This window comes from Chenopodium album, chromosome 12, assembly GCF_948465745.1.
Source record: "Chenopodium album chromosome 12, dcCheAlbu1.1, whole genome shotgun sequence".
NCBI lineage: Eukaryota > Viridiplantae > Streptophyta > Magnoliopsida > Caryophyllales > Amaranthaceae > Chenopodium > Chenopodium album.
The window spans coordinates 16,770,090-16,842,178 of NC_137845.1; the positions used below are offsets into that span (position 1 = coordinate 16,770,090).

General features: G+C 37.2%; 1 protein-coding gene, 1 long non-coding RNA gene and 2 pseudogenes across 2 annotated transcripts; 2 read left to right on the forward strand and 2 right to left on the reverse strand.

Annotated features, from left to right (window-relative positions):
* Window positions 1-15,047: 15,047 nt before the first annotated feature.
* LOC145570991 (uncharacterized) lies at window positions 15,048-15,739 on the reverse strand (annotated as a pseudogene).
* An 11,723-nt stretch (window positions 15,740-27,462) lies between these two features.
* Window positions 27,463-29,718, forward strand: LOC145570425 (protein LYK5 pseudogene; annotated as a pseudogene).
* Window positions 29,719-29,817: 99 nt separating this feature from the next.
* Window positions 29,818-30,496, reverse strand: LOC145570426 (uncharacterized). The gene is made up of 2 exons (XR_014096460.1): window positions 30,166-30,496; window positions 29,818-30,075 (listed from the first exon to the last, which is right to left on the reverse strand). It is a non-coding gene; the product is annotated as an uncharacterized LOC145570426 (long non-coding RNA).
* Window positions 30,497-44,710: 14,214 nt separating this feature from the next.
* LOC145570992 (uncharacterized) lies at window positions 44,711-47,835 on the forward strand. Its single transcript, XM_081630101.1, has 5 exons — window positions 44,711-44,960; window positions 45,088-45,413; window positions 45,940-46,530; window positions 46,797-46,908; window positions 47,234-47,835. Exons 1-5 carry the CDS (start codon window positions 44,711-44,713, stop codon window positions 47,833-47,835), a joined length of 1,881 nt encoding a protein of 626 aa, XP_081486227.1.
* The last annotated feature ends 24,254 nt before the right edge of the window (window positions 47,836-72,089 follow it).

The window sequence follows — 72,089 nt, forward strand, 5'->3', positions numbered from 1 at the left end:
GGCTCGGGCTTTCTTTTGCGATGAGTCGGACTCATCGAAACCCAACAGCGGTATCGGAGTCTTGCTCATTTATTTTTATAATCATAATTTTCAAGGGGTTTTTATGGCTTTATTTTTCTGGTTTTATGTTGCTAATTAGATTAGTAGCTCGGTTTTATTAATTTTAAGCCCGTATTAGAGCTGTTTATGGCCCCGAACCCAGATTTTCACAAAAAAATAGTGAATTTTGGGTGGAAAAGGTAATCAGGAAATGATATTATCCTTTTAAGGCTGTGTTATAGGCCAAAATCCGACCTCGAGGGATTTTTCGTTTTGACGAAAAATTTTAAGTTTTTTTAACCTTGAATCTTAATGGCATATTTATGGTGATTATGTATTTGGTTCTTTCCTTAATGTTTTTGCATTTTAAAACTCTTTAAGCATGGTTACTTGGTAGTAATTGGTGCTTGAAGGATTGGTTTATTTTTCACATAATTGCAAATCCATTACATTAAGTGTGAAAAATTTGTTCTTTGAAGCTTCTAAGTACTAAAGATTCAATCTTTAATTATTTTAAGTGATTAAAACTTTGAGTTACTAAATTCCATGAATTTTTGGATGAACTTTTGATTCAATCATGTATTAAGTTGATTGGAATCATAAAGTTTGAATCTTGTGATAGAAATTTCATTTATCTTCATATTGGAAGATATAATTTTTCAAGGATTCACAAGTTAAAGTTGGAACCTTTATTTGAATATTTGTGTTCATAATTCCAACCCCTTTTAATTTTGTCAAACCTCATGATTAATTTAAGTTAATTAAATTAATAGTGAGTATAGCCTTATTGCATCAACTTGAACCAATTTTATTAAAGAATAGTTCTTGTAAATAATTTTGGTTTAGTGCACTTGGATGAATTTATTTAAGTTAAAGACTTGTTATAATTTTCATTATGCTCATTAAATTAATTCTAAAATTAATTTGGAATTAATTTTTTCAAGTCACGCAAAATTCGGTTAAATCCCGAGAGTATGGCACGCAAACCAAGGCAATACCGCCCTCAGCCAGCCGGGCTGCTGTGGAGCCCACGTGTGGCTGCCAAGGGCTGGGTGCTCTTGGTGCGCGCTACACAAATGTGCGTGGCTGGTGCGCCTCAAGGCAGTAGCAACACAGCAGCACAACAGCTAGGCAGCAGCAGCTGCGGCAGTGTGGCTGTGCGCGCATGCTGCTGCTAGGTGCGAGCTTACGTGCGTGCACTACTTGGTGCAGCTAAGGTGTGCGTGTGGGTGTGCTACGAGCATGCAGCACGATGCGCATAGCAGTAAGCTTGTGTGACAAGCACGCCCTGTAAGGAGTGCTACGCGTATGCGGTATTCTAGGCTATGGGTATGATGCTTGGCATGAGCCACAGCTGTGTGCACAACCCCTCACTTAGCACTTGTGCCCCGGTTTTTAAGGCTATGTTAATTTGAAATTTTACCGTTTTAATTATTTTAATTAATTATTTTGGTTTTAATTATATTAATTAAATTTTGAGGCTAGGCCTCGGTTTTGAGCGACATTGGATAAATTTTAATTTGGCAAAATTTTAGGTTTACCGACTTAATTAATTGGATTAATTAAGATGGATGCGAAATTTAGTGGGAGTTTTAATTTTTAATTGCGCTAAATTACATAATCGATTAAACAACTTTGACTAGTTTTAATTAGGCGTGTTAATTGGATTAACGACCTAAATTAGTTACTAGTTTTCCCGTGTTTGTGCATTGTTACTTATTTATCGTTGTAAAATGCATGGGCCATTCACAAATAGTGAATGGATGAATGGAATGTATATTATCCCGCAGGTTTTATAAAAAATGGCAACTAGTGGGGCCCGATTAGGATAGAAAATACGGACTGCGATCCGTGATGTATTTTTATAAATCTAAATACAGTTTGCGAACCGTTGAGTATTTTTGTACCTTAATATTTAGATTAGTCCTAATCGTAGATACTAGTTTTGCATTATTATGGTCATGTCTTGGAGACGGAGGTTCTTGGAAGACGAAGCCATGAAGTTGCAAAAGTCGTCCCTTGAAGACTTGAAGACTCAAGGGGTCATGCTAGTTGCCAAATGCATCTTTGTTTATGTTTTCGATATATATTTATGATTATATATATATGAATTATATGTTAGATGCATGTTTAGGATTTCGAATGTTGTGATGATTAATTAAGTTCACTTAAATCAACCAATATAGAAACCCTAGGTCCCTAAAATATTGAGTAAAATTGCCATTCCAAGACAACACTTATCGACCTATTGAGAGTAGTGATGGGCTACGCCAAAGTGAGGCATCACTATTATTCCCTAGGATACGTAAGGCATACCGGGTATGCAAGTTGGTTTTGGTTATACTTAACGATATGAGTGATGGAGTCCTAACATGTCGTGGCAAAGTGGATAAGTTGTTGAGAGAGCATTAGATGCGACGATTTATCCAATCAAGAGTGGTTTGGAGCCATTAGCAAAGAGTTGCTTACCTAAGAAGATTGAGTGTTAAGACAAGCCAAAGCATGCTTAACCACTCTTTGTTTCTTTGGATCTTGGAATCGACTTATTCTCACTAAATGGGGACAATTTTAATGTGTGAATAAGATGTTTAAATAAGTTTGATTAAAATACATGATTTCAATCTTATTTAAGTATTATGAATGGTTTTTCATTTCAAATTCTTTCAATTGTAGAATCATGTCTTCAAATAACTCAAACAACCAATTCTCGTTGCGCTTAATTCTCGACAAGGAGAAGTTGAGTGGGCAAAATTTTCTTGATTGGCAAAGGAACTTGCGTATAGTTCTCATGCAAGAGCAAAAGGAATATGTCCTTGATGAGGAAATACCCGAGACTCCCAATGAGGAGGTGACTCAGGCTGCCCTAAACCGATGGCAAAGTGCCAATCGGGATGTCAAATGCATCATGTTGGCCACAATGTCTCCCGAGCTTCAAAAGACTTTATTTGAAAAGGAGACAACTTTTGAGATCATTTTTGAGCTGCAAAATATGTTCTAAGAGCAGGCTCGAACTGAAAGGTTTGAAACCCACAGGCAGATCCTTGAGAGCAAGCTCAAGAAAGGAGAGCCAGTCAGCCCACATGTACTTAAAATGATAGGATTGTTTGAGAACATGGGAAGACTTGATGCGGGGTATTCAACCGAGATGGAAATTGACATCATTCTCCACTCGCTACACAATGGCTATGATCAGTTCAAGATGAACTATAATATGCACAACATGGAGAAAACCCTCACCGAGCTTCATGGTATGTTGAAGCAAGTCAAGAAAACGCTCAAGGATGAGGGGAAGCATGATATGATCATGATCAAAAAGGGCAAGTCGTTCAAATTCTCAGGCAAGAAGAAGAAAGGCTTTAAGGGGAAGGGCAAGAAGAAGACCTTTCCGCCTAAGTCGAAAGTTACCAAGGATAACAAGGAGAAGAAAGTAGCATTTTCTAAATCTAATTCCAAATGCTTCTATTGCAAGAAGAAGGGACATTGGAAGAGAGATTACCTCAAATTCAAGGAAGATAAGAAGAACGAAACTGTTGCTTCTGGATCAGGTATATTCGTTATAGACTTAAACTTCACTAGCTCAACATCATGGGTATTAGATACCAGATGTTGCTCACACCTTTGTTCTAATTTTCAAGGACTAAGGAACATTAGGAAGCTAGCGAAGTGAGAGGTTGAACTCCGGGTCGGCAATGGAGCCAGAATTGTAGCCGTATCTGTAGGAACTCTCAGTTTGTCTTTGCCTTCTAGGCTTGTTTTGGAACTTGAAAACTGTTTTTATGTTCCCAACATTACCAAAAACATTATTTCAATTTCGGCGTTGGACGCCAAAGGTTTTGAATTTTGAGTAAAGGACAATGAATGTTCGTTTTATCTCGATAATGTTTTATATGGTATTGCACATTCTGAAAATGGTCTTTATGTGCTTTCTTTAGACAAACAAGTTTATAATGTGAATAATACCGCCAAAAGGGCTAAGACCATGGATTCAAATCAAACGTACTTGTGGCATTGTCATCTTGGCCACATTAACATCAAACGCATCAAGAAACTTGTATATGAAGGTGTTCTTGACTCATTCGATTTGCAATCGTTTGAGAATTGCGAAGGTGTAGACATCTAATTGTGTCTCCCCAAAACCAAACCCAGTGATAGGTACCTTTCACGTCATTTGATTATTCGAACGAGGTGAAAGTGTGAAAAGTCTTGTGATGCAGTTGTTTTAGTAAAATAACTCTTCTTTCTGTTTTTAAAAATGTACTCTATTTATGAAAATATCCGGCCCCATTTAGTTTGGTTTATGATACAGGTCCATTAATGGTTTAGTTGGATTGGGCTCGAAAAGAGCTTTCCAACGATATATTATAAGCCCAATTCCGATGAATAATGAGGAAGTTATTGCCAAAATACTAAATTGGGCCTGAAATAGTTTTATGGCCCAATGATCTAATGGAGGACCCATTAATTAATATTCCCAAAATTATTAGGATAGATTTTGGTCTTCTAGAATAATCTAGGAGGTTGTTTTGAGTTCTAATGGGGTTAGGAATAATAATTATATCTTTTATGAAAATAAGAATTCTATTTGGATTAAAACAAATGTGGTTTAAAAAAATTAAATCTGGTTTTTAAAAATAAGTATGGACGTTGGTAGTCGAATTTAATTAGATTAAGGATTCAGTACAGATTTTTAGAAAACGCATGAATCAGCACGGAACGACAAGCCTGTCGCTGCGCGACAGGTTTGTCGCATCGCGCTAGACTCTGTCGTTCTGCGACAGAGGCAGTTTTATTCCTAATAGAATTCGGTCTTTTTCTGATCGTTTTCGGGCAATTGTCTCTATAAATAGGGTCGTATTTCCCCTTTTTTAATCACCAATAATCATCAACAATCATCATCTTTCTTTTCTCTCTTAAGCAATAGCTTTTCTTTCTCCCTCTTTCTAAGACTTCCCTTTTCAAATAAAATACCGCATTCACGAGTTCTAGACGCACATAGCCAAGTTCGAAGTTGTCTTTGCCCTAGAAGTGAAAGGTTGATAATTTCTAAGGGTTTGGTCCCAAATCCTTATTTCAATTATTTAATTTAATTGTTTGATTTAATATTTTCCTTGAAGTTACTAATGTGTGTCTTTTGTTATTAGAAAGAGATACGAGACAATAAAGTAAGTTTGTTTTATTGCTATATTCTTTTGAAAGCCTGTTTAAATTATTTTACTTCCTAGTATCATTTTAGGATGTTATTTATTGATTTCTAGTATCATGTCTAGGTTGCTTCCTATTTTCTTCTATCATGTTAGTATCATGTTAGGGATAAAGCTTTGATCTTTATTGTTTAGTGACATGGTAGGATTTGTTATTAATATTGTTAGTATCATGCTTACGATCTTGCTAATATTGTTATTCTTAATATTATTATGATGATTGTTGTTATTATTATGTTGCTTGATATATTGTTGTTATTGCTTGATCACGCCCTCTCTAGTAGGTTTAAAGGGAATCTGTACTTGTAATCACGCTTAATAAAATAATTAATAATCTTGTTTAGGCTGATATGATTATAATTCAAGTGATCGCCAATAATAGATTTGTTTGTGCATTAATATTCAACCAACATAGATTAAACAGGTTTAGGATTAATATATTGATTGTATGTTAGTCAAAAAGCGCACATGAATATCAGAAGAATAAAGTAGATGCCTATTTTTAGGGCAGGTTCAATCACTTTTAGGTTGGATTTGTAACTTCATCCTCGAATATCCAATCATGGTTCAGGACCACTATGGAGTTAGCGATCTCTAGGATCGTGAAGGGGTGTAACCTTCACCCTGTGAACGGTTTACAAGTTCCTAAAACTTGTTGGCGACTCTTTTGCTCTAGCTTCCTTCCCTTTGGACGCCACCATACTTAAGTGTATGATCATAGTGGGGCTCAAGTGTGGGATGCTTGAAATATTCCCTATAGAAGGATGTTTATTAGGCAAGATGATTAAGCAGCCATTCTCCAAGTTGGGAGAAAAGGCAGAAGACTTGTTGGGTCTAATACACACCGATGTATGTGGACCAATGAGCTCCGCCACAAGGAACGTACATCGATATTTTATCACCTTCACAGACGACTATAGTACATATGGCTATGTCTACCTTATGTCGCATAAATCTGAATCGTTTGAAAAGTTCAAAGAATTTCAAAGTGAAGTTGAAAATCATCTTGGCAAGAAAATCAAAGCCCTTCGATTGGATCGAGGTGGTGAATACTTGAGCCAAGAATTCGATGACCATCGGAAAGAAAAGGGTATACTTTCAGAATTGACACCTGCAGGAACTCCACAATGGAACGGAGTATCCGAAAGGAAAACCGAACCTTATTAGACATGGTACGATCTACAATGGGTCTTAGTGATCTTCCGATCTCTTTCTGGGAACACGCACTTCTAACTACGGCACTAACACTAAACTGTACTCCATCTAAAGCTGTGGAAAAGACTCCATACGAGATATGGATGAAGAAACCTCCTAGGTTGTCTTTTCTAAAGATATGGGGATGCGAAACATATGTCAAGAAATTGATTTCTGACAAACTTCATCCCAAATCTGACAAGGTTTACTTTGTGGGCTACCCAAAAGAAACCAAAGGGTATTACTTCTACAATAAATCCAAAAACAAAGTGTTTGTTGCTTGAAATGGTGTCTTTTTGGAGAAGGAGCACCTTTCCAAAATGACAAGTGGGAGGAAAATCGAACTCGACGAAGTTCGAGAGGACGAGCAACAAAATCAGATTGACAGTCAAAGTGCTCAAACAGCATCTGTTGACGCTGGTTAAAATGGTCAAAATGTGCAAAGTCAAACTGACAATGCAAATGCTCAGTCCGTTACCCTGCGTAGGTCTTAGAGGCCGAGATCTCAACCTGATAGATATCTTGGCATTGTATTAACCGAGAATCAGGACATCCTGGTAATGGATGGAGATGAACCGGCAACCTACAAGCAAGCGATGACAAGCACCGACTCTGCTAATTGGCAAGAGGCCATGAGATCTGAAATGGATTCCATGTTTGAAAATCAAGTCTGGGACTTGGTTGACTTACCCGAGGGTTATACACCTATCGGATGTAAGTAAATTTTCAAATTGAAAACCGACAAAGATGGAAATGTATTCCGTTACAAAGCTAGATTGGTAGCAAAAGGTTATAGGTAAGTTCATGGTATTGATTACGATGAAAGCTTTTCTCCAGTCACAATGCTTAAATCCGTTCGGATCCTCCTAGCGATTGATGCATATTACAATTATGAAATATGGCAGATGGACGTCAAAACCGCTTTCCTCAATGGGATTTTGGAAGAAACTGTGTATATGACACAGCCTGAAGGTTTTGTCGACCAAAACAATGCTGGGAAAGTTTGTAAGCTTAAAAATTCCATCTACGGGCTAAAGCAAGCTAGCAGAAGTTGGAATCCGCAATTCGATGAAGCCATTAGTAAGTTCAGTTTAATCAAGAATCCAGATGAATCTTGTGTTTACTAGAAGGTCGGTGGGAGTGATATCGTCTTCCTAGTCTTATATGTCGATGACATATTGCTCATTGGAAACAACATTCCGATGTTAGAGTCTGTAAAGGCTTGGCTCGGAAAGTGTTTTTCAATGAAAGACTTGGGAGAGGCTCGGTACATATTAGGTATCAAGATCTATAGGGATAGATCGAAAAGGATGATTGGATTGAGCCAAAGTACTTATATTGATAAGGTACTGGCACAGTTCAGCATGTGGGAGGCCAAGAGAGGTCACCTACCCATGTCGATCACATGGCATAACCCTAAGCAAGAAGCAGTGTCCACAAACACCTGATGAGCGCGAAAGGATGAATCAGATTCCATATTGTAGGGAATATTTCAAGCATCCCACACTTGAGCCCCACTGTGATCATACACTTAAGTATGGTGGCGTCCAAAGGGAAGGAAGCTAGAGCAAAAGAGTCGCCAACAAGTTTTAGGAACATGTAAACCGTTCACAGGGTGAAGGTTATACCCCTTCACGATCCATGAGATCGCTAGCTCCATAGTGGTCTGGAACCATGACTGGATATTCAGGGATGAAGGTACAAATCCAACCTAAAAGAGACTGAACCTGCCTTAAAAGTAGGTCTCTACTTTATTCTTCTCATATTCATGTACGCTTTTTGACTAACATACAATCAATATATTAATCCTAACCTGTTTATCTATGTTGGTTGAATATTAATGCACAAACAAAACTATTATTGGCGATCACTTGAATTAAAATCACATTAGCCTATACAAGATTATTAATTATCTTATTAAGCGTGATTACAAGTACAAATTCCCTTTAAACCTGCAAGAGAAGGCGTGATCAAGCAATAACAATAATATACCAAGCAACATATTAATATATTGATATAACAAATCATCATCATCATCATCATCATAATATCTCATCCAAGCAAAAATATAATAGCAAGACCCTAGGCATGATACTAACAAGATTAATAACAAATCCTAGCATGTCACTAAACAATAAAAATCAAAGCTTTAGTCCTAACATGATACTAACATGATAAAAGAAATAGGAAGCAACCTAAGCATGATATTAGAAAGCAATAAAAACATCCTAACATGATACTAGGAAATAAAATAATTTAAACATGCTTTCAAAAGAATATAGCAATAAAACAAACTTACTTTGTTGCCTCATATCTCTTTCTAATAACAAAATACACACGTTAGTAACTTCAAGGAAAATATTAAACCAATCAATTAAATCAAATAATTGAAATAGGGATTTGCGACCAAACCCTCAGAAATTATCAACCTTTCACGTCTAGGGCGAAGGCAATTTCGAGCTTGGCTAGGTGTGTCTAGAACTCGTGAATGCGGTATTTTATTTGTAAAAGGCTAGGCTTAGAAAGAGGGAGAAAGAAAAGTTATTAGCTTGAGAGTGAATAGAATAGAATTAGATGATTGTGAATTGTCGATAAAAACGGGGAAATACGACCCTATTTGTAGAGAAAATAGCCTGGAAACGATCAGAAAAAGACCAAATCCTATTAGGAGTAAAACTGCCTCTGTCGCAAAACGACAGGGTCCAGCGCGACACGACAGCCTTATCGCTGTGCGACAGGCTTGTCGTTGCGCACCAGCCTTGTCGTTGCGCGCTACTTCACTCGTTTTCTAAAAACTTGTATGGAATCCTTAATCTAATTAAATTTGATTAACAACGTCCGTACTTATCTTTGAAAATCAGATTTAATCTCTTTAAAACACTTGTTTTAATCCAAATAGAATTCTCTATTTTCATAAAAGATATAATTATCATTCCTAATCTCATTAGAACCCAAAATAACATTCTAGATTATTCTAGAAGATTAAAATCAATCCTAATAATTTTAGGATATTAATTAATGGGCCCTCCACTAGATCATTAGGCCATAAAACCATTTCAGGCCCAATTTAGTATTTTGGCCATAACTTCCTCATTATTTATCGGAATTGGGCTTATAATATAACGTTGGAAAACTCTTTTCGATCCCAATCCAACTACACCATTATATGACCCTTATCATGGACCAAACTAAATTGGAATGGACATTTTCATAAATAAAGTTCATTTTCAATAACAGAAAGAAGAATTATTTAAAAATAACCGCATCACAAGACTTTTCACACTTTCACTTCATTCGATAATCAAATGACGTGAAAGGTACTCATCACTGGGTTTGGTTTTTTGGGGAGACACAATTAGGTGTCTACACATATGCTTTACTAATTGGATCGATCATGTATGCCATGATATGTACTAGGCCAGATGTATCGTATGCCTTGAGTGCTATGAGCCGATACCAATCAGAACCATGAGAGGCCCATTGGACTGCGGCCAAGAATATCCTAAAGTACCTAAAAAGGAACAAGGATAAATTCCTGGTGTCTGGTGGCTCAAAAGAATTAGTTGTTGAAGGTTATACCGACGCAAGCTTCCAGATAGACAGAGACGATTTCAAATCGCAATCTGGATATGTGTTCTATCTAAATGGAGGAGCGTTTGGTTGGAAGAGTGCCAAGCAGAGCACAACTGCAGATTTTACAACTGAAGCCGAATACTTGGCAGCTGTTGAAGCGGCTAAGGAGGCTGTTTGGATTTGTAAGTTCGTTGGTGAACTTGATGTTGTACCCTCTATCAAGGGTCCAATATCCCTCTATTGTGACAATAATAGAGCTATTGCTTAGGCCAGAGAGCCAAGGGAACATCAGAAGATCAAACATGTCAAGCGGCGATTTCACATGATTCGAGAATGGAAATTAGAAGGTGAAATCAGAATTTTTAAAGTTGGAACGGATGACAATGTAGCCGATCCACATACTAAACCTTTGCCTCAAGTGAAGCACAACAAGAACGTTGAGGCAATGGGAATCAGGCAAGTTAGAGACTGGCTTTGATTTTCCCTATTTAGTGTTTAGTTAATTTTGAACATTTTAATGTAAGACACTAAGAAAAACCATTCAAGTTTTGGAGTAATTCAAATTTCATGCAATTTTATCACTCCGTTTGCTATTTAATTGTGGTTTAGGATTAAATAATGAGTCCATTCGATTATGAGAATATTCAAAATAGGGTATCAAGACTAGTCTTGATAAGGAAACACATATTAAGTGAACATTGAATATTATAATCGAAAATTATCCCTAATCGAGGTCATTTCAACGATGGACGATTAATGACCACTTGAGATTAGTGTATAGTTTGATTTATAGCACCGTTTCTTGTGCTACAAGGACATGATTGTGATAAATCATTTGCACGGGTATTGGTTTGGAACCATACTGGATCGACCTATGAGAATACTTTAAGAGATTTAAAAATCGTCATAAGTATACTTCTCATTATGGCTATCGGAACCTATTTCCTCGACCATGAGTATCGTGAGTTCTCTTGTTTGAGTACTAGTCCGTTTTAATGTTAGTCAAACGTTTGCCGTAAAAGGGGATTATAACGGTAACACTCGGGCGACTAGGTCCTTTCAGTAAGAGAAGCTACATTACAAGATTGGGAATGTCCCCCTACTAAAATCAGGGAAGATGTCTTTGTTGTTTACAAGGTCTCTCGAAGAGCGAGACTGTGAAAATGCATGGTCGTGCTCGGATGAATTTTAGAAATCATCTGTTTATTGACAATCGGACTCGGGATCGAGAAACACTTTTGGACGTAATAAGGATGACGAATAAATCTTACCTTATAGTTCATGAAGAGACATTAAGAGACATAGGAAAAAGGCTATACACTAAAAGCGTACTTGTCCGGAAGGACAAGTGGGAGATTGATAAGAATGGTGTCCTTCGAACAAGGGTATTATTCCGATAGAGGGTTCGGAATTATTAAAAAGCTAATTATTCAGTGAGGTCAAGTGATCGGAATGCCTAGGTGGAGGCCGCTTCCGATTAGTAATATTAATGAATAATTAATATTACAACTTAATCTTGATTGAACCCTTCAGGTCACACCCAAGCAACTAACGAACCGACATGACGAATTAATTCGGAAGGAATTAATGAGTCACTCGAGTAATTAATATTTAAACGTCGGAATTTCGAGCTTGGAGCGTTGAAGCCGAGCGTCGGAAGTCGAGTCGAAATAATAAAAGACCAGACGGTAAAATCACTAATTAGTCAACAATTTACCAGAATACCCCTAGGATCGGAATGCCCCGAGCAAACCGATGCCTAGGGGCATTTGGTATGGCCGAGGTGGCTAGAAAACGCACCAAGCCGAGCCTAGGCTGGCTAGTGTGTGCTAGCGCACCATGGCTAGCATGGTGCTAGCCACGGCAGCCAGGCCAAGGCAACAGCCGTAAGCAAAGGCCAGCAGCTAGCTGGGTCGAGGCTGCAGCCGCAAGCCATGGCCAGCAGCTAGCTGGGTCGAGGCTGCAGCCGCAAGCCGCGCTAAGGCAGCAGCTAGCTGGGCCCTGGCAGCAGCCCAACCGGCTGCCTTGGTGCCCAATTTGGGGTGCCATGTGGCAGCCACCAATTGGTGGTTGAAGGGTGTAGGTGGCCGGCTCTTAGGGAGCTCCTTGGGGATCAAGTTTGGTCCCCTCCCCTCATTGTGGTCCTCACCTAACTCTTCTCCTAAATGTGCCGCTTGTTGATTAATTAGTTGTTTGACATTTAATTTTATTTTTAATTTAAAAATAAAAGGAATAATCAATTCTCCCACATTGATGGAAGAGGGCGTGATCAAGCAATAACAATAATATATCAAGCGTGATTATAATCACTAATGAATTGACTATTACTTCCTTGATAGATTTGTGGAGATTGGTTGTAATTTTGGTGAGTTGGTGGAGTTGTTTCTTCTGCAAGTGGTTGTTGTGGAGGAATATTAGGAAAATTTGGAAAATTACCTTCACACATTTGAAAAAACTAAGAAAATTGTGGATGATTCATAAGTGATGAAGGATCAAAATGTGAACGATTGGGATTATTAGGATCCATTTTTACTTTCAAAAAAGGGAACAAAATAACAAAAAAACTTAGGGGATAAAATTTGATTAAACACTTAATGATACAGTTAAGGAATTTAAAGAGTATAAAACGATATTTTCATCTGTATCAAACTATGGAAAAATGGATGTCTATTTATATAGAGAATTCTTTTTTCCCGTTGGTAATTTTTGTTTTTTTTAAAAAATAAGTTATTGTATACGAAATAGTCGTTTTATACTAAAACGGTAACATTTTTACTGTTAGAATAAAGCTCTTCCAAAAAATGACACATGTAAGAAGATCAATGGCTAACAATTAAACTCACCACAACATTGCAATTCTACTGTTGATTAATTCTTGTATGTTAACTTTTTTGGTGGGCCCTATACAAAATTAATCAAAAAAAAAGACCAAAACTTCGCCCTACCCCACCAAATGTCAGACTATACCAGTTAAATGAAAATTGAGCTGAGAAAGTTTTCTCCAAGAGAAAAAATTCCCAAATTTCAAGACTTTTTTTGAGAAAGTTTGTTGGTGGGGTACATTTTTGAGGGGAAAAAAAATTCTAGAAGAGAATTTTTCCTCTGGTGTAAGTGCTCTAAGTAGTGAGCCACCACATTAACACTACGTCTAACAAGGGAGGAAGAAATAAAACTAGACCCATTAGCTATATGTAAGATATCAGCTATAATCTGGCCAAACTTGGTGTGCTCCTTCTTTCAAGCCGGCCAGGTTAATAACTGTGCTAAACTTGACATTTTTCGTCTTTTCGCCTTAAAAAGTAAGGGTGAAAATGTCCATCCCCAATTTGAGAGATAACCGTTGTTAAGTTGCCGTTTTCTTCTATTCCTTAACGCTGGTTAGTTGTTGTCACTCCGTTGTCTGGTGCTTCTTCTTCTTCAACTTGACTGGTTGTTCTTCACTCCCCATTCTTTATTTGTTCTTCCATCGAGCCAGAACTTGAATGCTTGGGTGATGTCGTTTCGTCGATCTTGAACTCAGATCGATTTTCTTCTGGGTTCAATTCTCCGGTGTTCATAAGGTAGGCGTTCAATTGGAACATATTTGCAATTTAATTTGACTATCCCACATACCTTCATCATCTTCTTTGAGCTCCATTAATGGCGGACACCAAACCTCAACATCATTTTCGGCGGCAGAAATTAAGGGAATGGTTAATCCTAAAGGGAAGGTGTTTTCGTTTGCTTGTTTGATTTCCCTCCTCCTATTGGTATTCACCATTGATGGAGCTTGTGAGCTTAAATCCGTGCTAATCCTCAGAAGAACCAACTACCGGAAGCTGCGCAACACAATTTGTGACAGAACAAACAACCTCCGACTGAGATATCTAGCAACCAACGATTGACAGATGTACCAAGCTTGAAACCTCTTCTGTGTTTGGCTCATGGCCTTTTCTGTTTCTCTCTCTATGTACTGCTGATAAGAAATGGCCTTTTCTTTTTCTCTCTCCATGACATTCAATTCAAGGAGTGGTAAAAGCTTAACTCAAGTGTAATTACCGTGGTTAGCAGTGAGCTTTTACCGTGGTCACTCCTAACGTTTCAAACAAACTTGCCGTTAGCTTGTTTGTATTAGGACAGGCCATTTGTCAGGTGCTGCAGTAAGTGTACACGGATTCCAAGCCTATTTAATTACAAAATTGCCATGTGCTAATAAACTTGGTTTGTTTAGCACAGTTATAAACTTGGATTTTCTGCCTTCTTTCCTTGCTTCAAATACGAGATGACCTTTGCATTTGGTCTGATTCCAAGATCACGTCCCTTAGAGCAGCTTTCACAGCAACTTGCAGTGCTGAACGAGCTCCCATAGCTTCTATCACATCACTTGAAAAAGCACCTTGGACAGTATCACACACCGAGGCCATAATATCCCCTACATTGTCTCGCATTACAGCTCCAAGGCCTATCAAGTTGCTTTCAAGCTTAGCAGCATCTTTTTTTATTCTATATAAGCCTGCTGCCTGCATTGGGAGGACTCCATCTAGCAGGATCAGGGGCAGCATCTCTCTTCACAGCCAAGTCTCAATATAACTCCACAACTTGAATCATGTATGTAGATATTCTTTGTTTATCGATCATATATCTAATTTGATTTAATTTCACTTCTTTATCGTACTCTGTAGTAGTCCAAAGTAACATCTTTGTTTGTTTTTGTTAAAAACAAAAAAGTATCAAAGGAGAGAAATTGAATTGGGGTCAAATTTCACAATTAATAGCAAGATATTAAGCATGAAAGACAAATATTACAACTCACAAGTAAACAGTGATACTGTGAAATAAACTTATGGTGTATATGATTCATTTTCTAGCAAAAAAAATCTATTATTATTGACATTGTAACCTCTGTGAAATCAGTAAAAATCCTTGAACATTGTCATAATACCATTTTCAATATGTGCTAATTCGTCTCCCCTTTCAAAGGGATTTGGAAAGGAAAGCAGGAGAGAAGTTCGGGTTCCAAAATAAAACAAAACTGCAGCCTATCTTTGCAAAATTTGATGCTCAACATCTCTCAGCCAGTCGTGCAGTGACTACTCTGAGTTTCGAATAAACCTTTCCAGCAGGTGATCCTAATATTAGGTTGCAGAGCGAACTACGTGCTACTTTTATGTTTGTGCAAGACCCCAAAATGTGAATCTTTGAGTCTACGATTACAATGCGTGTCCTTGTAGAATTTTCAATGGCAAACTTTGTTTTACCTCCTTTACCAGAAAGCCTCCCGATAGCACGAGACTTGTGACCACCTTTAAGTGTTTTAACATCCTTGATCTCAATTGAATCAACATAAAGTTCATCTATCCTCAAAAGGGCAATTGCATCTGTAACATCAAAGCCAAGCATGAAGGCGTGGACAAAATCAGCGCACTTCTGCAGGTTACTTACATCAGGAGTATCGGCCCTTGTCTTGAGCTCAACCTTGCGATCTTTGAAATCTTTAAGGTTCATCCTTATGTCAATTTTCATCTGCTCGTAAACTGGGTTGTAGATTTCAAGCCACGCTTTTTTCAAGGGTGTGTAACGATGAGGAGGAACACCCACCTTTCTGAATTGTACTTGACCATCAGACATCTCATGAGCCCTCAAAGGCCCAAATCTAGGCCTTGGTGGAAGAGAAGCAGATACTGAATTTGATGTCTCAACTTCCATGGCATTCATGTTTGTTTTTCCTCGTATTTTCAGAGAAAAACTAAACAACATATTACAAGAAGAGAGAATAATGTAAGAACCTTTCACAGTTGTTAGTTATCACTTACAAATCGATTCTCTTAATACTGAAATATATCATCAAAGCAAAAATGGTACTCCGTATACATATAACATTTCAAGTGTTATCCTAACTTCCTAAGCTCTCTTAAACATTTCAATATACCAATATACGAGTAGCATCAATCAACTAACGAAGAAAAGGCGCTCCAAGAGCATTATTATAGCCGTTTTCAAGCACAAGAATAACAGGACAAGCAAGAAATCACCTTAAAGCTACTCTCTTCAAGACTTCAATTACATAATTTCAGTCATTGGATGTTAAGTCCAACTTCCGAAACTCAATCTAATTCTCTTATAAACTATTGGTATTAAAAATAGCCTTCACCAAAAGTCCAAAACACACATTCATTATCACAAGTATTCATTATTGTTTCACAAATGTGCAAGACTATGCTATAAAGCATCTAGACCGGAAGTATAATTGATACTCTCTCATAAACTCAAACATCCCGTGATCGATTTCGATTGCATAATGCAGATAATACACATGGTAAATTCATCACTGTAAAATAGCCTTGGTTGTATTTCCTCATACAATAGCCTTGGTTGTACCTAGACCGGAACTCCGGAAGTATAATGGATACACTCTCATAAACTCAAATATCCTGAGCTCGATTTCAGTTACATAATGCAGATAATAGTACACATGGTAAATTCAACCCTGTAAAATCCTTTGCAATTTGCAAATTAGTAAACATTCACTAAACTATTGCCACTCAAACTATCATCATAAGACATAAATTCTTCAAGAACCCAATACATATTACATGAACATCCCATACATTGTTTTACGATTTTTCATATTTTCAATTTTTCATCCAAAATAATACTTCGTAGGATTTTTAACAAAGACTCTGAAATAAGAAAAAATCATTTTTTTATAGTTCTATACTAACAGTTACAGTAAAGGGTTGTACAAACAAAAGTAAAATTAGCAACCAAATAAATAACACTTAATTATCAAAATCACGTTAAATTTATAGCCAATAGTTCGATGATCCGAACGCTAAATTGGCCGACTATACTGAACAATTGATTAGATTAACAATAAACCCAAGATTGTGAAATTGAAATTCAATAATTGTAGAAAAATATACTCCCTCCGTTACGATTTACTCGCAACAATTACCATATATGGGTGTTACACATTACTTGCAACAAAATTTTTTTTTCCTTTTATAGTAAGTTTTTGTGAGTAAAAAGACAGATTTACCCTTACTTTTTTTTTTAAAAGATTGTTTAAGTGTTTGTTAAACACATTGCTTAATTTCTAATCTAACTTACTCTATACTAATCTACACTAACAATTCCCACCAAAAATTACCCCCTCCTCTTCTTAAATCATCAACCACCTTTCATCTTCCCAACCACTCAATTGAATGTCTCCTCGAAGATGCAGCCCAGTCTTCTCTTCTTCTGGAGAATTCTCAAGAACGAGTTCATAAACCCTAGATTTGTTCATCAATCTAATTTTCTCTCTCCTCTTCCTTCTCTGTTCTCTCTCTTCCCTTTTCTCTGTGAAACCCTAACACCATTTCCTCTGCAATTCTGGAAAAATGAGTCCCAAAAAAATGAAATCGAGTCCTTGAAGTCATCTGAGAAGGACAATGAGCGCACTCTTTACATTGCTAGACGTGGTGATGGAGTGATGAAACCTGTACGAAGGTGCTCTGCGACGTTTTCGAGGTACAAGACTGGAAAAATTAGGGCTAAGCTGGTTTACCACTCTAGCGAAGATGAGGAGGATGCTATTGTTGTAGATCCACCCAAGAAGGTGGTTGTTGAGGTGGCGGCTGTGCCAGATCTGTCTGAATCTGCTCTTGTTGCTGTTCAAGAGCCAGTCAGGGAGAAGGAGTCCCCAAAACAAGCAGACCTGAAGACGGAGGAGACTCCGGGAAAGGAAGAAGGCACCTCAACCTCTCCTAGGGGCTAGAAACGGTCCAGATCTGTCTTCAAGGAAGACTACAGCGACTGGAATCCATGCTACCTGGCGTATCTCAGGGATAAGTACCCTAATGACTTCCCCCCAGATCTTTGAACAGTAGCGTAACTATGACTAAACCCTAATTGCTTTAATTTCTGTTTAATTAATTTGGTGCTGCTATTGCTTGTTTGCTCTAAAATCTGAGTCCCTGATGTTGTCTGAGTATGTTGGTGTGTGTTTCTATTTCAATGTTGTTGTTCATTTATCTGTTATTGATTATGATGATTAATTGAATGGGGATGTTGTACTGTATGGATGATGAGCATGGTTTTGGTTGTCTTGCTTTTGGAATACTCATGTAGTTGGTGTTTTTGTGTTGGTGTAATTGAGTCCCAAATGTTGTGTGTGTGGCTTCTGCTTTGACACAGTTGAAATTGAGTCCCATTGTACTCATGCTTATGTGATTGTCCCTCTGGAGAATTGGATCCCATTGTTGTGTGTGTGGCTTCTGCATTGACACATTTGAGATTGAGTCCCATTAGCTTGCTGTTTGAATGAGGCACCGAGTCCCTGATGTTGCTTGTATACTTGAGTAATTGAGTCCCCCTCTTGTGATGTGCGTCATTGTTGAATGTTGATCCAAGTAATGAAGGGACTCTGCTGATTGTATCCCCTTAATAAAGGATGCTCCAACAATTTCATAAAGAAGTTGTTATTGAGGTGCCTTGTTAGGATGGGGTATATGTAGATGTAAACACCCGTCTGATGGATTTTTGTCATTGTTTAGATGTCTTGAGTACACTACCCCTTGAGGAGTTAATGGTTTCATTTCTCAAAAAGTGTTGAACTTTAAAAATGTACTAGCCCATATACACTTGTATGTCATGACTGCCTAATTAAACTACCTAAGTTAATTCACAAAAGACACCTAACCATTACAAAAACAAACAAAAAACAAGTTTTACTTTTAATGGTTATGTGTGGCAGTCCATGAACTTCAAAAGCATCATTTGTCAATCTTCAATGCCAAAAAATTGTGTCTTGCATCATCATCTTCAAAAAGTTGTCTGCTTGCATCTTTTTTAGTCAGCATCTACTTCCATCTCTTGTGTCTCTAGTTGAGGCCCTGTAGTAGGAACAAAAATTGTGTTGAGGTAGTTCACAGTGTCAGCAATGAGTTCCCTGCTTACCTTAAGTATGTCTTCCAAAGTCTCTTCCCTTGCTTGTCTTGCCTTTGACATGTGTGGTGGGTTGAAGTTATTCCCACCTTGCTTCTCAAGCACTTTTATCATGCATGATTGGAGAGTTATCCATGTGTACCTGTTGAGGGTTGTGTAATACCCCGTATTTTTATACGTATTTTCCTAATTAATTAATTATTATTTTCTAAAAAGGGTATTTTAGTAATTTAACTTACTATTTAAATCTTGGAGCCAAAACGATATTTGAATTTTGGCGCCAAAAGTATTTTAAAAACAAATTATTATTTTGGATAAGATTTATTATCCATTTATCCTATTTTAAAAACCAGATTATTTATATATTTTGGATATTTTAATTAAGGCAAAAGCTATATTTTATTATTATTTTAATAAGTCCGAAAATCCCATTTATTTGGCTAATAAATTTCGGATTTTCCTAAGAGAAAATCTGATTTTATTAGTTAAATTATTTAGTGAATATTTGGTATTTTATTATTTAATTATTTATTACAATAAATATTATTTACACAATTATTTTAATTCCTTAAAACTAGCAAAATAATTTCCTAAAGTACTAAATAGGAGGGCCGAAAATATGAGCTTAGGAAAGCTCAAAAATTTCGGCCATCCCATGTAGATTTTGGGAAAAATATTTTTGGTAAATGGTATTTTTAATTATCTCCTTAAAATCTCCTATTTTCCTTAAATCTAATTCTCCATCTTTTTAGTATCCAATCATTATATTTTCTTTCCATCTATTTTTCTTAATTATTCCCCAAGTAATTCCAATTTCCTTAATATTTTTCATGACAATCATACCTTCCATATTCAATTACACACAATCTCTTCAATATCAAAACTTTCCTTAAATCTTTACTCACTTCTCCAAGTAATCCCTTAAACCCTACATACCATAATTCTTCCCAAATTCTCTTACCATAATTCTTGCATGAGCTAGCCTATAAATACCCCTCCATACCTCTCACATTCTTCACACCAATTCTCTTCTTTTCTTCTCCTCTTTTTACACAAATCATCCCATTTATCTTTGAAGCCAATTTTTGGGCACTTCTGGTCAGTTTTTGGGGTATTTTTGTTCACAGAAGATTGTTCCTCTCGAAAAATACTTGAGGTTAGGCTCAAGAATCACCCAATTCGGAGTTATATCGAAGGAGTTATAGCCTCTGCAAGTTCTGCCTATTCTTTCCAACGAAAATCCAATTCTTCTCTTTTCCTTGGTTTCTTATCTTTTCTCTTTCTCTTCTCTTATTCAATTATTATTATTATTATTATTATTATTATTATGGGGGATTTATAAAAATTATTATGAGTAGTTTTAATTATATAAATTAGATTTTTAATGATGTTTATGAAAATTAATTTAAAAGGTTCATGTACATATAGTTGGGGGTGTGATTATTTGTTAACCTTATATTAATTAAGGTTATATTTATTTATAGGGTGTTTTTGATCAAGCTACTTGAGAGTTCTTTTGAAGTGTTTTTGGCTAAGCAAGGATCAAGGTACGTTAGGTGGCTAGATACCTTGAAAGTGATCGATTTGAATGAGCATGTTTGAATGATTTTATGGTGATTGAATTAAATTGACTTGAATTATGGTTTATGAAATAAAAGTATGTTTAAAAGATTGGTTTTAATAATTAAATTGGAGTATTGATTTTTATAACATGTTTTGATTAATTAATTTATTATTCATGTTTAAAAAGGATTGGTTTTGAAAGCTTGTTGGATTTATATAAAAAAAAAGGGAGTTTGAATTATTATTATTATTATTAAAGGTTGGAATTATTGGATTTAAAGAGGATTTATTTAATCATTGAATTAAATTTACAAGTTTAGAGGCGCACGCAATGCGTGCACGACTATCCCCCTCTTTATACTTCGTACATAAAATTATATACTTTACTTATTTACATAAATGGCATATTGAAATAATTTATTATTCTGTATTATTTATAATTAGTAGATGTAAAAATTCATTTTAGGGATGAGTTATAAAAGAAAACCATGCAAAAAAAATCCTAGATTTACTTTTACAGGGGCTTAAATATTTTTAAGCATTGTACGATATAAATATGTGCACGATATAAATATTCATACTAATTTTTTTTTTTTAAGAATATATTCATACTACTAATTAAATTATACTCCGTAGTATGTTGCGTTATACTTATGAACGCTGAAATATAATATGCAAAATTACGAACACGGACTATTAAAACACTGAAATATAATATGAAAAATTAAATTACAAATTTATATCATCAAATAAATAAATAAATAAATAAAAAAAGAGATGTTACCTTTCTCAATTTATAGAGCAGTTAAGTTTATAGAGTAGTTAAAAAATGGAAGTTATTTAAGGTTAAACTTTAAATAAATTTTAGTTTTTTTAAATTAAAAAAGAAATAAATTTATAGAGCTGTTAAAAAAGGAAGTTATTTTGCAGGGATAGACTGTATGACCTTAAATAAACCAAGATCTAACACATTCAAATCATGGGATTGTGCAGGCTGGAAAACAAATTGAATGTTGAAACCATTAGCTTGTGTTGCTGCCACAAATTCTTCATCATTAGGCACTTGATGTGGCCTTGCATTGTCCCATTGTATTACAATGTTCTTGCTTAATTGTTGTGGCCATTCAGCATGAATAGTAGGAATTATTTTGTTTAAAATCATCTCTCTAACAGCTTCTGTGTTGACACTTTGAATTGCTTTGGTTTCCATAGTCCCTGCCTCTCTGTTCTTGCTTTTTTTTCTTTGCCATTTCTTGCTTCACAAAAGGGAAAAGCCCATACTTTCCTGAGTGAGTAGAGTCCCATCCTGTGCATACAGTGGCTTCCCTATCATCCCCATAAACATTGCCTTTAACTTGAACCTTTTTGATTGTTGTGCTCTGTATGGTACCTCTTCATTTGGTGTTAGATAAAAGGTTCTTGTCTCTGGGTTTAGGTAGAACCACTTCTCATCAATATGGATGTGATGTTGCAAATCCATAAATGATGGGTCTCCCTCACTTGGAACAGGATGAATGTGCTGCAGCACCCATTTTAGCCTTGCTATCTTGTGATTGTCACTTAATGCTGGGTGATTGGTTGCTGTGACAGCCCTAAGTCTTCCCTTTTTCTTTAACCTGTGTATGAGGACATGATTTACATTTAGAGCTGCACCATAACTTCTGTTTGTGGTTCTCTTATACAGAGGCACAGACATAAGCCACTCATCTGAGTATTCTTTAGGCTTTCTCCCTGTGGTGCCTAATTTTTTGCTCCTGACATCTACAACATCCCCCTGTTGAATGTGTTTTTTGATTTCTTGAAACCACCTTGTTGTTGTCGATCTGTGAACACCATGTTTTCTTGCCAATGATGACAGAACCCCTCTTGGAAGTGAGTCCCCTTTCATATTTAGCATGATATCATTAACTATTTGCCTCTTTTCTTGGATATTTAACTCTCTGCTCTGCCTACCATTGTTTGGAACCTGTTGTTGCTCATTTGCTTCTGCCTCTGACTTTGACTCCCCTAACTCTGCTGAATCTGTTTGTTGCTGATTTGATGACTCAGTTGAGTCTGACAGTGAATTAGAATTGTTTGAATCTTCTTGCATGTATGTGTCATACAGCTGATCTATGTTATGCTCCATAAGCAGTTGATTGATGTTGAAAAATTTATCAAACTCCTCTTCCATGAGTCCCTTTTTTTTCAGATGAAGAGGTAGGTGATGAAGTGGAGGTGTCTTGCGTTTTTTTGGGAGCTTTCAATGGAGCCTGATTCTATACAGAGAACTAATGCTGCAACTAACACATCAATTAGGAATTAGGACTAATTTTAGTTTAGGTTGGTGATGAAGTGGAGGTGTCTTGCTTTTTTTGGGAGCTTTCAATGGAGCCTGATTCTGTACAGAGAACTAATGTTGCAACTAACACGGCAATTAGGAATTAGGACTAATTTTAGTTTAGGTTGGTTTTTGTGTAATTTGCAAACAATGGCACTTTAAATTATGGTCTGTAATTTAACTATGGAAGTTGATTTCCCTACCCCCCCCCCCCCCTAGAATTTTGAACAATGATGATGTATGAAACAGGTTTGGTCTTTTTATAAGGCCCTTTTGCTATGTAAAATGGGGTTAGTGGGAAAAATTTGAATGTTGTTTGAAATTTTTTCAAATTTTGGTGAAATGTTTGGAGGGAAAAAAAAAAGAGGCAAAAAATCCCCCCTCCAAAGCTGGTAGCAACAAAAAACGGAGGGAAGAGAAAGAAAAAGGAAAAAAAAAGGTCACATGGGTCACACACCTTTTTGGGACCACAACTTTTCCCTCCCTTTTTAATTCCTCTAATTACATACCCCTCCACTTTAATCTACCCCCTTAAAAGTTTTGCCCAGGAGTCCGCAATTCACCCCTTTATTGCGAGTAAATCGTAACGGAGGGAGTATATCTCACCTCAGAAATTGATTTATTGGAGGAGAGAAAGCTCGGTAGGCGCTTGAGCACTTCAATGGAGGAAATAGAGGATGGAGGTAGACGAGGAGGGGTTTTAACTTTTTAGGAAAAAGTAAGAGGAAAAATCACACCAAAAAAAGAACAGAGGTAATTAACATTAAGGAGGGTATATATGTAAAAAAAAATTAATTTAATGGTAAAATTGTCATTAAATATTTTTTTTAAATTGTCATTGAGAGTCGGCCCAGGTTAATCTCTGAGAGAAATCTGGGCTGTTTATCTCGGGGCAAAGTCGTCATTTCGCGTGTAAAAGTAAAGGTGATTATGTCAAAAACAAATGAACGAATTTCTGCTTTTATATTGCCGCCAAGTTCTAATAACCAACTATTGTTGGATTTCAGGATAAGAGCCCGTAGATTTCAGCGACACCTTTCTTCTTCTTCAATTTGACTGGTTCTTCTTCAATTACGCCAACTGCAAACCATGCCACGTATCCAATAGGTCTCGGCATCTCGCAACCATCGCTTAAATTTGCTTGACATTACCTGGTAAATCGTTGTCCTCTATCTTCTTCAACCTCTTTCACCTTTCCGGCGGAAAATTGTCAGCGACGAAGATCAAACGAAAAACCCTAGGAAAATTAGAGAAATTAGCTGGGCATGGTTAACCCTTAAGGGAAAGGTTAGTCTTCCTTCTCCATTGAAGCTTGTTCGTGCTTTTCGATTTCTCCATTAAAGGTTTTTAATTTTTGCTAATGGAGATGAGAGAATGGAGGAAGAAGAATTGGCCATGTACTGTGCGTTAAGCACTCACGGATCCTCACATAACATTAGTTTTCTCCGTCAATGTACTTTTATTATGCCAACTTGCATAATGTCAGAACTTTTGTTTATAAAACAATTGTTTATTGCCTGGGCATGCATTTCAATGATAGTTCATTACAAAATTGCCACGAGATAAACAATCCAAGTTTATCACGGAGATTAACTTGGATTTTCTCCGCCATTAAGTTGTTTTTTTTACATATATGTCAATAATGTAATCATTAATCAACGAGTATATTTTTTTTCTGGTGTGATTTTCATATACTCTATCACACTCAAGGAGTCAAGGCAGAGGTGCTAGATGTTTGGATGTAGAGTATGTTCTGGAGCTAGCAAAAAGAATGGGCATAGTGAATGATGAAGCCCCAAGTGCATAGTGATTAATGAAGCTCCAAGTCCAGGTTGATAACCAAGCTATTGTCCATATTTTGAAAGGTTTAGGGCCTGTTCTCTTCAACTTAATTTCAATTTAGTTCAGCTCTAATCAGTTCAATTTTGTTCAGTTCAATTCCTAATATCCTTCTCTCATAAAATATTTATTTCAATTCAGTTCAGTTCAGTTCAGTTCAGTAAATTAGAACAGACCCTTAAAACAACAAATGTGAATTGACAAGTCCCACTTTAGGTTTAGGTTGCATTTTACATAATGATGGAGTAAGTGTAGCTATGCCACATTTCATTCCTCTGTAGTTAATTTTTAGCCTCTTGTTTGCACCCACACACAAAAAAAAAAAAAAAAAAAAAAAAAAAAAACGAGTTTGTTTAAACTTTTTAAAGAGTAGGAATTAGCTTTGTACTCTGTAGTATATTCTAGGTTAGGACAGTGTTTTTCAAGAAAACTCTAACTATATATATATATATATATATATATATATATATATATACACGAAGTACATTGTACGAAGTATAAAACATCAATTTGAGAGCACTTATTTAGTTTATGTACTTATTAAGTTATTATTGTTCACTTTTTTAATACATTGTATAAAACATCAATTTGAGGGTCTCCTAATGTCCTCTATTTTTCTTACCTTAATATCAAAAAAATAATAAAAATAATAATAATAAAAAAAAAAAAAAACCTATAATGGATACGTAAATACTAAAGTTGACAATAAATAGTCAAGTTGACAAGTGCCAAACACAAATTTGGTTATGTTCACTAGTCATTTTAGTCAGTCCTCTAAGGCTCTAATCCTCTTTCAATGCCGCAACAAAGAACAAGTTCCGCCGTGCACGTCGTGGTTTATATGAGTACTTCATACGAGTACTATACTATATAGTAGGGGTGACCAAAAATTCAGGGTACCCTAACTTGGAATCGGAACAGCAGGTTTCAGAAACGAAATTTGCTCGAAACCGCAGGTTTCAGAATTGGAACCTGGTTACAGGTTTCGGTTCCGGATAATAATAATGGAAACCTGTTGCAACACGCTCGGGTTCCGGGTAATAAAGTTTTGGATCCGGAATCTGTAGGTAACCCTGTTAGTATAGCTTCTCTATATGGTGCATGAAACAGAATCTATCATTTAAACCCGAGTATAAAAGCCCTATATCAAAATTGTATAAAAGCCGTCCTCCTCTTATTTATTTTTCATCTTACTCTTAAAGGTTTAATTAATGGTATTAATATAAGTATTTGTAATTTTGTATTAAATATTCTAGGCAATTAAGTAACTATTAAGCTTACTTTGAAAGATAGGATACCCTGTTCCGGAATTGAAACTTGCAGGTTTCGGTTCCGGTTCCTATTTTTGGGAACCTGTTGCAATAGGTTTCGGTTCCGGATATCGAAATTATTACAAGGTACCTTGTTACGCTCACCCTCACTATATAGTCTTATGATAAGGGCCCACATAGAATTGTCACCCTATCTAACCAATCAAATTAGGAGAGAAATTGTTTTGTAATTCTGTTTGGTTGGAGGAAAAAGTCAATGTCAATGCTAAAAACGCGTCACACAGCCCTTGTATTATTCTGCCAACCCATAATTTACGATTTTATTCTATGAAATATGCCCGTATTAATAGGATTCCCACATTATCATGGCATGTTTAATTATTATAAACTGGTTTAATGGATTATGATAACATCATAATCCAAAATTAATTCATTTCTATTTTTTTTTTATTCATGATTTGGTACCGAAAGAATTTAATTGCGATGATAATTAGACTGGAGTAGTATACATATAAATTAGCCTATGTTTAGTTTACCTTATCTTATAATTTTATAACTTAATTTAAATTAGATGGAAAAAAAAAAAAATCACATCAAATGATCAGAAAAAAATAAATTTTGAACATGTTTTATTGTTTTATGTATAATTTTTTATCACTAAATTTGTATAAATAAATATTATTAGATATATATATTTTCATAATACAAAGTACAAAATATGAGCTTTTTAATAATTTGTTAGTTTACAATTATAGATATCACGATATTTGAACATATCATCTTATGTACCACCTCTAAAACTTTAATCAATTAAGAAGAAATGCATAATACTTCCAATGCCTATTTGAAATAGAAGGAAGGAACAATTTTTATTCCAAATTTGGGTTTTACAGCTTGTAGGCATTGTAATTCCTCAATAATGGCTCTATTTATTTTATTATTTTTTTTTTTTAGAAGTATGATTATATGATTACACTTTTCTTTCCGGTTTGATATATAATTCTTTCGTTTCAAATTAGATAACACATGTCTTTTATTAGGTTTGTCAATGCTAAAATTCAATGGAAAATAACTTTAGTTATACAATTGTACTATAAAAACATGATTTTTAATTAAATACACATTGAAATGAATTTAACAAAACCAGTCACACATAATTATATTTTTTCATTTCAGTATAAATCACAAATATTAATCAAAATAAAGTTTATAAATATTGTTAAAAGTCAAAATGTCTATCTAATTTGTAACAAAAAAGTATTGACTTTTTTTGAAAGATTGGGATGAAGTATGACTATACAAGGGAGTGTGCTTAGTCATTGGAGTACCGAAATTGATTCCTTGTTTCTATTTTCTACCTGCATATCCAGTTATTTCACATTAATTCTCGCCAAGATTAAAAAAATTATTTACATCAATAATTAAAACTTATTTAATTACGACATGAATTTTTTAACAAAAAAATTATAATTAAGACTTTCGATGGAATTTAGAGTGTATATTTAAATCACAATAATACTCTCTTTTTCAACGATGTTCGTAATAGACAAAAATGTCCCCGCCCACCAATTAATACCACTATTACTTTATTAGCAACTACCCAATCTTTCTCCAAACTCAACCTCAATTTCAAAGAAAGCAATCCACCATTACACAACCATGAAAATTTCTTCATTAGTTTTGTTGTTAATCACAATCACAACTCTACAATTCCAAATACGGCAATCGAATTCGCAACAGACGTATGTAAACAACAATCAGCTAGACTGTAACAACAACTATAACAACACAAATGGTTTTGTGTGCAATGGAAACAGGTCCTGCACATCCTATATCACCTTCAGATCACAACAGCCGTATGCTAATCCCCCAAGTATCGCCTTCTTACTTAACTCGAGTGCCCCAGCTATCGCACAGGCCAATAATATATCCGAGGTTGACACTATCCCGGCAGGCCGCCTGGTCATTGTTCCTGTCACCTGTTCCTGTGGTAGGACAAGAGGGCGCAACAGCACTGCATATTACCAGCATAATGCACGGTACAAGCTGCAGGCTGCGTCTGAAACGTATTTCACGACAGCTAACAATACGTATCAGGGGTTAAGCACATGCCAAGCTATGATAACTCAGAACCGTTTCACTATCACTGATCTCCACATTGGGGGTGAGTTACTGGTGCCAATCATGTGTGCCTGTCCTACAGCTAACCAGACGAAGCAATACAGGTCTCAGTTTCTGCTGTCTTACCTTGTCACCTGGGGTGATAATGTCGGTCAGATTGCAGAATTGTTTGGGGTTGATCAGCAGAGTGTATTGGATGCTAATGATCTCAAAGAAGATGATGTTATCTACCCATTTACGCCGATTTTAGTGCCTTTAACATCTGCCCCTACTGGCATAAACCATCAGTCTTCTTCACCTGCTCCGCCTCCTCAATCTACTCCTGTTAGACCTAGTCCTGGTGGTAAATCTTCCAACAAAGGGGTGTTTATAGGGATTGGGATTGGAGCTGGGGTTTTGGTCCTCGGTCTTGGCGCTTTCCTAGTCTGGTGCTTCTTCATTCGCCCTTCAAAGAAGAAGCCGCTACCAATCTACAAGACTGCAGAGAAAGGTGAGAAGGTTTCTGAATCATCCTTTTACACACCCACACCTGTATCTTATACCACTACTAGTCATATCAGCACGAGATCATTGTCTGTTGATTTGGAAGGATTGAAGCTTGCAATCGGGTCATTGACTGCTTACAAGTTTAAGGAAATAGAAAAAGCAACAGGAGATTTCAGCGAGGGAAATAGGATCAAGGGTTCTATGTTTCGAGGCGAATTCAAAGGAGATGAAGCTGCAATCAAGGTCTTGAAAGGTAATGTTCCTAATGATGAGATTAATATATTGAAGAGTATCAACCACTCCAACATAACTCGATTATCTGGGTATTGCTCCCATGAGGGGAACACTTACTTGGTATTCGAGTATGCTGAGAAAGGTTCACTTGATGATTGGCTTTTTCGCCAAGAGAAGCACCGATCTTCAGACGACGATTCACTCTCCCCGCCTGTTCTTAGCTGGAAACAAAGAGTTCAAATAGCTTGTAACATAGCTGATGCCCTGAACTACTTGCATAGCTACATTCATCCTCCTTACATCCACAAGAATCTCAAGACTAGCAACGTACTCTTAGATAGCAACTTCCGTGCAAAGATCACAAACTTCGGGCTAGCAAGAACAATCCAAGATGAAAGTGAAAACGGGGTGTTACACTTAACCAAACACGTGGTAGGAACTCACGGTTACTTAGCCCCTGAGTACATAGAAAATGGAGCAGTAACCACCAAACTAGATGTCTTCTCTTTCGGAGTAGTACTTCTCGAGCTCCTATCAGGAAAACCAGCTGTAAAACCATCAGGAACTAACAAGGGAGGTGCAGACGATTTGTTATTCATGGTAATCAGGAAAGTGTTTGAGGGGGACAATGTGAGGGAGAAGCTTATGGAATTCATAGACTCGAATCTAGGAAGGGAATACCCCTTGGATTTGGCATATACATTGGCTCAATTAGGCAACAAATGTGTTGATCGTGACATGAGTTCTCGACCAACTATGTCCGAGGTCTCTATGACACTCTCAAAGATATACTCGTCGTCTTTGGATTGGGATCCATCAGACGAGCTCGGAAATTCATCTTCCTTCAGCCATACCAGATAATTCTTGTAACAATCCAATTTATGTAGTAGTAATTACAATCCAACTATCATTTATGTAATTACAGTTATTCATACCAGAGTTTTTACATTATATCATTCTCGAACATTCATCTACTAGTCCCAACTATTTTTGTAACAACCCAATTCATGTAATTACAGTCATATATATAAACTTTGCAAATGTATTGCCAATTTAAAGAGTCATTCAATAACAAAATCTCATGTACTATTACTTCCTCGAATCATTCGACAATTATACAATTTCAATCCCAAAACAAAAAACAAAAATACAGATTCAACATAATTTTTTTGATTAAGTAACTAATTCAAATCTCATTTTGTTCATTACCACTTTGATTAGATGAAAGATTATCAGAAAAATAAATAGTATCATCAGCTTGAAACTCCATTTTCTCTCTCCTCATCTTCTCTTCTTCATACTTCTTCAATCTCTCTTCCCATTTTGCCTGCAATCCAAAATCAAAAGCCCCAAAAAATCAAAATTAAAAAAAAAAAAATCAAAATCAACAAAAATTAAGTAAGGAAGAAAGGAGAACCTTGTAGCTGATTTCAGCACGATGCATAACGTAAAACCCTAGAATGCCGCCAACAATGGTGCCGGTGATTATACGAACATAACCCCACCTCTGTGAACGCACTGCTTTCATTGAAATCAAGTAATTTTTGGCTGTGAATATTAATCGGAAGATTTTCCGGATTCCGACAACCGGGAAACTTTTTCCGGCGAGGAAATGTGAAGTGGTGGAGTATTGGTTTCTTTCAGTTTGGTTTTTTGTTTTTCGTTTAGGTTGACGGGTGTCTTTCGTCACACTCACACATGTTTTATTGGCGGTTCTCTTCCCCTACCAAAATATTTAGGAGTTACTAAACGATGAGGAAGCCCATGTCAATCTATGTGCTAAATATCACATGATATTTTATACTTCCTCCGTTTTTTTAGGTCTTGTTTAATTCATTTAAAAAAAATTAAGTTAGATTAGATCAAATTAAATAAAATAATTTCAAATCAGATTAGATCAAATTAGAAAAGTTAAGTTCAGATCAGATTATCGTTTTATGCACAGTTTTTTATCGCTAAATATCTTTAATTTCGTAATGAAAAAAATTATAAAAATTAAATGTTAATAAAATATACATTATTACGAATCTAACAAGATCCCATTTGATATATTTTTTCCTTACAGATTATCGTACACTTAAAAACAAAGTGTGGTCAAATCAGACAATCAAATTAGATCATGTTAGATCAGATAAGTTCAGATAAGCAAAATACACTTTCTTATTTTGGAAATTTTAATTAGTTGCAACACTTTTCATTTTTGACATTCTTTTCTCTTTTCTCTTTTACTCTCTCCTACTCACATGGGTCCATCTTATTTTTCTCTCTATCTCTCGAGAATTTCTCATCCTCAACTAAGTTGAGGCATGTTAGACTCAACTAAGGGGCAAAATAAGAATTTTACATATTTAATTTAAAAGAAAAAGAGATAAGCTGAAAATGCTTGAGACCCACATGGTCAGTTATTTTATGCAATTCAATGAAAACCCTCTTCCTTTAGGAGAGAGAAAAAGTTTTCAAAAGTTTTATTTGGGGAGCGAAAAGAGAGAGAAAGCAAATTCGATCAAACCCTAAAAATTCAAGAGCAATTGAATCCCTTAAAATTGAGCAAATTGAAACCTTCAAAATTGCAACCCACAGCTAAGGATCTTAGCCGATCTTTGTTTGTCGTCGTTGGAAGGAAGGCATTGCTGGAAGTTCCCAGAGTGACGTATTTGAACTGATGTAAGTGTTAATGTTTTTTTTTGTTTGTTTAATTTCATTGAACAAAATTGTTTTCCATAAGTATCAGTTTGTCGCAAATATTGCAATTTATTTGTTGATCTCGTTCAAGAAGTCTATAATTTCCGTTTATTTAGAGTTTTACTTGGGTAATTTTTTGTCAAATTTTCCTCAAAATGCACCTTAAATCTTCTTAGTTTGTGCTCTTCTACCAAATTTCTTTGTTTGAGTAGGATTTGTTATGTTAGGGGGTCAATTATGCGTTTCTTTGAATTTTAAAGTTGAATATGGTTTTAGTAAATGTCATTTGAATTGGGGGGAGGGGTTATGGGGAATTGGTATGGTGTATAATAATTATGAAAGTTGTTTGTTAGTGTTATATTGATCCTGTAACTTTAATAAGTTGTGTTTGTGTAGAATTAGAATTAGGAGAAGGGATCCACAGGACATGGAATTTGGCCGGGCCCAGCTGCTTACTGAGGATCTGCGTTCTGTTTGCAATGAAAGACGAGATGAGCTTGATGGCTTAGTTGTGTTGTAGATGGCTGTGTAGGGTGGTGCTTGTATGGGGTAGATTTCTTTTTGGGATGGAAAACAAAAAGAACTAAATTATGTGCTGCAGACTTGATTTGGACCACCATGTGTGGTGAAGACAATGATTTTGGTACTGTGAAACTGAAGTAGATTGCACGGTGGCATTGAGCCACAAGAAGGATGGGATATCATCTTGTACCTAATTGGTAATACTGTGATACCAAGTTGACTATGCTATTTTGTTTGACTGGAATTATAATACACATGTATCTATTAGGTAAAATATTAGCATGCTTATTACTATGTTTGATAATCAAGGCTGCGGTAACCAATTAGTTTCAAATTAAACTAATGGATGGCATACCATCCTGTACCTAATTGGTATACCATCTGTTGGGCCCGTTTTACTAAGCTATTCAATATGCTTAGGGCACAACTAGATGATCAAAAAGCATCCAAAAACATGTAGACGGCCTAATTGGAGCAAGAATGGCAAAGAAGATCAAAAAATCAATCAAGAGGATACTTTCCCATAATACACCTGCTAAACAAGGAAAAGAGAATGAAATAAAAAAGATCTCCCTTATTTTGAATATATTCTAATATCTTTGTAACCCTGGCTGCTCCTAGGTATAAATAGTAGAATTAGACATCATAACATTCATGTACTCTCACTCATACATTAATATAAACAATATATTTTGCTTATTCTCTCGGAATTGTGTCCTTGCTGATCAAGGAACCTATCCATTCTCAGTATTGTATCTCTAAACTCCATCTTCTTTAATATAATAGCTGTTTATTGCTTTATTATTGCGTTTGATGTTTTAGGTTTGATTGTTATTACCCCTTAGTCCCTAAGCAAATTCCTAGATCATCCCAACTGAGATTTGCTTAAACAATTTGGCGCCCACCGTGGGGCTGATAATCAATTAACATGCCAAATCCACCAGAAACCAAGACAATCACCATGGCTGGACAATCAGTACCCTTCACCATAGCTGAAATCAATGAGGGAATGAATGCATTCCGTCAGACCCTAGACCAACCGAAAAGCCAGATCGAAACACTACTAGCCCAAAAAGTCCAAACTGAGGCTAAACTTACCAGCCTGACCAGACAAAATGAGGCCCTTCGCAACCAAATACAATCGGTTGCATCCAAAACCGTCAACACCAGAAAGAACACAGAAAGCGTAGCCATGCAACTTGATATGTCTGGAACTTTTCATACCCCTAATAACGGGGAAAAAGGTTCTAACAACAGGGACGACTCCCTTTTACGTAGATTTTATTGATGCAGGAACTTTTTAGAAAAGCAAACATGCAGGAACTGAAGAGGGAAAGATAGAGAAGGTAGTCAAGGAGTACCTCAAAGCACTCGAGGCCAAGATTGCAAAAATCCCAAGAGTGCCAAAGCCCATGGAGGAAGAGGCTGCAGATGGCTACATAGAGTCACCCTTCTCAGAAGAGATTGCCATGGTGGAAGTACCTAAGAGGTTCAACACGCCTAATATGGCCATGTACGACGGAACAACAAACCCAGATGAGCATGTGTACCTCTACAAACAAAAGATGATGACCAACTCAATCACTAGAGACATTAGGGAGGCTATCATGTGCAAAGGCTTCGGAGCCACCCTGTCAGGTCCAGCCCTAACCTGGTTCATTAATTTAGATAATGGGACTATTCGATCTTTTGTAGGAATGGTGAATTTATTCAAGATCTAGTTTGCCAGCAACAGGAAGATCGAGAAGCAATCTTCAGACTTGTACCGTGTTGTACAAAGGCATGGAGAATCCTTGAGAGATTATCTTAACAGGTTCAACAGGCAGGAGATCGGGATACATAAGTACGATGCTCCTACAACTATTGAGGCATTCAGAAGGGGCTTACTAGACCATAGCGAGCTCTATAAGGAGTTAACAAAGTACCCATGTGCAACCTTTGAAGATGTGCAAGCTAAGGCAATGGCTCAAATCAGATTCGAAGAGGATGTGTATGCAAGAAAGACCCCCGATCCAGATCGCTCGTCAAGAAGGAACAACAACTTCCCCAGAAGAGATCATCGATACAAACCCTATCAGCGGTCCCGCTTTGACGAAGGATCAGTCAATGCTGTCGAGAAAGAATTCTCAGATTGGAGGGAAGACCCTGAACTCCTACCTAAATTGCATGAATATTGTTTCAATGTTAACCTTGCAGGTGTGATTAAGACTTTGAACAAGATGGGAGATACTGTGCAGTGGCCCAGAAAGAGTGATAGGCCAGGAGAGAAGAAAGATCCCTCAAGGTGGTGCGATTTCCATTCAGATATTGGCCATACAATCGATGAATGCATCGCACTCAGAAAGGAAGTTGCCTATTTATTGAAGAAGGGCTATCTTAAAAAACTCTTGACGGACAGGTCCAAAGCTTCAGGAAGAGAAAAAGAATCCAAGCAGGGTAGCCCCCTACCTCATCCTCCAATAGTCAAAACCATTTGCTTCATATTAGGAGGGTCAGAAGTGTGCGGATTGATGTATTCAGCAGCAAAGCGTCATGCCAAAGAAAGCAGCATGGATCAGCCCGATAGAAAAGCACTGGCAAAGATGGACATTCCTATTATGTTTGAAGAAAGTGATGCGGTGGAAGGATATCATGACGGTCTAATGATATCACTCCCAGTAGGAAAATACATGATCAAGAGAATCCTTGTTGACAATGGAAGCTCAACAAACATCATCACGCTCGATACCGTGAAACATATGAACATTGACGAGAAGAGCATCATCAACAAATCAACAATGCTAGTAGGATTCAGTGGGGAAACCAAGAAAACAATAAGAGAGATCACATTGGCTACCTATGCAAAAGGGATTAATCTGCAAGTCAAGTTCCTAGTGATCGATACCCTATCATCTTACAATATGATTTTGGGCAGACCATGGATACATGAAATGAAGGCTATCCCGTCCACGTATCATCAAGTCATCAAATTTCCTACAAAGTGGGGAATCCAAGAGATCAAAGGGGATCCAAAAGAAGCTAAAAAAATGTTACAAGATAGCTCTGAAAGCAACATCTACAGAGAAAGGATCAGCATAGCAACCAGAGGGTCAGTTGGGCCAAGAGAAACTCAGCATAGCAGAAGAGCAAGAAGCAACAGAGGTCCAATTGAACCCACAACATCCAGATTAGAAAGTACGAATAGGATTAGAATTGAGTACAGATCTTCGTCAACAAATATCAGAATTCTTGGAAACAGAGAAAGACGTGTTTGCATGGACACACGAAGACATGAAAGGAATCTCTCCAGAGGTAATCACGCACAAACTGAACGTGGATCCAAAACATGCGCCAATAAAGCAGAAGAGAAGAAAGTTCGCACCAGAAAGAAACAAAGTCATTAATGAAGAAGTCTGGAACCTGCTCAAGACAGGAAAGATCAGAGAGATAAAATACCTAGAATGGCTCGCCAACATTGTAGTGGTCAAGAAGAAAAATGGAAAATGGAGAATATGTATTGACTTTACAGACATCAACAAGGCTTGCCCGAAAGACCCGTTTCCACTACCCCACATTGACGCCATGGTAGACGCTACAGTAGGGCATGAGTTACTCTCCTTCATGGACACATACAGTGGGTATAACCAGATCCTCATTCACAAGGATAACCAAGAAAAAATCGCCTTTATCACCAGTCAAGGAATCTATTGCTACAAAGTAATGCCTTTCAGACTAAAGAATACAGGAGCAATATATCAAAGGCTGGTTAACAGGATGTTTGCAAAACAAATTGGAAACACAATGGAGGTCAACATAGATGATATGGTAGTTAAATCCAAGAAAGCAGTTGATCACGTCAGAGACCTCAAAGAAGCCTTCACCATCCCGAAGCAATACGGCATGAAGCTAAATCCTACAAAGTGTACATTCGGAGTACAATTAGGAAAGTTTTTGGGATACATGGTAACTCAACAAAGAATAGAGGCTAGCCCAGACCAAGTAAAAGCTATCCTAGCTTAGAACGACCGAAGTCAAAGAAAGACATACAAAGCCTCACAGGAAGGATAGTAGCGCTGAACATGTTCATTTCCAAGTCCTTAGACAAAAACAAACTCTTTTACGACGTACTAAAGAAAAACAAAGAATTCAAGTGGGAACAAGAACATGAAGAAGCATTCCAAAAATTGAAGGAGTACTTAGCCAACCCCTTGATACTTTCCAAGCCAAAGGAGGGTGAACCGCTCTAGCTATACCTTTGTGAGATGGAAAATAGGAATTAAGGAAATAAGAGATTTTAAGGAAATAATTAAAATTACAATTTAACAAAATAAATCACCCAAAATCCAACCAAAGTGGCCAAAAATTTTTGAGCTTCTATAGCTCAAAATTTTCGGACCATATTAGTAGTGTTTTAGGAAATTATGTTGCTAGATTTTAGGCTTGAAAATAATTGTGTAAATAATATATTTTGTATAAAATAATTAATTAGGAAAATACCAATTATTCACTAAATAAAATAACTAAGAAAATCAGATTTTCTACACATAGAAAATCCGAAAATCATAATTAATAATTTAGGAATTTTCGGCCCTTTTAAATAATAAAATATAATTTTGTTTAATTAAAATATCCGAAATATATATAAATAATCCGGTTTTTAAAATAGAATAAATGGATAATAAATCTTATCCAAAATTCAAAAATAATAATTAAGTTTTAAAATACTTTAGGCGCCAAAATTCAAACATATAACAGTTCCTTGTGAGGGGGTTGAAACATCTGCAAATTATAAAGTGGCATCTCTTCGAGAAATCATGGAACCCTACATCTTCCTCGACAACATCGACCTTTTTACAATGGAATCGTGCATGGTAGTATGTAAAGCATGGGCATCATGGATCTTGGACAAAGAAGATAACCCTTTCTATGTTGCCAAACGGAAAGCTGCTTGGGAAAAGCGACTTTTGACCGGGGAAATAGATGCATGGTAGTGACCTTAGTTATATTTTCATTAAAGTTATCTTTGTAAAAGTTTTTTTTGTGAATTACGAGCGACTTGATCCCTAAAAAAAAGAAATTAAAAAAAATGAAAAAATAAAAAAAAATCTTGTAACAGGGTACGTAGGCAGCTCACTTTGAGTGCAGTCGCAAAAAATAAAAATTTGGTTTCCTTTTTATGTCGAACTACGATAGAACTGATTTCTTGAATCACATTACACTCAGCACATTTCCGCACTCAGGAATACGTAGGCAGCCTTCGGGCCCGACCACTAACAGTTTGTTATTGTTGCAGGTTTCACTTATTTATTTATTTATTTATTTATTTTGCTTTCCTTCATCATGAGGTGGAAAATAGACGGAAAAGAACATTAATTCAAATTTATATAGTGATACAACCATAACATCGAATGAAAAAAAATACATAATACAAAGGTAAAACAGGCCCTAACTGAATCTCAGGAGACGGTGGAGCTTCAAACATCTCTGTTTGACCCCAAGTAAACCCTTGGCAATGATCAACCATAAGGCAGACTCCTCGAAGCATGTCTTGAGGGGAATGTCGAATACTAACTTCCCAACCATGAGAGCGCATTAGGAGTAGTATGTCACACAACTTTTTCTCAGCATTTGCTGGGTAGACATCAAGCCTAGTCAGAGATGAGATGAAGCGGTTAACATCCATCACTACTTCTAATTGTTTCACCTCTAGTGAGCGAGCCTTTTGCAACCCATTTTGCAGTAAGAAAAGCGAGAAAAAGGAAAAACTGGGCCCTCGGAGTCTTGAACCAAAACCAAACTTCCAAACATGCCCAGGCTCTCGCAATGTATACCTACCTCTACACCCATCTGAGCCATCTGATAAAGTGGCTAGAGACAGAGTATGGGGATCTCCCTGTGACCAATAAGTAGTTGACAATGCCCTAGTTAATCTATCTATTATTATGAAGAGACTCCTTTGACCTATTGACCATAAAGTCTCAGGGAGACGAGATACGTAACGCCTATGATACGGAGGTAGTTTCTGAAGAAAATTCTCCTTAGATTCTCGATAGTTCGAAGGACCACCCATCATCATAGTTAAATGATTATAGGTTATGAAATCTGATATACCCAACTAAGGATGATTGACTGAGCTTTAAGGCGGGCCTCTCCCTTGGCCTGAGGAAGTCCCAGAATAAATACTGCGAGGGGTATTATAAGCCGATATGGCTATTGATCCTTCAGACAATCGAGTGAGTGAAAAGAAACATGTGTCGCTCCATAGGAATAGAGTTGATGGGAGAGAATTATGCCCTGCAAGAATACAAGACTTTATTACGTCTATGTTTTCAGATACCTCCTTGTCGATTGACAAATTAGAGATGAGTAGGACCAAACAAGTTAGGATATAGGTTTTGTGTAATATAGAGATATTATGTAATATTTGACTCGTACAGTACCCGCGAGCATCCCAAAACAATAACCTGAGAGACGAGTACATAGGAAGATTAAAAGGGAAATGTGATGGTAGGTTCGGACTCTCTACGAGTTGGCTAGCAAAAGGGAGGTTTTGTTGACTTATAGTAGCTATGATAGGGTAAACCAAGTCTCCAGATAAACGTAGGAACAAAGATAGGGCTAGCACCATTGTATCTGCCACAAATAAGAAGATTGACTCTGGAGAGCTATTTATCTCGAATACCTAGGGTGGACCAGTCACTAGTGCAAGTTTCCTTAGATGAACTGAAGGTGGGATAGCTGTAGAATTTTGATCATAAGTGAGAGCGAGGTTTTCCTTAGAAAATTGAGATGGATGATCTTCTGGCTGTATTGAATCTCGTTGCGTTCTCTCTCTCGTAATTCTTGGAGGGAAGAGCATGAAGTGTCAGAGAAGAAGTGAATTAAATCTCTAACGCGTAAGGCATTAGGATCCATAATTCAAATTTGAGCAAAGTGAGAAAAATCTCAAAAGAAAACACTTGAGATTTTAGAGAGAGAAGAAGTTTGGGTGAATAATCCTTATTCAAGTTTTAGTTTTTTATAAGACGAGAACCAATAGTGTGTTCAACACACAAGGAATCTTCGTAGTAGGGTCCAATTCATTTTCGAAAAAAAATTTCTTTTTTTTTTTTTTTAAAATAAGGGGTGTTCATTTCTCTTAAAAATCTTTTATTTACTTTTTTTTTTTAGCTTGTCGAAGAAGTTTTTTTTGTAATGTTCCTTTTTTTTTACCCCAGGAAATCTACCTGGACCCGCACAGGATCTAGGCTTGTCTGTCAAACCTCTTCTCACAGTTTACAATCTGATTCAGTAGCCTTCTCACCGGGTTGGTCGACGCCAAGGGAAATTCATTCTCCGCCATCAAGCGAAATGTCTGAGATTCCTGGTCATGAAAGTTCGCTAAACCCTAATCCATCTAATGATCCTCGAGGAATGATGCGAGCTATCCTTGATCGTCAAGATACCATGGAACAAACAATACAGAGTTTGTTAAGACAGAGTGCTAGTGCTCCTCCTCCTCAACATGATTTAGAGATAGCTCCTACCAAGATCGAAGAAGATATTCTCAAGCTCAAGGAAGTACTAAAGGGTATGACTAAAGTGGAACCTTGGTTGGATATTCATGGTCTCACCTTATTTCCGAAAGCACGACTGCCATTTGGGTTTAAGATGCTGAATCTCACGAAATTCGATGGTACAGGAAGTCCCACTAATTTCTTGAAGCTATACGTAGGGGCTATGAGTCCTTGGGGTGTTGATGAACCTTTAATGGCACAATTGTTTCAACAATATTTAGATGGGGCTGCCGCACATTGGTTTCTTAATCTGGAAAATTCAAAGAAAACTTCGTGGGCTGATATTGTGCGAGAATTTTCTAGCCAATACAGATATAATGAAGAGATCAATGTAACAAGGAGGGATTTGGAGACAACTGCCCAAAATCATAATGAAACGTTTTCTGCCTTTGTCACTAAGTGGAGAAATAAGGCTGCAAAGATGGTAATAGGCCAAACAAAGAAGAACAATTACAGATGATTGTGAAGAATCTTCTTCCCATTTATTAAGGACGAATGGCTTTCCAGTATTTTCCGTCATTCAAGGCTCTCATATCAACCGGAACCTTGGTGGAGGATGCCATTAAAAAGGGAGATATCAAGAAGGATGAAGGGAGCAGTAGTAACACCTCTTACAATCCTAAGCTTGGGGGGCAACAGGAAAACCAATAACAATGACTCAATACCTTCAAAACCAACAAACTTGATACATAATATTGGCGCCGCTTCAGCATTCCAACTCAGGCCACAGAGAAATTTTTCTCCTTTGAACATGACCTATGCTCAAGCTTTCTCCAAACTAAAAAAGGCCAACCTAGTTCAACCTTTGAACCCAAGGCCACCCCCAAGAAACCCTCCTCCCAGTTACAACCCAAACCAACACTGTGAATTCCATCAAGGGCCTGGGCATGACATTAAAAATTGCACAACATTCAAGCACCGTATTCAAGATCTAGTAGATAGAGGAAGGCTTTCAGTTGGGGCATCCTCAGATAAATTTAAAAATACGCAACCAAGCATCACTAATAATCCTCTTCCCAATAATAAGCCTCCTGTCTCTATAAACACCATCTCCTCTTCTAGTAACCAGATTGATCCAACATTATTAATGGTTTGAAATGCCCCTCAAATGTATGAGATGCCATTATCCGAGAATTATGTGTGTGTTGTGTATGATCACTCCACTCAGCAAAAGGTCAAGCTTGTGCCATGCAAGGGTTCCGGTGATAAGGATCCGTTCTCTGATGTCTGCGCCACTATGAGTTATAATGGGGCATTTTGCCTAATAGATGATGAAGAGGAGGCTTTCTCATTGTTGTCAATTGCTGAGAAAAATGCTGGGGCACACCTTAATACCCCTAGTAATCTTCAATGTCCTATTTACCTTGACAATCTTAGTGATGATGAAGATCTACATGTGGCTCATTTGACTCGCGCAGGTCGTCACTTTAAACCCTCATATCTTGAAGATGAGAACCCCATGGAAGCCTTGAAAAGGAAAAAAAAGACAAGGAATTAACAGAGGAGAATAAGGAAGAAGATGATGCAATTAGGCGCATGAAGGAGGTTAATGCAAATGTTTCTATATGGAAGTTATTGACTCATTCACAACCCCATCGGGTTGTTGTTATGAGACATATCAATGAAGTTTCAATTGATCCATCCATAACTCCGGATCAAATGGTAGGACTTATTCATGGAGCCGACCGCACTTTAATGTTTACCGACAATGATCTCCAAAAAGGGTCAACCATAATAACTCTTTGCACATAACTGTGAAATGTCATGGGTGGACAATACCTCGGGTACTTATTGACAATGGTTCTGCCATCAATGTATGCCTGTATCGAGTTATGACAAAGCTTGGTTATCAAAAAGAAGATTTGACACCTTCAAGTCAGGTTGTTAGGGCTTATGACAATGCCAAAAGAGATGTTTTGGGGTCAATTGAGTTACTTTTGGAATATGGGCCAGTGGCTAGAACTGTTGAATTTGTGGTAATTGATATTGAAGCATGTTTTAACCTTTTTCTCGGAAGACCTTGGCTTCACGAGAACAGGGCAGTAGCCTCTACCTTACACCAAAAGGTGAAGTTGCTCACGGATCATGGTGCAGTAACACTTGTGGGTAATCCAGAAGTTATGAATGTTTCTAGTGTTGGAAAATCGGTGCTCCACTTAGATGAAGAAGAGGGTAGTCGATTAGACGGATTCACTATTCATAATATTGGATCTGATACAATTGGCTTTTGGAAGGAAGAAGAAGAAACCGAGGAAGATTCTGAAGAGGACTTAGAGGAAGATGAAGAAACTGAGGAAGATCCGGAAGAAGAAGAAACTGAGGAAGACCCAGAAGAAGGGCTTCAAGAGGAAGACAATAACTCTGAGGCTAATCCTCAAGAATTTAGGGGTGGAACAAATTGGTCCAATGAAGACGAGGCAGAAGAAGAGCCTAAAACTCCAAAAGACAACGACCCATGTTTTAGAGGAGAATCTTGGACAAGTAATTCTTTTAGATAGGGTCATGATGAGGGATCTCGAAAAAGGTCTAGGGCCGAGGATTTTTATTTGGAATTTGATGTCCTGTGTTATAGAAGGTTAGTATACCCGGAGGAGTTGATTCTTTTCCCTAACTACAGGCATGTAGATCGTTATCTTAATCTTCCCTAGTTCGAGAAGTTCAATGGGTTGGGAGATCCCATCCTCCATTTATACAACTTTGTGAACACCTTATATCCTTTAAATGTTCCAGAAGAACATTTTCCTATGTTGTTCAATAGAAGTCTAGGTGGGCCTGCGTTATCCTGATATTATACCTCAGGGGCAACAAGTAAAGGTTCTTGGGGAGAAATAGCTCAAGCTTTCAGTTATTGGGCATTTGAATTTCGACAGACTGACACCGAAAAACTGAAGCTAGTGAATATGGAGCAAAGTGATCGGGAATCATTTTCACATCTCTTTTCAAGATGTTCTTACATTCGGGCTCAACTTCGTTTCCCATTACTGATCGGGAGTTCATGTTGATATTACTAAGGAAGTTAAATGATTTTTATTATCGTCATATGGTCTCCATCAAATACGCCGACCTCTCGCACATGGAGAGACATAGTTACGAAATTGATGCCTATCGACTACAGGAAAGAAGGCCTAAGGTGCACCCTCAAGGTGAAAGAGCTAACAGGAGGATATTCACTCAAATCGACGAACCATTGAGTGTGGTGTACGATCGTTTAAACAAAAAAGGTATTCTTCTGGCAAAAAGCTATGTGTATTCATTACCACCATATGGAACCTATATGAGACAATATTGTAGTTATTGTCATCAATATGGGCATAGAACAGATACTTGTTATGACCTTAAGTGTGCAATCCAGGATCTCATTGATCGTGGGATCATCATTCCAGCCCATCCTAAGTCTAATGCACCAGAGACAAACCCGGCACAGCCACGCCTCTCATGCTGATTTGTTCCTTCAACTGCTCGAAGAAGGTTGTATCAAGCCACTACCTCGTCGAGCAGGAGCTGATCCTGATGGGCCAAATCTCAACAAATATTTTCACTATCATCAGTTACATGGCCATGATACTAACGAATGTCACGCCCTCCGTTGGTGTATAAAGCGCACAACTGGAATTTCCTGCCCGAATCAGAAAGTGTCCATAAATGCCCTTTCCATTTTGACAAGCGAAGACGATCCCACTCTTTTGATTGCTCGTCGCCTCGTCACTATTCAGAAAAGATATCTCAACAAGACTACGAGAAATACTGTTGAAAATCCTGAAGCCTAAGGAATCTTTACATGGGGAAGGAAGCATCCGCAACAACATGGTGATCTCTATCTTACCCTCTATCAAGAAGGATGAATGAGAGGGGTAGTATGAACTTTGTAAACCAAGCATTTTTTTATTTCTCTTTATATTTTCTTTTGGTACAAAGAACTACGTACAGCTTGATCCCCCAAAGCACTATTTCATGATCATACACAAAAATTGTACTTGCACGCACATTGTTATTGGGGTACGTAGGCAACTCTGATCGAGTGCAGCTGTTTCAAAAAAAAATCTTTTTTTCTTCCATTATGAACTACGACGGGTTTGATTCTCCAAAAAAAAAGAGAAAATACAAAATCTATTTAGAGATAAGTAGGCAGCCTTATGGCACGACCAAAAATAATTAAAAGATTTTTGGAATGAACACCTTGCCAACTTATTTAACTTAACAGATTTCTTTGTTCTTGCATGCATTTTTACATTTATCATTTACTTTTTATTTTATTTATTTATTTTTTTTTAAAAAGGGAGGAAATCCTAATCTCAAGTATGTCGTGTTTAAGGTATCCTTTGCCAACCTATGACTAACCATTCAAGAAATCCAGGATCCAATACCACAAACACTTACCAGAGGACTTCAATTAATGTTGAAAATGGGTTATGTTCCAGGAACTGGTTTAGGACAGAATGGCGAAGGCATGAGGCACCCAATCCTAATAATTGATAAGTAAAATCGGCATGGCTTGGGTTTCGATGAAAAAATGATTTCTAATGTTATGAAAAGGAAGTCTCTGACTTTGAATGGGCAATTTGTGTTACAAAATGACACTGAGCGGTTTTATGAGTTTCCTAAACCTTGGTGTGACTTGGATAAGGGGAGAATTCTCCCTGGGCTAGAAATTTCCTTCGCAGAAGCAAGGAATGAAGAATCTATTAAGAAATGGTTCGATAAAGAAATCGGTATTTAAGAAAGATATTGATTGGGCTGACCATCTAAAGCAAGGAGTTCTAAGAGGCTTGTTTTCACCAATTTCTGATTGTGAAGTCCATTTTGATCCCATTACTCTCATCACTCTAATAAGAACAAAAGTTGAAAACAATATCCGACCCGAAACTCAAGAACAATTCCTTCCTTTCCCCGAACTATATCCTTTTCAATCCTCTTCCTCAGATGGTTATGAAACTGATAGCTCATCATCTAGCCAATCATCTATCCATACATTACATGATATCTCCTATCACGAAGATATCGAAGGAATTGCTTGTAAACATATTTGCGTACAAGAAATCAATTTTGATCATGATGCATTTTCTAATAATGAACTTTTCAATGAACCTAAATCATGCGTGACACCCATGGAAGAGTCTATAACTGTAAACATAGGTATGGATAATGATGTAAAAAAAAGTCAAGATAGGATCGTCCCTTTCCCTTGATGAGCAAAATGCATTCATTATTTTACTTAAAGAATATATGGATGTGTTTGCATGGTCCTATGCTGATATGCCTGGTGTCGATCGTGATATTGCTGAACATCGTATACCACTCTACCCCGATAGCAAGCCAAAGCAACAAAAGCTTCGTAGAATGAAACCAGAAGTTAGTCTCAAAGTTAAAGAAGAAATTCAAAAGCAGCTTGATGCCAACTTCATTAAACTATTCAAGCATCCAAAATGGCTGGCGAATTGTGGTAGTAGTGCCCAAAAAATATGGAAGGGTCAGAGTATGCATTGATTTTAGGGATTTAAATTCAGCATCACTAAAAGGCTATTTTCCACTACCCCATATTGATGTTCTGGTTGATAACACTGCCGGACACTCCATGTTCTCATTCATGGACGGATTCTCAGGATATAATCAGATACTCATGTCGGAAAAGGGCATGTCGAAAACTTCTTTTATTACCCCTTGGAGAACCTTTTGTTATAGAGCAATGCCCTTCGGATTAAAGAATGCTGGGGCCACCTATCAACGGGCTGGAACAACGATTTTGCATGATCTCATCCATGATATTGTGGAGGTCTATGTTGATGACATGATTGTCAAAAGTCATGATCGTGAGACGCACATTGACGCCTTAAAATCATTCTTTGACAGAATTAGGAAATACAATCTTAGACTGAATCCTCTAAAATGTGTATTTGGAGTAACTTCAAGAAAACTTCTGGGCTTTGTTGTGAGTTAAGATGGAATTAAAGTCGATTCTGACAAAGTAAAGGCCATATAAGAGCTTCCTCCACCAAGAACGGAAAAGGAGATTCGGGGATTTCTCGGTAGAATCCAATATTAGTAGGTTCATATCACAATTGATAACCTGGTGTGAACCTATATTCAAGTTACTTAAGAAAAATGTTCCTACAAAATGGAATGACGAACGTCAGGCTTCATTCGATTCAATGAAAGAATACCTCTCTAATCCTCCAGTTTTAATGCCACCAAAGCCGGGGCATCCCTTGATATTATATCTTACTATCACGGAAACGGCCATGGGAGCTCTTTTGGCACAATACCAAGAGGGTACAAGGAAGGAAATAGCTATCTATTACCTCAGCAAAAAAATCCTTGAGTATGAAACTAGGTACACTCCTTTGTAAAGAGCTTGCATTGCCCTCATTTACGCAACGAAGAAGCTTCGACATTATCTGCAAGCACATACTACTTATCTAGTTTCGAGGTTAGATCCAATCATGTACATTTTTTAGAAGCCAATATTGAGTGAAAGAATAGCAAGATGGCATGCGATATTATCAGAATTTGACATTCAGTGTGTGAATCAAAAGTCTGTCAAAGGGAAGGCTATATTTGAAGCTTTGGCTGATGGACCTATATCAGGTGATGAATTTGATGATGATTTTCCAGATGAACATATTTTCTGTCTTAGTACGTCACAATGGAAGATGTATTTCGACGCAGCCTTTAACAGGAGTGACAATGGTGCAGGGGTATTATTAATTGATCCTTACGGAGTACATATTCCCTTCGCTGTGAAGCTTAGTTTCCAAACGACGAATAACACGGCTGAATACGAAGCTTGCATCTATGAAATCAAAGCAGCATTAGCAACTGGTGCAAAAAGTCTCACGATATATGGTGATTCCTATCTCATAATTTCCCAGACTATTGGATCTTGGAAAGTTCGAGATGAAAGGTTGCAAATGTACACAGAGTATCTTCAACAATTTATCCCATTATTTGAAGAAATAGAGTTCAAACATCTCCCTCGCGAGCAAAACAGCTTCACCGATGCTTTGGCAAATCTTGCAGTAAATTTGACTTGGGGCGATGATGTAAGGGTACAGTCAGTGACGATTGTAGAAAAAGAAAGTCGAGTGGTTAATTTTGAACCACTAATTGCTCTATATTAACCCAAGAAGATAATGAGGATGCTTGGTGTACTAATGTTAAGAACTATTTAATCGATGGAGAATATCTTTAAGGAAGTCACAAGAAGGATCAGTTGGCTATTCGAAGGCTAGCTTCTTATTTCACAATATTAAAAGGTTTGTTGTATCATAAAAGTTTTGATGGAAACTTGTAAATATGCATCGATGGTGAATAGACACAAAGGATCATGGAAGAAGTACATGGGGGAGAATGTGGGCCTTATATGAATAGAAGGATGCTTGCTCGGAAGATTCTTCGATCAGGGTATTACTGGACCACTTTGGAAAGTGATTGCATCCATTTCGTACGAACATGCAAAAAATGTCAGCTATTTTCTAATCTTAATCATATGTCATGTTAGCCTAAATAATTTTACTTCACCATGACCCTTTTCCAGCTGGGGCATAGATATCATTGGGCAAATACATCCGAAAGCTTCGAACGGGCATCAATATATATTGGTTGTTGTTGATTATTTTTCAAAATGGGTGGAGGCATCATCATATTCAAAACTAGGGGCAAAACAAGTTTCAAAATTTGTGATCAATAAAATTATATGTCGGTATGGGGTACCTTTTGAAATTATCTCCGACAACGGTTCACAATTTGAAGGCTATCTTAAAGAAACCCTTGAGAAGTACAAAATCAGGCATCACCAATCATCGCTATATCGTCATCAAACTAATGGAGCTGTTGAAGCAGCTAACAAAACCATCAAGACGAGAATCGCCAAGATGACGGATAGGGCTCGAGAATGGCCTGATAAACTGCCCTATGCACTGTGGGGATATAGAATTTCTATTCGAACGCCAACTGGGACTACTCCATATTCTTTGGTATATGGAATGGATCCACTTCTTCCAATCGAAAGCGAGATATCTGAAGAACAATGGTTTAAAGAACGATACGATGAACTTTCTTTAACAACTGAACGAAGGTTACAAGCCCTCCACAACATTCAAATTTATCAAAGACGCATTGCTCGAGATTTTAATAAAAAGGTCAGGGAAAGGAACATACAAGAAGGAGATTTGGTACTTAAGGAAAATCGAGCACCGATTCATGATCCGCGTGGAAAGTTCAAGCCAAACTGTTCTGGTCCATTTCTGGTCAAACATCTTACACCGGCAGGAGTGGTAAAATTGATGGATTTGGATGGAAATGAGTTTGTTCATTTCACCAACCTTGATCAGTTAAAAAAGTATTATGCTTGATTGGTTCAGTGTTGTATTTGTGAGATTCGCAAAAAAAAATGTGAATCTCCTACTAGCTTTAGATAGGTATATGTGTATCATGTTAAAGTTTAGATTTCATTCATGTTTGCATTGCATGCTTAAGGGTCATGTATAAATATTCATTATTATTAAAAGATCATGATCAAGTCGATACTTAACAAAATATGATTACAACAACAAATAGTTTTTCTTTTATTCAAACATAACACTAACTCCCTCGCTTTTTGGCGAGATTACAACCATTTTTTTTCTTTTTTTTTAAGAAAAAAAACCATGAAAACAAAAACCATGTACACCATGCCCGAAAGACCATTGCCTTCATATATGATTTCTTCTTTTGGAATTAAAAATACACAAACAAGGGAAACACGAGTACAAGTATTGAAGTACAATAAGGAAATCCTTCTAAGGATTTGTTCAAGCATCGTCCTCAAAGTCCTCCAACAATCATGTTGTGTAGGACTTGGTAGGAACATCATCTTTAAGAAATGGAAATGCTGGGAGCATTCGTGCAAATTGCCATACACGAGATGATGCCCTAAGAGATTCCACATTACCAATTTCATAGGTGGTACAAGGTACCACTAGGAGCTCATGGAGTTCTAGGAGTCGTTGGAGTTGGCCCCTTGTCTCAAGCATCTCCAAGGAAGATAGAAGGTGACGCAACACAATCCTGGGAGTTGAACACCTCTGTGCCTGCTAGTGCTAATTGTTATGGAATCTATGTTGAGAAACGAAATGATCCATTCCACATCATCTTCGGCAAAAAGGTCTGTCCATGCACCATGGTTACAACATTGACGGAATATAGGGAAAAAACCTCTCTCCCGAATATGTCGGGTTTGGTAAGGAATTCGAATAGGTGGTCTAGACAACTTGAATTTCTCACATAACCAGAGTTGAAGCATAATTGGACATCCTTTAACGAAACCCCTTGGATTTTGTTTCAGATGGTCAAGCCTCATCATAAGTTCCCCTAGGATAAGAGGCCTTAAACGGTTCCCTGACTCAATCTGTGACAACAAAGAAAGGCAGCGAACATGACATGAAAATAATGATTCTTTGAGTAAAATTAGGCCAAGCAATAAAAGGATGCAAGCTCTTTCTTAGCACTTTTGAAAATTTTCATTGTTGAGAAATTCCCAATGAGATAAAGAGAAAGTCTCAAGAAAGTTCTCTAACATTAAAATGCCAAGCAGGCGATAATTGCTTTCCATATTTAACGGTATACCTAGCAAATCCCTCAAGACCGCATCAGTTGCCCTTGGGTCAGCAGGTGTAATCACACGGCCTCGTTTATGAAGACCTAATAAACCCTCCATTTCTTCTAGAAGAGGAGTCATTTCCGTCTCTCCAAAGCAAAAAAAACATGGCGTTCTTCATCCCAAAATTCAACTGCAGCATGAATCATATCATACCGAGGTTGAATAGCTAGGAGAGGGGTGATGGTTCCGGTAAAGACACTAGTATAAGGGGAAAGGCGAGGTGGGGAAATATTTTCTACCACCCCTTTTAGTTGGAGCTTTCTAGCTCCACTGATTTCATTGATTTCCTGATACATTGCATTCATGTTTCTTAGGAAAAAAAAGAGGAGAAAAGAAGTAAGACTTGAGAAGCCTGAAAGAAGAAGGAAGGGATTGATTTAGTGTAGAATGAATAAACATCACCTCCCTTTATATAGGGGTGGTGGTGATAATGGTGCCAGGAAGAAAAGGCCGAAAGAATTTGCTTTTCGGAAAACTCAGTACAAACCACCTGGTGTTTTTGCATCCGAAATCCATAGTTTATGTTATGTTCTTTCAAGAATGATTGTTATTTTCCCTCAAACTCATGCAATTTGGAATTTTGATCTTTGCTTAGAGGATCCAATAAATATCCGTCTAAATTAAACTAGTACAAGGTTAAGCAGATTTTTCAACCGCACCCAAGCCAATATTTGTGTTGCAATTGAGTGAGAACTTCACTCTATATTTTTAGCCAATTTTTCAACTGCATCCAAGCAAACATTTGTGTTGCAATTGAGTGAGAATTTCACTCTATTTTTCAGCTAGTTATTCAACTGCACTCAAGCCAACATTTGTGTTGCAATTGAGTGAGAACTTCACTTTATTTTTTTTTCAGCCAGTTTTTCAACTGCATCCAAGCCAACATTTGTGTTGCAATTGAGTGAGAATTTCACTCTATTTTTCAGCCAATTTTTCAACTGCACCCAAGCCAATGTTTAAATGATAATCAATTGGGATTTTCCTTCCTTTTTTTCTCAGAAACATACATCAAAATTTTGTGTCTTTTCTCAAACATTGATTATTGTTTTATTTAAACTCAATCAATGTGGGGCAATCTGTAGACACCAAATTTTGATCCTACTTTTGTAATTATCACTATTAATTATCTTTTATTATTATAGATATCGTTTTTTGCAAATAATTATTATTATTTTGCTAAATATTTTTATAAACTTAACGACGTTTGTTTTATTATTTAAAATGAAGAAAATGAGTAATAATAATGATTTTTTTTTTATTCATAATTTCATACATGTTACAATTTGTACTTCTAAACTACTAAATTACAAAATATTGAAGTACAGCCAACACTACATATATTTTTACCCTGCTCCACCGAAATAATTTTCGGGCTTTACTTGTGGATTAACAAGTAAATTAATACAGCCATTAGGAGGACCACTAGCCCCACCATGTACATGAAGTACACCCTTATCATCCTCATGTCTTCCTCAAAGGTGAAGACAAGCTGATCTTCCTGGTTTTCTTGAAACATGTGGCCGAGTTTAATGGTGGTTTAAGGAGGAAGATGGAAGAAGATAAGAATTAAGTGGTGAGTGGAGATTTTGGATAATAGTAATTTCTTTTTATAGTAAAAAGTGGGTGTTTTAGACCGTATTTTTATACATATAATAATCGTATAGTATAAAGTACAATATTTTTTTGTCTCGCCAGGGGAATATGTCATTTTCTTTATAAACAAGCATTGTTTACTCCTTTAGAGTATAACAAGTATATTCGTATGTTCACTTAGACTGTTAGAGTTTTTTTTTTATAATTTTATTTATTTATTTAATTTTTTATTTTATTTTATCTAGTTTTTATTTATTTATTTATTTATTTATTTTTATTTTTATTTATTTTTTTATTTTTTTGCGATTTGTGCACTACTCTAGTTTACCTATAAAGTCCACTACTCTAAAGACCCATGACTGACCAATAGGGGTGTCCATTATTCGGATAAAAACCGAAATCCAATCCAATCCAAACTGAATTATCAATTCGGATCAGATCCAAACTTTAAATCAGATCGGATTGAATTTTTTTTGAAAATTCGGATTTTCGAATCGGACCAGATTGACCTTGTTCGGATCCAAAATACCGAAATAACCGAATTATGAAAGCGTTATTTTACAAAAAATTATTGTTAATATTAGTCATATTAAACTATGTTTATGATTATAATAACATTAATCATGTAAACCTATGTTTTCAATACTCGTATAAATCATGTACTACTATACTTTCAAGAATTGTATTTTGTTAATGCAATTTTAGTTTTATAATCGAATTAGACCAAAAAAAATTAGCAACGTATTTTAATTCGGATTTTCGGATTGGATCCAAATAACCGAATTATAATTCGGATTGGATCGGATTGGATTTGGTAAGTAATTCGGATCGGATTGGATTTGAAAATTAAAAACCGAAATTTATTTCGGATCGGATTGGATTTGGGCTAAATCTAAACCGAAAATCAAATAGACACCTCTACTGACCAAGGTAGGGAAATGACAAACATTCCCTTTCTTGAGTAAAAACTTTTTAGCATTATGAGTTGTGGACTAAGATAATACCACCTTTTTTTTTTCCTTCAATCTATATTGGATCCGATTAATTTCAATTCGGGCCAATTGTACCAATATTTATCTAGCATGATAGATATATGGATGTGAGTAATTTGCGGGACAGTGGGAATTTGATGGTTAATGTTACGTGTACAATGAAATAATGCAGTATGTATTTTAGTAATTATAATGGAGCAATCATATTGAATTTCTTGTTTGAATTTACTATTGACGCAGCAGCGTATACTACAGATCTTTTTTTTTATTATTTTTTTTTTTACCTTTGTTTTTGTTGTTTTGTGCACACCATACCACCGTAGGCCATAATGGTATGTAACTTTTTTTATGTTTATTTTTATCTTTTATCTTTTTTTTATGACTTATTTATTTCAATCTAGTTTTTGTATCCTTCGTCAATTTTGATGAACATTGTCAATAGTGAATAACGTTACCTTTTTTTATCCCCACCGGTTAATATTGTATCCAATAAATTTCAATATTGGATCAATTGTATCAATATTTCATACGTGTCACATATTGCATATCACTATTCAAAACACTATTTGACATTATTCAAATAGTATTTTCCGTTACGTTAATTTGCGTTGCCGACGTGAATTTGGTCTTCTGTTTTATTTGTTTTCCTGTTGTTTTGATCTAGTTTTGTATCTTTTACTCTTTTTTTTTACGACTATGATAAGTATAAATTTGTGTTTTAGTAAAGTGAGGCAAGATAAGAGTTCATCCTTTTTTTAAAGGTCATTCGGTTAAGGGAATATATTTTACTCTTGACTACCTTAAATTTATGTCGTATGACTTAATATTGTATGATTTTACATGGTGTATTTTCACTTTGACCATGTCAATCTTATGATTTTATATGATTTACCTTACTTTATACTTTTAGTAAGGGTTATTATTTGAAATGCTCGTATTTATAAGGTTTTGTCGTATGTTTAGATGTTCTTGGGTAATTTATATGTACTATCTAATAAGGGCAGGGGTTATATATAAACTCTAAAATATTATGTCCAACCCTACTGGTATTGTAACCTAATGTCTTTGTGTAACTTTCAGAGCTGACATCTCAGAGCTGATATTTATTTTATAAGCGTTGTTTTAGTACCTTGGTGAGTATAATAGTCACTAAATAAATTTAGGCACTCTGTTATCGTATGCCATGTGAGCATTATTTTTGAGTTGTGACATGACTTGGTCATATATTTTCTTCTTTGTAATACCATGGAATTTTAGAACCTTTTTATTATATGAATATTAGAGTTGATTTTATTACGGTTTTCATTATTTTATCAGTTTTATTGTTGCAAAACAGATTAAGTAGTTTGTTACATATAAAACGAGAGGATTTAATATCAAGATTCTCATTATTACCAAAATCTTGATATTTACCAAAATAATCCTTGAATTATATTTTATTTACTTTTTTTTATTTACAAATTAACCCCTTTATTTTCCTATAAATACCCCCTAATTTTCTCATTTTAACACACCAAAATTTCCTACAAATTCTCTCTCTAAAAATTCTCCTCTAATATTTTGCTTTAGTTAAAATCTCTCTAATTTAGCTTTATTTTTAAGTTATTAGCTTATAAAAAGCATCATATAATTAAGTTTTTATTTTTTTAAAGTATTGTTATTATCTTCAATTCCTATATAAAAAAAAAAAAAAAAATCTCAAATTCAAGTATTGTGGTTATTTTCATCTTTGTTAAAAAAAATTAGTTAATTATTTAAGTATTCCTACTCTATACTAAAACCAAAAAAAAAAATTTATTTTTTAAGATTTAGTTTTATTTTTCAAGTTTATTTTCTATAATCAAAAATAAAAAAAAAGGTTCATTAGCTTTATTTTGCACTAATTTCTTTTAATATCTTAAAATTCCAAAAAATATCACTTAGTCTCTTTCATTGCATTTTAATTAAGGATTTATCACCTTTTAATCCTTGATAAACAAAAGAGGTTATCCAAAAAATAGCTACATCTAGCTCAAGGTATTATCTTTATTCCTTTCTTAATTTCCTTAATTATTATTATGCTAACTAATGTGTTTGTTTCCATTTGATGATACCAATAGGGGTAATGACGATATTAGGTGCTAAATTAGCCCTAAATCTTTCATTACTCCAAATTAGAAAGCCAAGCCTATTAGTGAGGTGATAGGTTACAAAGAGGGAGGTTAATTGCATTTTGCATTGCATCTCAATCTAATGCATTTTAAATATGAAAGGTTAATATATTCATGTGTTTGTCTAAGATATATTTTTTTTAAAATAATTTCCTTCTTAAAGTGAGCTTAAAGACCTAAGGAATAAAGAGTTTATGTAAAGGATGTTCAAGAGTGAAGAGTTATTTACTACGTCCCAAAGATGGCCTATAAAAAAACCCTTAAGTCCAAAAACAGTTCTATTTCTTTATCTCAAGTGATAGAACTTTTCAAGAACTTTCCAACTGTATCTCACAATAAATTTTTCGATTTTTTTATGATTTTTAATGATTTTTTTAGTTTAAACTATCAAAGAGATGAAATAGGCACGTTTTTCTCTTAATTTTTTTTTAAAAAAAATTGTATTAATTTATTTTCAAAAAACTAATGGTGTCATGGAACCTATATTACACTATATCTTGTATTTATATTTATAGAACTTTACTTATTAAGAGTTTTAAGTAAATTTAATTTTATCTAGAGATGACTTCAGAAATAAGAGTTTTTCAAAATTTTTAATTCTAAAAAAATGTTTTAAAATCTTTAATCTTATTTTTAAAGATGACTTTAGAAATAAGAGTTATTAATAAAATTTAATTATTGTTTTAAAAAAAAATCTTTAATATTATTTAAAAAATGACTTTTGAAATAAGTGATGTCTTAAGGACTTTAATTTCATTTTAAGACGACTTCAGAAATAAGAGTTTTAACAAACTTTAAAATTTTTAATAATTTTATGAACCTTCTTATTTCAAACCCTTTCGCGACACAAGAATGAATTGTAACTTTTGTTTTAATAATTAATGATAATTAATATAAGGTTATGGCCTCATTTCCAAACATGAGGTTAAGATTAATTATTTAGTTGTATAAGGTTGTAACAATTATCCATCTCCATAAAAATAAGCTTATATCCTATTATAATTAGCCGATGGATTAATTGACAATCGGATATGATTAAATAGTTTATTGTTCCCTTTTATTTGGAAGTAAGGCCATGACAGGTGTCGTGTTTTACTTGGTCAATTCCATTAAGCCTAAACACATAACCCTTAAAACCTTACAAAAATTACCCTTGAGTGTTTTTAAACCCAAAGTGAGATTATACAGTGAACCCTTACAGTTTCACTCCAAAACAATGCCTTGACCCACTAAAAAAGTCGTCAATTAGGATGCATTTGTTGAATTGTCTTCCTCAAAAGACATTTTTGGTGATCACTAATCGGGGTGATTTTCCTCAACCAAGGTGGTTCATTTTACTTTTATTAGCTAATCCGTCAAAGATCACTAAGATCCCACTTACAAAAAATGACGTTTATGTCAACTACCCAAATTAAAAACCCAATGGAATTGGTTATTTAAAACATGACATCTTTCCGAACTACGAAGGTTTTGATCCGTGAGTGAATCCAAAATCTCACTATGATCGGTACGTAGTGCAACTTTGGTGCTCAAACCTACCTTATATTAATTATTATATCATTTTGTTTTTTTGTGATTAACATGTCTTAAAACTTGATTTTTAACAATGCAATAGTAAGAACCCGTTCCTTAGAACGGAAGGGAAGACGAGTTCTAGACGTTCAATTCTCTTAACCTAAACCTCGAATCCTGTGCCTTATTTATCTTTATGGAGTTAGCAGTTAATTTTTTTTTTTTTTTTATGTTTTATTTCTTAAAATTGGCTGTTTTAAAATCCGTCCTTATTAGGATAAAAATAAGGTGGCGACTCTAAATTTTGTTTATAAGTCTTATCAGACACTTAAGTGGAACCTTTATAAACTAGTCTTTGTCTACTAAAAACCTAGGTACCACACTACCATAATTCCCTCATTCATGAGCCTATAAATACCCCTTCATACCTCTCATATTCTTCACACCAAAACTCAATTCTCTTCTTCTCTCTTATTCTTCTTCTTTTCCCTAAACCTTTTCATACTTTTCTTCTCCTCTTTTTACACAAATCATCCCGTTTATCTTTGAAGCCAGTTTTCGGGCACTTCTGGTCAGTTTTTGGGGTATTAACGTTTCACAAAAGATTGAACCTCTCGAAAAATCCTTAAGGTTAAGCTCAAGAATCACCCAATTCGGAGTTATATTGAAGGAGTTATGACCTCTTCAAGTTCTACCTATTCTTTCCAACGAAAATTCAATTCTCTTTAATCCTATTCTTTTATCTTCTTCATGGTTAGTTTTCTAAAATACAAATACCTATTTCAAAGCTATAATTTTATATTAATGTATTATTGTAAAAGAGTTTTATAGTCCGTGCACATTAGATTTGAGTTTATGTTGTGATAACCTTATGGTTATGTTATTTGCAAGGTGTATTCGTGATTGAACTTTGAAAGTGCGAAGTGTTGATTGATATTCGGAATCAAGGTTCTTGAGGTTCTTTTTGTGTTTTTCTAGCAAGGATCAAGGTACGTTTAGGTGGCTAGATACCTTTGAAAGTGATTGGTTTGAATAACATGTTGTATATGATTTTATTGGTGATTGAATTAAATTGATTTGAATTATGTTTGGAGGTATTGATTTTTTTAAATAAAGGAATTGATTTTAAAAGGTTTGTTGAATTAAATAAAAGGTTTTCCAACGATGAGTTATTGATTTTGAAAAGTTATTAATATGAGATTTTATATTTAAAAGGTTTTGATTTTGAAAGTATGTGGAATTATTAAAAAGGAGTTTGAATGATATTGGAATTTATTGGATATTAAAAGGATTTATTGAACCATTGAATTATTATTATTAATGCTTTTTAAGCATGTTGGTAATCCCACTATGCGGATTTGGTTTATTGATAAGGCCTTGGACTTTGTATGACCCGGTCTTTCCTCAAGAATAGACTTGTAATATAAGGAGACTAGCTTGGGGGTGTGCACACTTGGGTAAGGAATTGGATTAAAAGAAATTAGTTCTTAATAAAGGAATTGGTTTTATTAACTATTATTTTGAATATTGAATCATTGGAATCGATTTTGGAATAATGAGTTTGAAATTATTGGATTAATTATTGGAATTGATTTTTAAAGCATGTTGCAAATAAATTGAGTTTACATTATCTTGCACTTATCGTACTTAGCATATTTTGCTAATCCGTATTTCTTATTTGTTTTGGTTCACCCTGTTTACCGTAATGGTAAGCACTGTTGACTATTTTCAGGTGGAGTCATGAATGAGCATATGGGAGTCCAGGGATTTGCTTCACCTAGTTTAGGAATGTTGGTCTCGTCTTTATTTGAGTACTCATAACAATGTTACTATTTTTATAAGTATTAATAAAAGAAAGTTGAGTTTCCGCTGCAAGTTTTGTTATTGAGTTAAGTATTTTGAGTAGCCTTGCGTAATCACGTGGCGGTAACACTCCTAAGTCTATCTCTACGGTATAATTATATGTATTATACTAGTATTTCCGTAGAGGGAGATTTGGGGGTGTTACAATCTCTGACTCCTTACTCATTGTGAATTAAATCAACGGAGAATATGCAACAAAGGATCCAAAGATGGTAGCATATCTAGAAGTAACTAAGAAAATCATCAAGGAATTCAAGGAATTCAAAATTGCGCAAGTACCAAGGAACCTAAACTCTTAAGCAGACGCATTGGCAAACCTTGGGTCAAACATCAACCCTGATGAGTTCGGAGCCATACCTTTGGTACACGTTTTATCACCAGCTATAAAGAAAGAGTCAACCATGAACGTTTATGAAATACAAGCAGACCCTATTGAGGAAGAAGACAGTTGGACAAAACCTCTCAAAGATTTCCTCGCTGACAAAATAACACCAACAGGGAAAACCGCAGCTCACGCACTCGCCTTAAAAGCATCTAAGTATTGCCTGATCAGCAATGTCCTTTTCAAGAAGTCGGCAGTAGGGCCATTCCTACAATGCCTAGAGAAACAAGAAGCACAACAAGTCTTACAATCCCTACACAGTGGAGAATGTGGAAAACATTCAAGAGGAAGGAATTTAGCCAACAGAGCCCTTAGAATGGGGTATTATTGGCCTAGCATGAGGAAGGACGCTGTAGAGTTTTCAAAGAAATGCCTAGAGTGTTAAAAACATGCACCCTTGACTCATCAACTGTCAGAAGAGCTACATCCAACACTAACGCCTTGGCTATTTATGAAGTGGGGAATGGATATAGTAAAGTTATCCCCCTTATCGGGGCAAAGAGTTTACTGCTTAGCAATGACGGATTACTTTTCCAAATGGATAGAAGCCGAAGCATACAAAGACATCAAAGACAAGAACATCATCTCATTCATCAAGAAGAACATCCTAAGCAGATTTGGCTTACCAGCAGAAATCATCGCTGACAACGGATCCCAGTTCATCAGTAACAAAACAAGGAAATTTTGCAAGGAATGGAACATCTCCCTTGTCACATCCACACCACAGTACCCACAAGAAAACGAACAAGCATAGTCAAGTAACAAAGTTCTCATCAGCAATATGAAGAAAAGGTTAGAATGCGCTAAAGGGAAATGGGCAGACGAGCTACCCAACATACTGCGGGTAGATAGAACAACTCCAAAAGGCGCCACAGGTCACACTCTATTCTAACTTGTAACACCCCAATAATTCTCTCTTTTAACCTATAAGTACCCTGAACAAAATCCAAGAGAATTACTGATGTGCTACCGCTACGTGTTCAAACGTTAAGGCTATATCAAAAATTAGCAGCTGAAAAACTAATTCAGTTACAAATAAGTTTCAAAACCAATAAGCAAAACCAAATTAAGTCTTACAACTTGGAACCTTTAAGGCCCTTATTCAAAATCCAAACTAGAAGAAGTAGTATAAAAATGAAAACGTGTTTAAATACATTCAAAGGTAAGTAGCAAATTAAATTGTGCAAAGTAACCAACACTCCACACAAAACCCCACAACCTTGATGCGAATGCTGCATGTGTAAGAACTTGTGGTAAATCTGCTCCCCAATATTACAAGTGTAAAAATTGGATCGTCACAGGGTCATTGAAAGGTGAAGGCCATTACCAAAGAAAGACACACAAAGGCACGCAATCAGCAAAGCTGTGTACATACAAGCTGCAAAATATAATAAGAAATCCCTAACATGATACTAATAATCAATCATCACGCATCATTAAATTATAGACTCAACACACGACTCAACTATCAGTTTTACTAAGACTTCACTAGTTAATAGTAGCTAACTCATTTTATTTTATTTATTGGATTAAGCAATAGACAAGGTTTTCTATCCCATGCTCCATTTGGAACATCAATAAAAGAAAAACCCCATGCCTCCTTTCGGAAACATCAATAAAACATCCAACGACCATGGGCGCGACTCTGTGACCGTCGCTAGTATGAGATCTCATCTAACTAGTAGTTTTTGAAAAGTATTTGAAATAAGAGACTCGTAGATCAGACGACCTCTAGAAAAGTGCACGGCTAATACCCCGTGTACCCCAACCCCTGATTGTCAATACTCTAAATGTGCACAAATCCAGATTTTTATTGCTCATCCATCTTGCACTTTACGTGAGTTACATGTTTAGAATTGGTGATGACTCGTATGCAAAACAATATAATCAATCAAATATCACATCATTCCAAGCAATCCAAATTTCCAATTCAATTCTTGATTTATTAGTGGCAAACAATATTTAGTATTGAATCTTTTAACTACCTCGGTGTATAAAACCTCGTCTTAAAAGACTTTAATAAACTCCCTCTACTCAAATCATAATTAATTCATAAAAGAGTATTAAAAAATAACCTCATGGAACCATTATTAAAATTAATTCCACTTATAGACAACTAAGAATCCATAACCTTTAATAAATAATAACATATCCAATTAATAAGACAATCACTTATGTTTCAGGGTTTTTGGGAATCCCTTGGGACACTGGTCACACTTCTGCTGGCAACAAGACTCGGACACCTACAAATCATGAATATTCCAGTGACGGAATATTCGCCTCCGACGGTTAAGTTAGTAACCTAAAATCAGAAAAGCTAGAGAGAGAAATAGAGAGAAGCTAGAGCTATTTAGTGCTCTATTTAATGTTATGTCCTAATCTAGCCCTCCCATCATAAATGATTGGGGTATTTATAGGGGCAGGAAACTGTGCCATTTAGGGTTATTGCCCTAGAATGACGCGATTTGATTGGCGGCGCAATCAAGTAGTGCCACGTGTCTAGGGGTCAGTGCCGTCTTGCGGCTTTCTCGGGATTTTGACCTTCTCATGTAAAAAAGGCCCTTTTCTTTTATTTCAAGTGCTCTTCAAGAGCTTGACACATGTCATCTTCCCATAGAGACACGTGTCGCCTTCTGATTGGGCCACGTGTCACCACGAGATTGGACCACGTGTAAGGGGTATTTTTACCCTAAACATTTGCCCCTCAAAGGGAGTGACTCGTACGCTACGGGCCGCCTCCTCTGATTTTCTTCTCGTCTTGTTGCGTCCGAGTAAGAAGGAATAGAGCATATGGTGGAATAGGCGAACGGACCTGTTCGCCCATTTAATGGATGACCGCCTTGGGCTAAATGGCATATCCTGTCCGCCTTTGATCCCTTTAATGGACAGTTGAGTCTGGGAATTGGACGGACGGAACCCACTCGGCTTTTTAGGGTGGCAGTTTTAATCCTGCTGACGTGGCCATCTATTTGGACGTGCCCTTACCCGTTCGTCTCTTTTTCCATCCAAATTAATAGAGTCTCTTTTTAAACCTTTTTGAATTTTAGGTTAACTTTTTTAAAAAGTAACCGTTTAAATTCCTGAGCGGGAAAGATGGATTTACCATTTTGCCCCCATAAATTTTGCCTATAAATATAAGAGATTTGACCTCATTTTGGCACTTTGGAACTTTAAATATTTTAGAGAGAAGTCAGAGCTTCTAGGGAGAGAAAGTGCCTTTCCCATGAATCATCAAGAGCTCCGCCGTTCGATTGAGTTTTCTGACCAAAGTTTGAGTTTTCCGGCCAACTTCCCAGACTTTCCAAAGCTTCCAGAATTTTCTACACATACAGAGGTAGGCCGACTATTCTTCTTGCTTTTCTTTTTACTTGCTTTTTTTTTTAAACTGGCTCTACACTCGGCTTCGTCCATTTCTCCTCATGAGGCCAGCCGTTCACCTGGGACTGTGGAGTCTAGAGTGGACGGAGACGAGTTGTCTCCTCTATGGAGTGGGTCCATTTCTAGTGAGTACCAACTCTCATCTACCTATTCTTCTCCGTCCATGCAGTAGAAAATGGCCCGTACGATAGAGATGCGGCAAGAAACCCAGACGGCAGTCTGGTACATCCAAGGGTCCCTTATGACCCAAACAATGTGAACATACAGACCGAATCTACCACCAACACGGCCTCTACTGGTGGTACTGGGTGCTTGGCAGTTGAAGTGACCGCCTCATTTGAAGAACGCTAAAGAGCACAAGGCGTTTTTTCCTCTAGGGGTACGTCCGGGCAAACCCGGAAACTAAGGTTCCCCCAATATGCCAACTCGGTCATGGACCTGGCCGAGTTGCTATCTTAGGAGAGACCTCCTTCCTCTTCTGGAGCAGACAGAGTTGGACCGTCTGTCCCAATTCCTAAACCACCCCATCTCCAACATAGCAGGTCGGACAGGCCTAGGGCAGGCATCATTATTACTGAACCGTCCAACCTGCCACCTCGCAGTGCCCCTTCTACAGGAAATCAGGCTGCCGCTACAAAAGATAAAGGCAAAGGTCCCTTGGCACTTGGAGGCGCGACGCTGACTGGGGTGGCCAGGGCTCTAGAAGTAGGAGCTCGGCCGACGCTGCCGATTTGGACAGAGTTCTGTCCTCAGAATTTAGGGTTGGTCCTCACCCTAGTGAAGAGGGAGCAGAGAACGAGGCTGAGGGTGAGGCAGTGGCGGAGGAGGTCGTCGCCAACATTGACACCTTCAAAGACCCGTATGCCTGTACGGTGGGTACAAGGCATTTCTCCAACTAGGAGAAGGGTTTGAGCTGGTGGCCCACCAAAAGATCTGTTTCGATGGCCGCCTGGGAAGACGAGCGGTCGCATCGCAGATCCTTCAGCGTCTATCGTGCCGCTCTGGATGTTGGACTTCGCTTCCCCCTTCATCCCTTTATTCATACTGTGCTGGACGAGTACAACATTGCTCTTTTCCAGCTGATGTTGAACAACTGGGTAAATATTTTTGGGTACTTGGTAACGTGTATCCGAAAAGGCTTCAATCCGGACTTTCCGATTTTCTACGAGATGCACGCCATGACCCGTCTGGAGAAGCACACGGACGGTTGGTTCATTCTCAGCACCACCAAAGACTATATGGTGGTGATGGACCGTGTGTCGAAATGGCGAGACTGGAAGAACTGATTCTACCGCATCAAGGCAAAGGACGTGGAGTTCAACCTGCGGATGAATCAATTCAATGCTAAGCCAATCCAGCTTGGCCGAGGGGATCACAAGCTGTACAAACCTCCCGTCCACCCTAGCCAAGCACACCAACTTGACTACTTCAGGGTCAAGAAGGTTAGGAGGGACGACAAAATGGTGGCCGTGCCCCAAAACTGGATCCCTTTGGCCGGCTAGCTCCGAGACCTAATATTTATGTCGGCATGCGGCCTATACAAGAACCTTCCCCAAGGTGGGGGGTTAAAAACTATCTAATGTCTGCATGTTATTTCTTTGAAGATTTTTATAACTCTTTTCCTTCTTCCTTTTTTGCAGAGGAAGCGTACGCCATGCTGGACCAAGAGCAAAAGGGGGATATGTTCGAGATCGACTTGGCTCGGTACAAGGCTCGGCAAAGGGCGTTCGAACAGACCAAGGAGGTACAGATCATTGCTTTAGGGCCTGCTACTTCTTATCTTTTTTTTCTTTTTTTTTTTTTTTTGCCGAGCTGGTATGTTGGGAAGAGACTCATTCCCTTCTTTACGCGGACGCTTCCTTACGTCTGTGTTGGTATGTTGGGAAGAGGCTTCTTCCTTTTTTCACGTGGATACGGATTAATTTTCATGTCTTTTTATACTAACTTTTTTTCTTCTCTTCTTGTCCTTTCCAGTTGGCCACTCCTACTCCAAGATCAAAACGAAAGCAGTAGGCCACTGCTTCTAAGGACAAGGCGTCCAAAATTAGGAAGTCGGTCGCATCTAAGACCCCTTCCCATCTTACGGCTAAGACGACGTCACTGATTGCTTCAAAGCAGTCCCAAGGAGAGCAACCCCAGCTGTCACCAAGTGAGGCCTCTAAGTCTGTGGATCCGACAACGAGGTCGGTCCATGATGTGTCCGTAGAGGCGGATGATACCGACCCTGTCCAGAGGGTCAAAAAGTCTAATTGGCAAGCAGCTGGCAGTCATACTGCTGAAGAGCTACCCGGCTACACGAATGAAGGGGAGGACGAACCTTAGCTACCTCCTCCATTCACCTTCAACCTTCCTTCTCCTGCCAGATTCTCAAACGGTTAGCTAGAGTTTTATTCTTTCCTTTGTTTTCTTGCAAGCTTTCTTTTGGCTTGATTTAACACCTTTTGCGGCCGCGCGTAGATATTGCGGAGGAGATGAATATGAAGCTACCCGGCCAGTCACTGACTGGCGCAGACAGGAAGGCCATGAGAGAAGCCATGGCCAGGGCCGTCCCCCAAGAACAGCGGGACAAGCTGAGGGGGATCAACGAGGGCTTCCTGGGCCCCAAGCTGAAATGTAGCGCCGAGGTAACCTTTTATGATTGTTTTCCGATTTAACTTTCATACTTAGAACATATTCCAATTTGTTTTTACTAACTACTCGTCTGGGTGCAGTTCTTTCTCAAGCTCACCGCCTTCCAAGAATGGAAGGAGAAGGAGAACGAGCGACTGAAATGGGCCTGGGACAAGGTCAGGCGAGCGGAGGATGCGGTCACCAGAATGGTCGCCATCCAGAGGGTTCACCTGGAGACCCAGATCACCGCACTTTCCAACAAAGAGGCGCGGCAAGCTGAGGATCTGGTGAAGCTGGGCGAGGCTCTCGAAAAAGAGACCTTGGCGAGGGAGACCGTTTGGCAAGAAAGGGATGCGGCGATCCTGGACGTCCAACAATGGAAATAGGGCTTTGAAGCCTCTGAAAAGCTGAAAGGAGATCTATCCTTGGCCCAGCTAAACCTTCAGACGGCCCTCGAAGAGGCGCAGGCCCTCAAGGCCGGGTGAAATCTTTGAAGAAGTCTGTTTCAAACTTAACCGAACAGCAGAAGGCACCTCGGCCGCCCAGCCCTACTAAAATCGTCCAGATTGAGCATAACGCTGAGGAGAGGCTGAAGAGCCATTTCTTTGAGGCTTTCAAGTTGATGGTGGAGGAGGGGAAGGCCTCCTACTACAAGGAGCGCTTTACCAAGCGCCTCAACTTCGTCTGCCTTAGAGATGAGGCCAAGAAGGCCGGGCAGCCCTCTCCCGAGCTGGTCGTGACTCTAACTGAATCCGACGAGGATGAGGACGATGAGGAGGAGGCGGACGAGGGCGAGGGCGAGGAAGAGAAAGAGGTGGGGCCGACTGGGGAGGAGAAGCCAGCTGAGGATACGTCCACCCTCGCCGCGGAGGAGCCTGCCAAAGATGACAACTTGGCTAAGTAGAGCTCAGGTACTCCAACGGCAGCTACCAAGCTTTAGCTCTTCAGTACTCAGTTTATTTTTCTTATTTATGAACGATATGATATTTTAATGCTGTCTGTTTTGAGCGGTTTGTATAAGATATTTTACGGCCTTTTGGGCGGCTTCATTTGATTTAAATTTTGCCGCCTTCTGAGCGGTTTTCTATGCTTTTTCAATACTTAGCAATTTTTGCGCACTTTACTATGTTTTTAATTGCTTTCATACGAGCACTTGGGGGGTATGCCCCTTTATTCGGCGATCTCCTAGTCCAAATTTTAAGTGGTTTGATTAACTTGGTGGATTTATGCCTTAAAGGGTATGAATACTTAACAAGTTAATCAAATCATATATCATGATTGCCCTTGGATTAGGTGAACGCCGAATCAATACTAAGTATACGGTCGTTTAGATGGCTTTGCAGGAGCCGTCCGTTGAAACTATCGCTTGGACATGCTCAGAAAAGTTCAAGTAATATCTCAACTTGAAAGTTTCTAAGTTTTGGCTGGTTTAGGATGCCTCGGTATGCCCTTGCTCCCTTTTCGGGCATAAAATTCCTTTGAGAAGTTTAGGCTACCTTTGTGCTTGATCGTCCGTCTTGGTTGTAGTCGGACGGTTATTTACATTGGGATGCTCTTGGTTAGGCGATTATGCGGCCACTAGGTTGTACCTTTTACGGCCGAGCTGTTATGTTGCTAGCATCCTTATTATTGTTTTTATTCGGCATTTTTGTTTAGTCTTTTAAAAGCCGAGCTGCTATGTTTCAAGCAGCATCGTTATCGTTTTCACTCGGCTTTTCTACTAAATAATGGAAAGACATAAACAAACAAAATAAGGTAACAATGCTTGACTTTTTCATTAATTTGTCAAAATTACATTGTTAGGGCCATACGACCTTTAATTACATTGCTCAGTCATTAAGACCTAGCTGTATATACAGCTTTTGGCTAAGTAAAAGAAAACTTAAACATAGTATTTCTTCAGATTGTCCGTGTTTCAGGTTTGAGGAATCGGACGGTCGTCTAAGGTTTGGACATCCTCTCTAATTCGGTACGGTCCTTCTCAGTTTGGGGTTAGCTTTCCATCTTCATTTGCCCGGTCGACCGCTTCCATTTTCCTTAGGACCAAATCACCCATCTTCAGCGGCCGCATAGACACTCGGCGATTGTAAGCTCTCGTCATTCTTAGACAGTAAAATTCATGTCTAAGCTCCGCGTTGCCCCTTGCCTCTGGAAGAAAATCCAAGGCGGTCTTCATTGCTTCCCAATTGGCATTTTCATCATACAACATCACTCGAATAGTGGGCTCATACATCTCAATTAGGAGCATCGCCTCAGCGCCATAAACTAAGAAAAATGGGGTTTCTCCAGTTGAACTCTTTGCTGTAGTACGTATGGACCACAAAACATTAACCAACTCATCCGCCCATAGGCCGCCTACTTTCTCAAGCTTCCGCTTGATGCCGTAGGAGATCAGCTTGTTATAGGACTTAACTTGGTCGTTGGCTTGGGGACGGCCGATCGAGGCAAAACAATGAGTGATTCCCTGGTCACTTAGCCATTCCTTGAGTTGGCGCGTTTTGAACTGAGGTCCGTTGTAAAATACCATGGACTGAGGTACTCCATAACGAGTAATAATATTCTTCCAGATGAAGGCTGATACGTTCGTCCACTTAATCCCTCGGACGGCCTCGGCCTCAACCCATTTTGTGAAGTAGTCGACAGCTATAAGCACATGCCGCCTTTGACCGGACGCTAGAGTATACGGCCCTAAGATGTCTATGGCCCATTTTGCAAAAGGGAGGGGATTGCTTATGGCTGACAAGCTATTGGCTGGACGATGAATCAGGGTTGCAAACCTCTGGCACTTATCACATTTTTTCACCATTTTCACGGCTTCCGTATTTATGCTTGGCCAGTAATACCCCAAATGGGTAGCCTTTTCTACTAAGGCACGTCCGCCTATATGGGATCCACAATGCCCTTGGTGGAGGTCGTCCAATACATCATGCCCTCTTTCCTGGGTGATACACTTCAAATGTGGTTTCACAAAAGCTTTCTTGAACAATTCCCCTCTCTTCATTTCAAACCAGGTTGCTCTCTTCTTCATCAGCCATCTCCCTTTTGGGTCGGCCAGGAGTATCCCATCCCTTAAGTATGAGATGACTCTTTCCATCTAAGAGAAGCTTCTGTTAATGATTTGTACAAGCTCGGTGTAGGGAATATTTCAAGCATTATGATAACCCCAAACTTGAACCCCACTGTGATCATACACTAAAGTACGGTGGCGTTCCAAAGGGAAAGACAAAGAGCAAAAAGAGTCGCCAACAAGTTTTAAGGAACTTGTACCCAAAAGACAATCCAAAAGGACCATCAACTACTCCATAAGGTCTTGAACCAAATAGGGTCCGGGGATGAGGGTACGAATCCAATCTACAAAAGAAAGGACCCGCCCTATAAAATAGGCCTCTACTTTGTTCTGCTCGTATTCATGCGCGCTTTTCGAATAACATACAAACATTATATTAAACCTACCCTGTTTAATCTATGTTGGTTGAAATATTAATGCACAAATAAACTATTATTGGCGATCACTTGAGTTAAAATCACATTAGCCTAAACCAAATTAATAATTATCTTATTAAGCGTGATTTCAAGTACAAATTCCCTTTAAACCTGCATAAAAGGCGTGATCAAGCAATAACAATAATATCAAGCAACATAAGAATAAACAATAAATAATAACAACGATGATAATAACATGATATAATAAAGCTTAAATATAATAGCAAGATCCTAGGCATGATACTAACAATATTAATAACAAATCCTAGCATGTCACTAAGCAATAAAGATCAAAGCTTTAAATCTAACATGGTACTAACATGATATTAGAAAGGATAAAGGCACCCTAAACATGACACTAGAAAGCATTAAATAACATCCTAACATGATACTAGAAAGCATTAAAAGCATCCTAACATGATACTAGGAATTATAAACAATAATAATCATGCAATCTACATTGTGAAAGAAATAGGGAGTAAGCTAATTTACTTACTTTGAAGCCTCGTACCTCTTTCTAATAACAAAATACACAAGTTAGTAAACTTCAATGAAAATAATAAACAATAATTAAAGAATTAAATTGAAATCAAATTAAATAAAGTTTAGACTAGTTTTGGACCAAACCCTCAGAAATATCAAACCTTGCACGTCTAGGGCGAAGGCAACTTCGAACTTGGCTAGATGACTCTAAGTCTAACGAATGCGGAATATTGTAAAACTAGAAAAGAAAGAAAGAATAAAGTGCTCAAGAGAAAAGAGAGAACAATTAATGATTATTGATAATAATTGATGATGAGAGTTGATGATTCTGAAAACAGGAATCCGGACGCTATTTATAATGAAAATAATCCGGAAAAACACGGAATTTGATAAGGAATAAAACTCCACGCTGTCGCCAGGACTGGACTCTGTCGCGACGCGACAGTGTCTGTCGCGAGGCGACAGGGTTTGTCGCGCGGCGACAGAGTCTGTCGCGTGGCGACAGACTTGTCGTCTGGCGACAGCCTGTATAAGCGCGTTTTTATCTTTTTACAGAATCCGATCTTTAATCAACTTGATCTACGGAATCCGTACAAAAGATGAAATACATTTTTAGGATAATAAAATAATATTTTATTCCAAATAAAAAACCTTTAAAGATAATTAATTATTAATCCTATCAATATTAGAACTAAGAAGAACTTTCTAGAAACTTCTAGAAAACCATAATTAATCCTAATAGCTTTAGGAATAGTAATTATCATTGGGCCCTCCTCTAGATCATTGGGCCGCTTTAAAATAGAACTCCGGGCCCAGTTTAGTATTTTGGCCATAACTTCCTCAATATTCATCGGAATCGGACTTATAATATATCGTTGGAAAGGTCTTTTCAAACCCCATCCAATTACACTATTATTGGACCTTAATCATGGACCAAAATAAACTGAAATGGACGTTTTCAAATAAATAGAGCCATTTTCAAAAACAGAGAGAAAAGAATTTAATTAAAACTAAACCGCGACATCTGACTTTCGAATCACTTTCACCTAATTCGATTATGTTTCGACGTACAAGGCATTCATCACTGGGTTTGGTTTTGGGGAGACACAAATGGGTGTCTACAGAAGCCCCCACTTTGACTGAGTTTGAAGAAACTTATGTTTCGAAAAACGAGAGTCAAAGTATCGATAGGGACGGAGAATGATTCAAAATGTTCTGCAATTCCAAATCATTCTTATAACGCCGATACCTACAAACTAATCATTAGTTAAAACAGATAAAAGAGTTAAGAAACGCGTATCTTGCACCGCCGAGCACACGTCTCTGAACGTAACCATTTTGCTGCATTTGTTGTTTGTGACAACCTCCACTATGCCTCGTGAACGCCATCCTTGAAGATAACCATATGTCGTCGTCTTCAATATTCTTGGTGACAATCCTCCACAGTATTTCGGGAACATCATCGAAAATAACTGTATGTCGTCATCTCCTGGGTGTGGCCATACGTTGCCACAGCAGTATGTCGCCGCTATAGACAATCTCTTCTTTACCTTGAGGGACCGCCGAAGGTGACCTTGCTTCGCCATCTCCATCATTTGTGACACTACCTCGTCTCGACCGTACTTCGCCGCTAAACAATCTCCCTTTATGTTGAGACATCGCCAAAGAATCACTCTACCTATTGACCCTTAATATCATTATTTATCATTGCTTTTATATTTGTGCCGGTACTTTGGTGCTTTTTGCCTTTGTGAACCATTACTTTGGTGCGTTTATTGAACCAATATTTCGGTGCCTTATTTGTTGAACCATTATTTCGGTGCCCTGAACCATTATTTCGGTGCCTTATTATGAGCCAATACTTAGGCGCTTTAAGCTAAAGTGAGACGATCTTTCATCAAGTCGATCACTCAGTGCATTTGATCAAGCTGACTAAATCATGTCAATTGCTTAAAGGGGCTAACTGGCGTACCAAGGAACCCAAATTTCTGTAAAAAGTCCGCATAATCCAATATGGGGCCTCACATTCTGTCGCTACACTGGCGCATGCCAGAATCTTCTGTCACCGCGATATCGTTCTGTCGCCAGGCGACAAACCTTGTCGTTTGGCGACAGATTTCTTTTTCATTTCTACCGCTGATGCTGCTGTTCATTGCTCGGCTTCGCTCCGAACTTTCAATTTGGTCGTTTCCTTACAACCAAATCTGCTCAAATCTTTTGGAAATTAAGGCTCTTCACCTGTGATTTACCGATCCATATAATTTTTGCTCAAACTCCTTTCATCTTGGAAGAATCTCATATATCTATATTCGCGGTTTTTCGAAAAAATCCGGGAATATTCTTGCTCGCTGGAATGTACCTGCATCTATATTTCAGACTATAGGACTTTGCTCATCTTTTATTATCTTAGGGTTGACCTAAGGCTTAGTGTTGCTTGACTCATTGATTTGACATGACTCGAATCGTTTGACACATGTGTTAGACTCAACTCGATATGATATGACACGACATGACTCAATGTACATGACTTGTGTGTGAACTTGACTCGATGTGTACATGACTCAAAAACAAGAATTTTCCGTCATTTTTTGTGGAGGGTACCGACTTTCTCCCTAAAAAAGAAAGACGCGGAAAACAATCAAAGTGTTTAATAGTGCATATTGAATGAGCTTAATCAAGTATATGCATTTGATACTATCCCTCAAGGTGCAAGGATTAATTCATCCTAAACTATCTTAGTTGACTAAATTATGAAAGTATTTAGGTAACTTAGGCGCGGAGGCTAAGTACTTCATACTTTGATACAATGATGATTATAAGTGATGAGTGATGTGTGATATGACAAAGCATGCTTCAACGTTATGTTAAGATTTCATGATAAAGGGTTCCTAATTGGAAGTCTATTTGGTTATGTATCTGTGCAGTGTGTGAAAGTGACACTAAAGTTAAGCTGCAAAGGCTAAGTGTATGGAAAAGTATTATTTGATAAAAGTCAAATAATGATGACTCTTAGGCTAGGTAGGCTAGTGATGTAAGGATCAAGCCCCCAAGTCTAGCTCTAAGTAAATAGGGATGAGCATTGGAAATCCCTTGATATGATCATGGTGTAAGTGTGTGAATGTGAAAATGAATGCATTTTTATTATGGCCGCACCTCAATATGAGGTTGCCTACGTATCCGTTAGGAATCAGGCCGAACGTAGCTCTAGCCGAACCTCGCACAAGTATGTGTATACCTCAAGAAGGTCTTTTTAAGGGTTGTAACGTGGTTAGGCTAAAGGTTAGAGAAGAAGGGGATAAAGGCTCAAGACCCTAAATAAGCCCCCAAGGTGTGCAACCTTGCTTTTGAATCTTTGTATTTTTATGCTTGAGGTTTTTTCTCACTTATGAGCTTTCTTTCTTTTTTTTTTATTATTTTTTGCTCTTTTCTTTTTTTTTTGCTTTTGCATTTTTATTTTTATAAGTGTGGGCAATCCGATCATGCGGTCTATCACTCACTTGGCATTCATGTTTCTCAGGCACGGTACCGAGCACTCGATAAGAAACGCAATCTGAGACATGTTCTTATCAAAGATATTATTATATCCAAGACATTGGAACACTTGCCCTTTTGTACACTTTTATTTATTATTTTTTTTTGTATCATTTTTTTTATTTTGAGATCACTTAAGCTTTTCATATTTGAAACTTGCATAAGTTACACACCATCCCATCCCAAGGTTAGTAGATGTGGGTTGAAAAATGAAAGGTCTATCGTTAGACGAGGCTCAAAGTGGTTTGTCAAAAAAGGGATTATATATTAAAGGGTGAGAGATAATATGATATGGCTACAAGGGGTGCCTCAAATCATTGGTATACCTTGTGCTTAATTCGGCGTTTTTTCTTTTTTTTTTTATTTTTTATTTTTTTTTATTTTTTTAATAATGCAATGATCATATGCAAGAAATTAAAATGCTCATTTTATTAAAGGGGAACAAAATAAAAAAACCTATGTAATAAATCTAAGGTAGACAAAGGGTACCTATGCTAGACTTATTGGGGAAGGGTTTGAAAAAAAAGAAGAAGAAAGCATGAAATCTTAGTGAGAAGCTTGCCTTGTATTTTGTCTCATCATTACTTTTTTTTATTATTATTATTGTCAATCACATGACTCGAACTCGATTCAACATGCATAGATGGGAAGAGATCATGAAAGAATGAAGGGAGTGATATATGTGGAGAAAGTATGTAGAGAGTAGGAAGATGATGTAGATGAAGAAATATGGAAGAAAGTATGTGGAGAATAGGAAGAAGATGTAGATGAAGAAATATTGAAGAAATAGGAATAGAATGGACCCCCACTCAAATGACGGAAAAACGACTCATGCATGAACCTAAGACATGGTCATAGTGTGACAAACATGTTATGTGTGTGCTAAGACTAATGAGTGTAGGTGACATGTTAAGACTTGTGTCATGACCATGTGGCTAGACTATGTGACTAGACTTAAGCAAAGACTAAATTAAGACTTCACGTATGTGCA

Bases quoted from the DNA above. Each gene is read 5' to 3' on its own strand.
- LOC145570992 (XM_081630101.1), top strand. From the start codon at position 44,711: ATGGATGTGTTTGCATGGTCCTATGCTGATATGCCTGGTGTCGATCGT. The intron at 46,531-46,796 runs GTACAGTCAGTG...GATGGTGAATAG, and splicing joins CTTGGGGCGATGATGTAAGG to ACACAAAGGATCATGGAAGA. The intron at 46,909-47,233 runs GTGATTGCATCC...CACAATTTGAAG, and splicing joins TTACTGGACCACTTTGGAAA to GCTATCTTAAAGAAACCCTT.